Source organism: Mustela lutreola, chromosome 10 (genome assembly GCF_030435805.1).
Source record: "Mustela lutreola isolate mMusLut2 chromosome 10, mMusLut2.pri, whole genome shotgun sequence".
Lineage (NCBI taxonomy): Eukaryota > Metazoa > Chordata > Mammalia > Carnivora > Mustelidae > Mustela > Mustela lutreola.
In genome coordinates this window covers 72871923-72934674 of record NC_081299.1, presented here as the reverse complement: position 1 = coordinate 72934674, position 62752 = coordinate 72871923, and the positions used below count along the sequence as shown (strand labels likewise).

The following is a 62752-nucleotide window of genomic DNA, read 5'->3' as shown; positions in this document are numbered from 1 at the left end:
GACCCTGAGATCATGACCTGAGCCGAAGGCAGCGGCTTAACCCACTGAGCCACCCAGGCGCCCCATAATACTAATTTTAATTTGGAAACTCATACTTGTTCTTCTGCTTTTATCAATGTAAATATGAAGAAGTCTAAAGAACTTGCCAAATATTATTGTTTTTTTTAAATTTTTCTAAAGATTTTATTTATTTATTTGAAAGACAGAGAACACAAGTAAGCAGAGAGGCAGACAGGGAGAGAGGAGGAAGCAGGCTCTCTGCTGAGCAGAAAGCCTGATTCGGGGCTTGATCCCAAGACCCTGGGATCATGACCCGAGCTGAAGGCAGAGGCTTTAACCCACTGAGCCACCCAGGCGCCCCCAAATATTATTGTTTTTATATCGGTCATTAGAATAAGGGCCTGCCACATTAGTAAAGCTGATCTAACCACTAAATGGTGTTATAAAAATGAAATTTAAGTCAATTTTGAACCAGTTGCTTATTTTTAGTTCTGTTTAAGGTATACCAAAACAATTTAGAGAATTTAGAGAATAGTTTAGAATTAAGTAAAAATTAACTGAGAAAATAAATAACAAAGGAGTTAACAAAGAAATTACACAGGAGTAAGGAATGGAAAAGGGATGGGGACACCTGGGCAGCTCAGTCAGTTAGACATCTAACTTTTGATTTTGACTCAGGTCATGATCTCAGGGTTGTAAGATCCAGCTCCTCCATGGGCTCTGCCACTGGGCATGGAGCCTGCTTAGGATTCTCTCTCTCCCTCTCTCTCTGTCCCCCTACCTCATGGTCACATGCACACACATGCTGTCTCTTAAAAAAAAATAGCAATGGAAAAGGATGGATTGCTGGGGACAGGAACTGGTAATCAGGACTTTAACTACAGCCTTAGGCAAATCATTTGTACTCTGTAGGTTTCCATTTTTTCTTCTATGAATTAGGGCTATCTGAATCTCAACTGTAGGATTGAACAGGACAAATATGAGCAAGAACTTTGGAATTGCAGTTGAGGAAATCATTGGTAGCCATGGAGAAAGAAGTTTCAATTTGGTGGTATTGGTAGAAAGTGTTGAGAAATGAATCAAGACATAATATTGACTAATATTAGAAGAAGCTGGTATAGATAGAAGTGCAGAGAGTTGGAGGTGGGGAAGAGGAAAGATTAATTTGAAGGGCAAGGACAAGGAAGGGTCAACAATTAAATTTTAGGATAGGAAATTTATGAGCAGTGTTGTAGTTTAATGTGAGAGGTAGTTAATGGGAGATGTAGTTAATGGGAGAGACTGAAAATATATTTTCTATTCAAACTATATCCCAAAGGTTTACCTGTCATATTTGACAGGGTCTCTAGTTCTTTGGCAGCAGAGGGTCCCAGAGCAATGGTGTGGATGACTGCACCACTTTCCTTTACCTCCTCAAAGCATGAGCTTATTTCATCATCTTCTCCATCTGTTAGTAATATGATTTCAGAACCAGAAGTACTCTGGTTGCTGTGGATAATTGCCTGGTCGTGAAAAATCAGATGATTAGTACAGAATATCATATCTCAATAAATTTAAAATAAGAATAAGTATACTCTTTAGACTTGGAGAAGTCTTTAGGCCTATGCATCAGAGTAAGCAAAAGGAAACTTTGCACTGTCATTCCAGGCTGTGTTGGCCTAGAAATGAGTGTAATGTACAATAGTCTTGCAGTTTTTCAAAGAGTGCTTCAAAACTGTTTTTCAAACAGTGCTTCTAAACTTTTCAAATATATTCAAGCTACCCAAGAGAGGAAAATAAAACTCTTAGAACAATGCCTAGCAAATAGTAAGTGCTAAGTGAATGTTATTTATTATTATTATTTTAAAAAATATTTTATTTATTTATTTGACAGACAGAGAGAGAGAGAGAGAACACAAGCAGAAGGAGCAGTAGAGGGAGAGGGAGAAACAGACTCCCTGCTGTGCAGGGAGCCGGATGCAGGTCTTGATCCCAGGATTCCAGAATCATGAAGGCAGATGCTTAACTGACTGAGCCACCCAGGTGCCTCAGTGTAAGTTATTATTATTATTCCAGGAGATGCTTGAGGTAGAAGCAAATGACCCAGGCTGTTTTTTTTTTTTTTTAAGATTTTATTTATTTATTTGACAGACAGAGATTATAAGTAGGTAGAGGCAGACAGAGAGGGGGGGGGAAGAAGGCTCCCTGCTGCTGAGCAGAGAGCCCCATGTGGGACTCCATCCCAGGACCCTGGGACTATGACCTGAGCTGAAGGCAGAGGCTGTAACCCACTGAGCCACTCAGGCGCCCCTGACCCACGCTATTTTGGCAGCATACTAGACAACATTTGCAAAGTCATGACTAAAGGTAGGTATGCAAAGTTAAATGATGTGCCTTTTTATGTATTCTATTTGATCACTGAAGAATCTGATGATTTCTTGGAAAAAAACATTGACCTGCCATAAAGTAGGAATTTCATAAATTTATCAAGTATTATAATTTTTTTGTCTTTTTCTGACTTCTATCAGGAGTATTGGCTAAAAATCTTTAGTCATACAAATTGAGAATAAATTCTCCCTGAACAATTTGCTAAACAGAATATCTAGCATTTAGTTCCCCACCTTCATCATATATAATAGAGTTATATAAATACTACAGTGTAGTGATTAGCTTTTTGGATTTTGGAATAAGAAAGACCAGGTTTTGAATCCTACCTATATTTGCTGGTTACTGACTATATGTGATCTTAAGAATGGTATTTAATTACTCTGAATAAAAAGTAATGGTAAGGATAAATAAGATCATACATGTATTTAACATAGGCAATAATGTAGAATATGATCAATAAATTTTAGCTGTTATAATGATTATGTAAGTAAAATGCTATATATTGCTATGGTTTCATTTTACATTTCATTTTACACTACATTTTAAAAGTAGTGAAGAGGTATTTATAACTTTGAATGTGACTTAACATAATCTGTTCAATAATAGACTCTGTGGTCAAAATATCCATCGATATATATCAAAATATATTAAGAAAAATATACAAACCAATATTTTCAAACAATAAGACACATTCCCAAGGTATAATACCATCATATTTTAGAAGTGAATAGACCTGTATAAGAATTATATTTATTATAATAATAGCAGTCCTTTTTGAACACTTTAGATAGGTACTGTTGTTTTCCACATTCCCTTAGTTGAGTAAACTAAGACTTCCTGAGTTGATAACTTACCCAAAGTCATTTAACTAATAAATAATAGAGCCAGAATCCCAGATTTGCCGGAATCCAGAGCGTGTGTACCTCCTTAAACCAATATGCATTATGAAAAATGACTCAACTAGAAAGCTAAGAGATGATATTAATTAGTGGCCTGGAAAAAGTTAATAATCTCTACTTTTTTAGCTGGAGCAATGGGAGGGTCAGTGAAGGAAAGCAGTTTTTTGTTTTTGTAACTTAATGACAATAAATAGGCTTAAACAAAGTCTATCTTAGGTTGGAAGAAATTCAATTGCATACTTTAAGGCAGACTAATATAGTGCTGTAAAGTTGCTCCCAGTATTTTATTTCACAATTTTTATTTCATTAAACTTCTACCTGTGTGTCTTGGGTTTGATACTAAACTGCTTAGGGAACTATCTTTGTGGTTTTTAATTGTCAATTTAACTTGATGAACTAGAGTTGTCTTTATAACATAGAACTAGTGATAATTTCCCTCTTCCACAGTCCCTTCAGCAGCATTGTTGTTTGCTAATAGTAGTTCAGATGTTGGGAGTGATAAAGAAATGGTAAACTCCTCAATAAAATTGCAGCAATTATGTGCTCATTGGATTTTTCTTCCCTTCCTTAACCATTCTCCAGTGTGACTCAGTACCTCAAGAGTACATTGGTGGAATAACCACACCCAGAGAGACTACCCAGCTGTAAACAACAGACAGTAGGGGAGTCTTTAAAAAATATACTATTTAGATAACGGACCTATGAATTCATGACTCTTGTTCAAAGACAGTGGGGTAAAAATAAAAGCAATGGTAAGTGGCAAATGCTATTTAGAAAAAATTTTTATTTTACCTGGAATTCTGCTCTGAGACCACTGCAAATTGAAGTTCCACCACCAGCTTCTTGAGGCAGGTTTGCAGTGATCTTTTCATAAGCATTATCACCAGTTATTTCTGTTAGGTAGTTTTGGGTTGTAGCAAAACTTTCAAATGTGACCATCCCAACCAAAGATCCCTTTTCAATAATTTGAATCAAGTATAGTTCTGCTGCTTGATTCATTCGAAAGAGACGGTCTTCCTGTAAGAAAAAGATGTCTGAATATTTCCTGAGTCTCCTCAAATCTTGACAGATTGGTGAAAAACAAAGTTGTTCATGGGCCAGAGATCTTGATAGTAATTGATTACTATATTTTAAAGTTTGGCCCCCTTGAACCCTCCTACACTGTTGGTGGGAATGTAAGCTGGTGCAACCACTCTGGAAAACAGCATGGAGTGTCCTCAAAAAGTTGAAAATAGAACTACCCTACAACCCAGCAATCACACTACTGGGTATTTACCCTAAAGATACAAATGTAGTGATCCGAAGGGGCACGTGCACCTGAATGTTTATAGCAGCAATGTCCACAATAGCCAAACTATGGAAAGAACCTAGATGTGCATCAACAGATGAATGGATAAAGAAGATGTGTGATACACACACACACACACACACACACACACACACACACACACAATGGAATACTATCCAGCTGTCAAAAGAAATGAAATCTTGCCATTTGCAACGACTTGGATGGAACTAGAGGGTATTATGCTTAGCGAAATAAGTCAATCAGAGAAAGACAATTATCATATGGTCTCCGTGATACGAGGAAGTTGAGAGGCAACATGGGGGTTTAGGGGGTAGGAATAGAATAAATGAAACCAAGATGGGATCAGGAGGGAGACAAACCATAAGAGACTCTTAATCATACAAAACAAACTGAGGGTTCCTGGGGGGAAGGGAGTAGGGAGAGGGTGGTTGGGTTATGAACATTGGGGAAGGTATGTGCTATGGTGAGTGGTGTGAAGTGTATAAACCTGTTGATTCACAGATCTGTACCCCTGGGGCTAATAATACATTATATGTTAATAAAATAAAATTTTTTAAAGAAAAAAAATAGATATCATTAGGCTAAATGGACAATTTGAAGGAAAAAGTTTGGCCCCCTTATTTCATTAAAAAAAAAATTAAAGAAAAAATTGAAAAATCATTATACTTTGTTATACTTAATATACTTAATATACATTATATTATATGTTATACTTAATAAAGTCTTAAAAATCTATGCCTTTTTATTGAATAGTTTTATATTCAGGAATTTCTGCTAAGAAAATAATTTTAAAATGTATACAAAAATGTTTATTGCAGCACAATTTTTATAAAAAGTTGAAAACTCTAAAATGTTCTATAACAGGAAGCTGACTAAATTAGGGTATGTGCATATGATCATTAAAAATTATATCATGGGGCGCCTGGGTGGTTCAGTGGGTTAAGCCGCTGTCTTCGGCTCAGGTCATGATCTCGGGGTCCTGGGATTGAGTCCCGCATCGGGCTCTCTGCTCAGCAGGGAGCCTGCTTCCTCCTCTCTCTCTGCCTGCCTGTCTCTCTGCCTACTTGTGATCTCTCTCTCTGTCAAATAAATAAATAAAATCTTTAAAAAAAAAATAAAAATTATATCATGAAATCATTTTTTTCCATAGGGAGTATTTATGGTATGGTAAGTAAAATAAATAATACTATAAAGTATCATACAAAATTTAATCACATTTTTGAGAAGGAAAAACAAATACACAAAAAAGATTGGAATAATATGCTCAATGGTGGAATTATGGATACTTTTTTTGTTCAGTTATAGTATTTTTAATTTGTTAGAATTAAAAGTTAAAGAATAAACATAATCCATAGTCCAATCATCTTCATATATAACAATTATTTTTTAGTGTATTTTCTTCCAGTATTTGTCCATATAGAATCATTGTACTAAAAGTTATTAGAGTAATAAATTTATGTTTTAGTTAGCTTAATAGAATTAAACCCAAGATTAAATTATATTTCTAGTAATTAACTGCTTATTTTAAGGAAGCTAACAAATGTCTTACCGAACTCATGCTTCCAGACTTATCAAGTACCAAACAGACAACTCGCTGTTTGGCCTTTAACAATGAAAATGTAGGATCGGGTGGTTGATCTGTTCCTTCCATGGGAGATGCATTCTGAAAATCATTGGAGTCCATAATGGAGTCCATGTACTTCTGCTACTACACATTTTGTTTTGTAGGTTTGGAGCTTCTGTATTGTGAGTTTTTGCTGTACAAAATTCCTTTACCTGGAAAAAATCAATTAGAAGACACTATTTCAATAATTGGTAAGCATTAATTTCTTTTCCAAATATGTAGCTGGCTGCCACATACATCCTCCACAGATTTTATCTCCTGATAATTAAGAATTATTTCATAATGTAACAATCTCACATCCATTTTACATACCTCAGTAGAGAGGAAGCAAGGCGAAACCATCACTGGAAAGTTTTTTGATGATTCTCTTAGGTATAGTGAGATCATGGCAGTTGGGGGGAGCATGTAGCTGGTACACCTGCTTAATTTAATTTCTTATTTTCCCTTCTGGACTCTTGGGTGACTCAAACTTGAATTAAGTTTAGTGGAAGAGGGACTGGCTTTCTAGCTGTCCTTTAAAAGTGGGATAAAGAAAATGACCTTCTTTAATTGCCTAAGTGTTTTTTTATATCTTTATAGTTGACCAAAAAATTGAGGAAAGATATTTTATCTATCTATCTATCTATCTATTTATCTATTATTTGAGAGAGAGAGCACGCACACAAATAGGGTAGAGAGGCAGAGGGCAGTGGGCTCAGACCCACAGCGAGCTTGATTCCAGGACGGTGACACCATGACCTGAGCTGAAGACAGATGCTTAACCTACTGAGCCACCCAGGCTCCCCAGAACACAGATATTTTAGCAAGCTGGATTATTTTTGGCTCTAGTGAACTCTGACATAAAATAATACTCCTGAGACAGTAATGAAAATGTAGGGAGAAAATGAGAACATGTGATTGGTGCTCTTTCAGTTGCAAATGGTGAGCTGTACCTAGCAATTCTGCCAAATGTTTCTTTATTACAGAACCTATGAAAATTCTCCAAGTTTTGAAAACTTAGTAACTTGGGAAAATGCTCCCATAAACTCATACAGCATTCAAGAAGAAATCCATCTTGCAGTAAGCTTCTGTTTATTAGAAAAATCTTTTTTAAAGATTTATTTATTTATTAGAGAGAAAGCATGTGCATGCTCCCATCTGCATGGGGGTGGGGGTGACAGAGGGAGAGAGAGAATCCTCAAGCAGACTCCCTGCTGAGCACAGAGCCCAGCTGGGGCTCCCTCCTGGGACTCTGAGATCATGACCTAAACTGAAATCAAGAGTTGGATGCTTAATTGACTGAGCCACCCAGGCACCCTGAGAAATATTTTTATAAATGGCATTGCATGTTTAAGAATGCCCTCCCAGTACAATCTCTAGATGTAAGCTCAGATTTAGAACTCAATTATTAAATTTGAATACCTTTCATTTAAGTTTTAAGATTTTGTTTTCCTTCTAACATGGATGATTTACATTAACTTCAGAACGATTGACATATCCCAGAAGGGGTTCATTGCATGGGAGAAAAAGACAGTTTCGATCAAAGTGGTGATTGATAAGTCTTGCTGATATGAAATATGCATCAAATCTGGTCCCTTGTCCCCTGCCACTGCCTTTATTCAGAGACTTCAGGTCTCTGATCTGCCTATTGCTGTAGCCTTCTAACTAGATTCTCTGCTTTCTGTCATCTCATTCCTTCATCCTTCTCACTGTTAGTACAGTTATCTTCCTGAAAGAATTAAACTGATCATGTCACCAGTCTGAAGCTGTTAAGATAAAATCCAAACACCTTAGCTTTGTAGGTAAGTTTGTTCTTTCAGTCTTGTTTCCTGCTCCTTGCTCTGACCATCCTCTGCTTATACCACACTGATTTTTTTCTTGTTCTTAGAGTATGCTAGAAATCTTCACAAGGGTCTTTGCTAACTCAAATGGAAAAAGAGATAGGAAATCTTGCACAAATTAAAAAAAGGTGAGCTGTTCTCAAGTTGGTTGTTTTTTTTTTTACTGCTATTTACCTGAAAGTTGTTCTAATAAATGTTAAAATTTTTAGTGACCATGATGCAGATAATTTGGGCAGTGCTCAACTTGTACAATCGTGTGGCATCCCTGCACCTTTCCCCACTCTTTGTTTTTATAAACTTTTTTTTTTTTAACTTAAAGTTGCCCTTCCTATTCCTGCTTTGGTAAGTTCATACTCATTCCTTTTCAGATGTAATTTTTTTATCTCTTTAGAAACAATTTTCTGACCTCCAGGTGGAGATACTTGCTGTACTCCCATAGCACTTGGTTTATACCTCTTTGTACTTTGAATTCATATATATATTTTCTTATTTCTGCACTTTCTCACTGAGAAAGAACAGTTATCTTTAATTATTTCTGTATTTCCAGCTGAGCATGAAGTGGAAATAATGAAATTGAAGGGAATGAAATTATGGAATTGAACATTCAGTATTTCAGGTCATATCTCCCTTTGGTGAGCTGATGCCCTGGTAGTACAAATACTATGCAATTTATTTAATCTGTGTTTTGATAATTAGAAGTTAGTGTTATTCTGGACAAGATGTTCAGTATTTATCTCTGAGACATGGCTTATGTAATTAGTTCTAACCATATCTCAGTTATGTGATCTTCTTCATTATTATTTATCTCTCAGGTAGGCAGCATGAGGTATTTCCTGACAGTGAGATGCTTTTGGGACTTATAGCTTGGTATAGGCAATACATATTCCAATTATCCTCTCGTGTGATATGATCTGGTACCTACTTGGATGCTGAATTCTGATCCAGATTTAGCAGGTTAAAGTGAACTTTCTTGACTCATGTTTCAACTATTTCTAGAAGGGACCTTTTTCAGACTGGTAAACAACTTCTACTTAAATATCTAATTAGGTTCTTTTAAGAGTTTCAGCAAATATTAAGTCTATATTTTGATTCAAGTTCTTCATCATTAATGCCTTAAGTTCTAAAGCAGGTTTAAATTTTATTGGAAATAATAGGCATTTATAAACTTCTACCCAAAGAAATATTTGTTGCTAAGTGATTTGGTATATGGAATATTGCTTCTTTTAAATAAGTTAGACTTACTATCTAGAGGTAGTATACTTTATTTTGATTTGTTTCTGATGACTTTCATATTTAAAATTTTTTTGCATGCTTAGAAACCCTCATTAGTTAATTACAATATGTTTACATTAGTTAAGATTGGACTTATCCAGGGAAAGAGATAATTAAATATTATCCAGATATTTTATAAATTTTAAAAACTAAAACTTGGAAGTTTACTTTGTGCTCACCTTATGCTAAGCACCGTGATCATGCTTTACTCATACTACCTCTTGTGAGCCTAACAATAATAACCTGTGATGTATTATAAGTCCCATTTATGGGATGAGATAACTAAATTTTCAAGAGAACTTTGCAAGTTTGCTTGTAAAGACATAGCTGAAAATGACAGACTGGGTTTGAGATCAAGTCTTCTGACTCCAAGACATCTGTTCTTATCCATTCAACTTTATACATTGAAACCAGATATTTCAGGCCAAACATTAGCTTTAAAACTTGAATTATTGTGTTATTATTTTGTAATTGATGAGACTAGTAATTGTGAACTTTTCCCTTAAGTTTGTTATGTAGAAACAGAGCCATGCACATTTTCACAGTATCACTTTGCAATAGCTTGATATACTTTAGTGTGAAGGTACTACAAAGTCTAGAATGTCAGTACTTTTCCAAAGCTATAGAATGAATTACTTTGGAAAAGTAGTTTGATTAACACTTAGAAGAGAGAATTATAAGTAAGGTTGTAGTTTTAGAACTATACAAATCCACAGAAGTCAAATGAGGGAAGAGATGTTGTTTTAAGAAATTATGTGACATCAGTGAAAAGGTACAGTTCTACTTCTGAAGAAAAGAAACTGGTTTATAAAAAAAAGGTGGAAACTTTACCAGGCACACCCTGACACAGGCTGGAAAATGGCTTTTAGTTAATCGTTTGAGTAATCTCCTTCATGTCCTTTGGTATACATAATTTCATAGTAGAAAATACAGCTTCCCTAATTAATTTTTCCTGAAGTGTTCCTTTGTGAAACTAGAAAAAGAAGGTACTTACGGAATTGAGACTTTGCATAAACATTATGGAGTCCTTTGCAGCCTGGGATTTTTCTGGGATAAATGTACATTTTGCTTCATACAGTCCTGTCTGTGAGTCACGCCTGCATGGCCTTGTTATACAGCTGCCTCCCTGACATTCCTTGAAAACCACATTAATGCCAGTAATATGAGTTGAACATCTATGATGAAAGAATTAAATTATATTTATTTATGAAGACCAGAAATCGTGAGAAAAGACTCACATTCTATAATCTTTCCCTTAATGATCTACAGATCATGGGCAAATACTTCATTTTGACAGAATTAGTCACAGTCCTGCCTCTATTTACAGTTGATGTCAATAAGAACAATCATGCCAGTTTATATTTATTAACATTCATTGCTCACTAATGTAATAAATTAATCTATTATCCTTGTGACCCTGAATTAAAGATAATTCCTAGGGTATAGGGATGTTGTAAAGATAAAATGAGTTAAGAGATATGGAGGATTGCTTCCTAGTGGGGATGAGAGAGTCAGCATAATGCTTAAAACCCTCTTAAATTTATGTGTATGTGATATAAACACATACATACTGGTATGTAGATATAAATGTATATACACATATGTGTGTATACCATCCATACAAAACCATGTGTGGTTTGTGTTGATAGCATTTTACAATTTACATTTTGAAAAACAATGAGCTAGATTGAAGGACAAAGTAAAAATAAACATTGCATGGAAATGCTTGTGCATTCAAACAAACTCTTTAGTCTGTATGATAAGTAAGATAGTTGTCAAGTCCCAGGCAAAGAATGGGGGCTGGAGTTATGGGTAAAAGACTTTAAAGAGTTCTGATTTATTGGATTTACTTTTATTCTGCATTAATATTAAGTGTCATGATATTAATCCACTTAAATTTTTTTAGTATTGAAAGGATTAGAGGAGATGGTGAGTCATATATTCCAAGAGGGTTAGCTCCAGGGAAAGCCTGAAAATTAAACTTACACTGCCTCAAACAAAGTGCCTGTCACACCGTAGGAGTTCATTAAATGTTATTTTAGATAATTGTTTTTACCAATATATCTCTTTTATGATTAATAAGAAAACACATTCATATTCATTTATCAAAAATTTGTTACTTGATCCATTCTTTGTTTAGCTGTTACTTCACTCTGTGCCAGGCTGAAGTCTAGGGGATTAAAAAACAAAAAAAAGTCTTCAAGGATCTTAAAGTCTAGTGTGGGTAATAAAATTACACAGACAAGTACTGCTCTGTGTGAGAGAAGGCCATGTGTATTGCTTTGGGGACAGTCTCAGATCTTACACCAAATAGAGGGAGAAGAAAAAGACACTTGGGGACCAAACATTTAAACTGAGTCTGGAAGAATGAACAAGCATTGTTTGGATAAGGGAGGTGGTGGGGGAGGAGTTGCATAGGGTGAGAGCCCTGTCTGCATGATACTCCAGCAGCTCAGTAGGGAAAAAGCAAACAACATGGAGAACATGGGGAGATGCATGTTTCTCTTACGCCTCTTTAACATGTTTTTTTATCCCAAAGACCTGTTTCCAATTACACTGATTTCTATTTTTCTTTAATACTCTTTAAATACTCTATACTTAAATATCTCATCCATTTATTAATAGGACATGTCTAAATCTACCCAGAATTATATTCATATTTAAGGAATATAATAATAAAATATTTATATATTATATGTAATATATAATATAAAATATTTATATTTCAAAAATCATTTACTCACTTATCCTTATGAAAAATACTTTTTTAAAGCTTAAGCTTAAATGAAGAATAAATATATTCAACATGGAGCTCTAGTACTTTCGTTGATTTCACTGGAACAGATTCACCTTAAAGAGTGGAATCAAATGGAATAAAACATTGGGGAAACTAAATAAATAAAATGAAATAAAGGATATGATAGGAATGAATTCAAGTTCTCAGATATCTTATGGTTTAGGCTACAGCTTTTTCGTTTCTTCTCTGACAATAACATATTTTAGTACAATCCCCATGAATACTGAAATGAATCCCAGTTCCAGGTTGATCTTGATTCTAAGGTAGCATCTCCAGAAATATTTGGACATATACATAGTGGGTCTGGTTAGATATTGCAATTAACTCTGAGCATTCAGCCACTAAGACACCTTTTGTTTGCCTAGTATAGAAATTTAAAATTAATAAGTGAAAATTTAAAAATAATAAGTGAAAACTTTTGAAAATAAATTTGTTCAATATAATGTTACCTTGTTGCTTCAATAGTGTTCCGTCTGGAAATATAGAATGGCCGGTCCACATTATACTCATCAAATATTCCCCATCGGAGGTGGGCCCACTCATGGACAAACACTCTGCCTATGAGAGAATATTGCCACTTACAAATTTATATTTACTATATTTTAATAGAGTGTCCATGTATTTTATGTCTCCCTGCCCCAGATCCTTAGCTTAATTAAGTCAAAGAACTTTAGAAATTGGTATCTTTTATTAGGTAAAAAATGTTGAAGTGGGTTAGTATTTATTACTTATATTAATGTATTATTTTTTATTAAATTTATTATTAAACACACAAAGAAATATTATATTGAACATAACTACTATATTTCTATATAAAGATATTAATCACTACTTCTCTTAAAAAATCATTAAAAATACTATTAATTACTGGGTCATATTTGTTTCCATGGAAATAAAAATAGAAGTATAAAATAGATATCCCTACCTCGGGACCCATAGATGGGCAAATTATTAGTCAATAAGAAGTTTGGAGTAAAATGTATATATTGTCCCTTTTCCCCACATTGTCCATATTGAAGTGTATAGGGATCATCTCCAAATTTTAGGTAAGGATTGGCAACTATGACATCTGCCTAAAAATCAGAAGAATAAACCAAAACATCACAAGTGATGAAAACAAGGATTTCTTTTATCTAAATTAAGATAACTAATATTACCAATTTAATTACTGAAGTAGTGGCTAGGAATTTTTTTTAAATTATGAGTATTAATTTTTAGGAAGCATAGGAAGAAAAAAACAGTGTAGGAGTTAGATAAAATACCCTACCTGGTCATATGATTCTTGTTTTGGCATTAAGTACTCAGATTTTGACTTCCAGGTCATTGGAATTAAAATGCTTACATTCCTGAAATAAACTCTTCGTTGGGTGGCATGAAACAGGTAAGTCGAAGCTTCAGTTACCATTTCCTGACAAAATATGGTAACAATTTCACAATGAAATGAGCATGAAATTGTACACATGAACAAGAAGAAGCAAATCTAAGCTCCCTTTCCCCCAATATTTTAGCAAAGCCTAACTGAAAAATAAGTTGAATTTTACTCTATCTCTTTAGTCTGTAAACTGTTCATTTACATATGCCCAAAAATCAATCGTATTTTTTTTAACCTATCTAGACCCGTATTCAGTATTTTGGGTTGGAGAGGGGAATGAGTTCTGGATGATATATATAAAGGTAATTAAGAATGGGAGCTTGTTGGCAAGTTGTTTAATTAAACAGAGGTGTTTATAAACAGGCTGAGAGTTTAAAGTTTTGTAGATTTTATATTTTTAATTGAAAAAAAACCACTTTGCTAGGTTTGAGTTACTTTTTCATATGGAGTATGTTCAGAAAAGGCAAAATTTTATCAAGCAGTAATGAAAATAAAAATACGTATGTCTCATTGCCTTCACATTCCAGTTTTACCACTTACTTTAAGACTGTATGAATTAGCTTCTCTCACTTATGCAACAAGGGTAATAATTTACCTCATAGAGATATTGAGAAGAAGATCAGAGAAGATAGAATATATTAAAATGCTATATATATAAAGTGTTTCTGTTATACTGACTAACCCAAATAAAATTAAGAAGTAAATCAACTTCAAAAATATGCAATATTTTCTTTAAAATCAAATACATCAGAGCTCGTTGTTAATTTTTCAGAGTTGAACAAATATGAACAACTAAAATAATGTACAGTGAAGATCTAAGGCTTAAGTATGGGTTAGCTATATAAACATTACAAAAATTAACTTTACAAAGGTAAGTTTGAAAAGAATTCTCCAGTAGGGGGTGCCTCGGTGGCTCCGTGTGTTAAGTTCTGTCTTTAGCTCAGGTTTAGCTCAGGTCAGGATCCCAGTGTCCTGGGATAAAGCCCTGCATTGGGCTCCCTGCTCAGTGGAGAGCTTGCTTCTCCCTCTCCCTCTGCCTGCTGCTCCTCATGCTTGTGCTCTTTCCATTCGTTCTCTGTCTCAAATAAATAAATAAAATCTTAAAAAAAAGAATTCTTCAGTAGGTCTAAGGTCTTTCTGTTAGCTTAGTAAGTTGAAGAAACATTGTAGTTTTGCCTCTTAATAATTTATTAGGGGAATGACTACTACTATAAATATATGAGAAATCATACTTAAACTAAGCAGATATTAATCTTGACAGTTTAGATACATACTACATAAATGATGAATACTGTCAAAACAGTTCTGGAAAGTTGTTACTTATGAGCATGTTTATGTGCCTTGGCAAGAGGGATGGAAAATACTTACTGGAATAAAAATAAGTTCGTAATAAAATTTTCTCCCTTACCTTTATGTTTTGAATGAGTTTTTCATCTTCTGGTACCCTAGGGTTAATTGCAATGACAATGCCGTCATATCCATTGTTATTGAAATGTACCATTGAGTTTTTCACTCCAGGCAAGAGATGTAAAGCTAGAAACAGAATAAAATACAGAGTGAGTACCATTATTGCACATTACAATAAACTTTTTAGAAATGCAAGGAGAGTATTTATCTCCTTAACTCAGGAATTTGAATCACGACTAAAATATTTGCATAAATATAACATTATGAATTACTAAAGTATTTTGATGAACTTCCTTATCTCACTTCCTTATCCTAAAGATTTAAGTTGTTAAATAGCAATGGGGATTATGCTGAACACATTTATCATACTTTCTAAGACAGTAGAGGTCTTAAGTTCTCATTGAGCTGAGTAATTCTTTAGATTGTGTAGTTGTTATCCTCATCATGGTGGTTAGTAATAGTCATCATCATCACCATCAAGAGATTGTCCAGTCATGGGAACTTTTCATAGAAAAGCACTTTATGGAAGGATGAAGCACTAAAATAAAAAAGCACTAGGAAAGAGCTGATGAAACAAGTGTGGTTAAAAAAACAAAACAAAACAAAAGGCAAATGAAGGAACTGGATTGGGAGCGGCAATGAATTAGGGTCAAAGACTTTCTTTAGGTGGGAGTAATACAAGTATAGTCATCAGGGACAACTATGGATCAAGAAGAAAATGTTTTTTTTTATTACCTTTTGTGGTAACTACTTGTGTATTTCAGCTTTCAAATACTATTCAATACTATAAGTCTTATATTATTTGAAAACTAAATATGCTTTAAAATTTTTAAAAAGATTTTTATTTAAGAGAGAGAGTGAACATGAATGGGTGGGGGACAGATAGGCTGAGGGAGAAACAGACTCTCCCTGAGCAGGGAGCCTTAAATAGGGCTCAATCCCAGGACCCTGACATCATGACCTATGCTGTGGGAAGACACTTAACCAACTGAGCCACCCAGGTGAAACTTAATATGCTTTGATTAAGATTTCTATTTTGAACTGAACACAAGTCTACCAATGTCCCTTAGCTTAAAATAGTTCTACACATAGCCTTGTGAGCTGGCTTTAGAGTCAGGTAAATCTAAAGCTAACCCTTGCCTTGGTCACTAACAGTCACATGATTCTTAATAACAGGTGTATGGCTCTTTGGAAAGGACTTCATACAAGACTTCTGGCACCTGACGAACACTCACTAAATATTACCCATTATTATTAAACATTATATATTATATTATGAATACAAAGCTTGCTATAAATCTTTTCCATTCTATATTTTCATTGGCTTCTTTTGTAAAATTTTAAATATAGTCTTCCAGTGTTTAACTGGGGAATAGTCTCTGAACCTACTGCAAAAAGACTAGATCAGAAGCGAAACTGTGAGCTCATTATAATGTTCTTTGGCCATCTCTAACTATTGATGATTTTCTTTGCTTTTAGTCCCACTTTGGTATGGTCTCACCCATAAAATCTTAAATTATCCACATTAGGCTCCTTCCTTTTGTCCTCATTTGAATCACTTATATAAACTGTATTGCATTTGTTTTTATTAGTATACATAGAATACCTCCCCTACCTCCCAATATACATTTCCTCATTGGAGGAAAGAGATAGATTTATTTAGTTAGTTAAACTCCTCTCATTCTAAATTCTCTAAATTATAAAATGCAGACAGTAATAGCTCTCTGGAAGGAATGTTTTGAGGGTAAATGAAATAACATGTGTGAAAGCTCTTATGTGTACAGGTGCTAGTATAAAATAGGCCCTCAATTAATATTCCTTTATTTTCATTGTGCCTATAAATTAATATTAAAAAATACTTACATGAGTGCTTCCTTGTGCCAGGCTTAGTGCTGTGCTCTTTAAAGGCTACAAAATGAGTAAAACACAAGCAGTATGTCCAGAAAACTTGCAGACTCATTGGCATGAATTGGATTCGAATAAAAAAGACTGAAATACAAGGTAGTAAAGTTCTATAAGAGGGATACAGATACAGTGCTAGGGAGCCAGAAGTTGGGGAATAGATTTTATACAATGAAGGGAAATCAGAAAAGTCTTTAGGGTGTATCATTCTTCAGGAAACTAAGGCATGGAGAAGTTTATTAGTTTTCTCTAGATCACACTTCCAGGAAGGAATAAATTTGGAATTTGAACTCAGGTCATCCAGTTTCAGAATCTATGTTTTTAAAGTATATATATGACTTTTACTCCTTCTTAAAAAGGTAAGTCAGTGAGTGTTAACCTTGAAAATTATTGTGAAAGTAGTTTTTTTGTTTCTATTATACTCTAGAGATTGACAGTAGAAGATTCAAGAGAATGTGAATTTCTATGATTAATTTGTATGAATCAATAGAATTTTTATCTTGTTTTAATTTTAGATTAAATAATAGAATTTTCTTTTGGCTGTTTGTCATGAAAACTTAGAGTTACTAATTCAGAGATTTTTGAACTATCCTAACCCATATAACCACTCATGCTCCAGTACAGTCATTCTTAGATGTCACAGTTAATCCCTATAGAGATTATGTTGGAATTAATGAACTGTTACACAAATTTGAAATAGAAGAATACGGTCAATTTGCAGCTTAATTTCTGTGTAGGTATTCCCTTAGAATTTTCTTTTTTAGTTCCTCTTTTTCTTTCCTCCTTCTTCCATGTCATCACGTTTGGATCATCATTCTATTTGCTACTGATATTAATGCTCAGCATTTATGAATATTCTCTTTATTCTTTTAACTGATTAATCTGTTTGTTCATTTACTCATTCATTCATTTATTCAACAAACTCAATTGACATTTGCTATGTGTCATGTGCTCTGCTAGGCAGAGGTATATAAGATTGAGTTATGATCTATATTATCTTCAAGATGTTTCTGATCTAGTGAACCTTCTGGGCACTGTAATTATTTTTATTAATTTTTTTCATTGCCCTTCCTACAACATTGAACATTATTTTAATTCAGAGAATACTCTATTATGCAATTTATTATTGTGATTTTTGTATTTAACATTATCATAAATAACTTTGTTAACTCCTATATTGCTATAGCATATTCTGAAGGGTGATTTGATATCCATTTACCCTTTCCTCTTTGCTAATAGAACTTTAGTTTTGTTCAGATATCTTCACCTCTCATGTGACTGACATAAAGGTAACTCCTATCTCAACCTGAAGGGTAAATTCAGGGTGATCTAAATCCATGGTTCTCAAGTATGGTTTACAGACCCCTAAATGTCTCCAAGACCCTATCAGAGGATCTTAATGGTCAAACTTTTGATAATGATAGTAAGAATTTATTGTTACTTTACAATGTGTTCGCATTTAATGGTGATGCAAAACATATAGAGGATAAAACTGTTGGGACCTTAGCACAAATGTAAATAGTGAGATTAAACTATACTTATACTCATTTGAGTTCTTCACTGCCAAACACTTGCAGCATAAAACAATGACCTGGTGGCTCAGTTGATTAGACATCTGACTCCTGATTTCAGCTTTGGTCATGATCTTGGGGTCATGGGGGTGCATGTTCAGTGGGAAGTCTGCTTGGGATTCTCTCTCTCCCTCTTCTTCCCCTCCCCTCCACAAAATTAAAATAAATGAAAATAAAACAATGTCTGTTTTCCTTAAGAACAGAATTGATGAAGCAGTAAAAAGTAACTTTATTAAAATCTCTAATCCTGAATACACATCTTTTTTATATTCTTTGTGATGAAATAACACTTTTGCTGCATAGCAAAGTATGATATTTGTACTTGAGAAAAAACACCTGTTTGAAAGGTACGTGCTGAACTAGTCATTTTTGCAAGAACCATTTTTACTTGAAAAAAAACAAAACTGATGAACTATGGTTTTTCAGACTTAGATATTTTGCAGTCTGTTTTAAAAAATGTCATCATGGAGGAAGATAACCAACCAATAGCATTTGTTGCCAATGATAAAGTTTAAGCTTTTAAAAATTAGAATTTTAGAAATCATGTGTTATAGCAAATTTGACCGCTTTTCTATACTTAAGGACTTATCTGATGAATTTGGTGGTGGTATTAATTAATGTGAGTTTTTGGTGTTGAATAACAAAATATATCAACGTTTGGAAGATTTGTATGTCTCACTGAACCAATATCTTTCAAATTACCAATGTGTGGTATTAAAAAATTATGCAGAGCTAATGCCATTCAAATTATAAGATATACCAATTGATATTTATTTAGCAGAGAATCAATTTCTTGCTTTGTGATATGATTTCTAAATCAGTGGATGTTTAAAAAATACTTATTTCTAAAATTTCAGTAAAACCAGTATCACCTAAAGTTTAATTACCAGTTAACAAATATTTCATTTTAGGGCTATCTTTTCATTACTCAAAAAGGTTAACAAATAGTAAATAGTTTCTAAGAAGCCACACTTAGCTTGCATTTTAATCATTCATTCCTTAAAAGCCATGAAAAAAATTGTTGTTGTTGTTGTTATATTTGTGGATATACTTATGGATGACATGAGGAGAAGTTTTAAAAAAAGTTTAAAAGAAGTTTAAAAATTTTGAAAGAAGATGATAACCAAGGGAAGGACCCAGTATTGAACCACTGAATCATTTCTTCATAGTCCTTTGTCAGGAATCAATATTTGCTACTTCATTGAAATGAAATTATTTGGGTAGTTTGAAGTGTATACATAAACACATATTAAACACATACAGTAAAATATAGGCATGATGGGTTAGGAAGACAATTTATGGTACAGAAAATAAACATCTAGAAAGTTAAATATTTTGTAAAGCATTGTGATTAAACTACTTTTGGAGAAATTTAGTTAAGTTTGCCACTTGACTTGGGAATATTTTAGAGTTTTATAGGCAGCCAGGAGACTAGTGTTTGAAATCTACATATACAACTAGTTTACTCTGTACAAATTGTTTCAACTTCTATAGCCAGTATCTCCTCATTTATAGCATAAATTAACATCTACCTCTAAGAGTTTCCATAGAAATTGAATGAGATCATATACTACATGCAATTCAAATAGGAAGCATTATTTTTTAGGATATTCAGTGGGGTTCCCAATAGCACCAGTCATTCCATACAGTGGGTTTAAGAAGTCAGGGATAGCTCTTGATTAATGAAGAGACCTCAGTGTTGAGAGGCCATGTGGTCTGAGTAGTTTTTGACATAGTAGTGATATATTTGTGCTGGAACATAGTTATTTTCTGATATCTACTGAATAATTTAATTATCCATGCATAGCAGATATTTTATTTGAGTTTAAGGCCCAAAGTGTCAGCCATAGAGCAAATTTTTTCTGTAAAGTCAATTGTTCTGTATGCAAATAAATCATACGGAAGCAGTCTTCCTTGTGGTGAACCTTACTGGGCTCAAGACTGTCAGACAGTTCCCTTGCCATTTTTTTTCTCTTCTAATAGTTCAGAAGTTATAAGATGGGATTGGGAGGGAGACAAACCATAAGTGACTCTTAATCTCACAAAACAAACTGAGGGTTGCTGGGGGGAGGGGGTTTGGGAGAAGGGGGTGGGATTATGGACATTGGGGAGGGTATGTGCTTTGGTGAGTGCTGTGAAGTGTGTAAACCTGGTGATTCACAGACCTGTACCCCTGGGGATAAAAATATATGTTTATAAAAAATAAAAAATTAAAAAAAAAGTTATATGCTCTATTATTTTTCTAGAAATTTTAACATGAATGAGTTTAACATGAAACTCTAAAGTTACTAAAATTATATTTTGTTCCAATTAAACAAGGACCTTAGAAAACTTGAATTTCAAACCCCACTCCCAATTTATATTATCATTTTCATATATCTTAATTCTATATATTTAAAACCAAAATATTTTTATTTATAAATAATCAGTAATTGTTTATATTTACTCACATTTTGGCTAACTTTGCTCTTCATTTCTTTTTGTCTCTCAGATCTTCTAACTAGCGTTATTTTCTTACCTCAAGACATGTTCTTAGTAATGATCTTTCTCTCAATTCTTATTTCCCTGAAATATCCTTACTTTTTACTCATTCTTAAAAGTATGCTTCCTGTGTATAGAATTCCAGCTTGACAATTCTGTCTGCTTAATGAAAACAAATGTTCAGCTTACATCTGGCTTCCATTGTTGCTGTTGAGAAGTCATCTGTCAGTCTAATTGTTATTTTTGAGAGCCTTCTATTATCTCTCTCTTCAGTGTTCTGCCACTGTCACTGTGATGTGATTAGGATTAGACTTTTAAAAATTATCTTGCCTGGGATTTTTGGAGTTGAGGTCTTCAGTATTTCAATTGGCTCTTTAATCAGTTCTGTACATTTAGCATTCATTATTTTTTTCCATCTTATTTTTGCTTCATCTCCCTCTACTCCCCTTCTGGAGGGACCTAAATGTGTTTTAGCATTACTCACTCTATCTTCTATGTCTTTTAACTTCTCAAAATCCCCATTCTGTCTTCCTGAACTGCTCACCTGGATATTTTTTTCTAATTTAACTTCCAGGCCAAAAATTTTGGTGGTTGTTTGAAACTGTTTAGATCTGTTCATTGAAGTTTTAAAATTTTGTTACAATTAAAAAATTATTTATAGGCTTACTCTTTGGTACTTAAAAAATGTGCTTGTGGGGCATCTGGGTGGCTCAGTTGGTTAAGCATTTGCCTTTGGCTCAGGTCATGATCCTGGTGTCCTGGAATTGAGCTCTGCATTGGGCTCCCTGCTCAGAGGGGAGTCTGCTTCTCTCTCTCTCTCCCCCTCTTCATGCTCTATCTCAAATAAATAAATAAAATCTTTAAAAAAAAATCCAATTGCTTTTGATCATGTGTTTTAAATCTCCCTTTTTTTCTTTAAACTTAAAAAAATATTTTAAGCATTCTTAATCTATATTCTGTGTCTACTAATTCTAATAGTTATGTATATATATGTACTTATATTTATATATCTACAAATGTGTGTGCTAAAGTTTTTCTTGAAATATAAGTTGACATGCAATATTATATTAGTTTCAGGAGTAAAACATGATAATTTAACATTTATATGCATTATAAGCATTACTGGATTCTTACTAGTTACCATAAATGTAGTTACTATCACCATAGAAAGTTATTACAATATTATTAACTATATTCTCTATGTTGTAATTTTCATCTCTGTGAATTATTTATTTTAAAACTGGAAGTTTGTACTTCTTGATCACCTTTACCTATTTTGCTCATTCTTCTACCTGTCTTCCCTCTGGGATCCACCAGTCTGTTCCCTGTATTTCTGAATCTTTTTGAGTTTTTGTTTATTCATTTGTTTTGGTTTTGATTCCACAATTACTGAAACCATATGGTATATGTCTTATTCTGACTTATTTCATTTAGTATAATACCTTGTAGGTTCATCCCATGTTGTTGCAAATGGCAAAATTTCATTATTTTTAATGACTGAATAACATTTCATTGTATGTATGTGTATATGTGTGTGCACGTGTGTGTGTGTATCACATCTTCTTTATCCATTCATCTATCAGTGGACATTTAGGTTGCTTCCATATTTTGGCTACTGTAAATGATGCTACAGTAAATATAGGAGTGCATGTATCTTTTTAAATTAGAGTTTTTGTTTTCTTTGCATAGATACATAGAAATGGAATTACTGGATCATATGGTATTTCTATTTTTATTTTTCTAGGAATCTCTACAGAGTGACAGGCTGACAGCAGAGTAAGGAGGGACTTGCATTTCTCAAGTGTGAAATCAGTTTTTAGTTGCTTTTGAATGAGCCTGGCCTTGATATCTTTAAAATAGATTTAAAGGACTAAAGTAAAGCCCTGAACAAGTATAAACATGGTTACAGAAGGGATTAGTATTGGAGGATTAGGCAGAAGTAAATTCACATAAAATTTGAATCAAACTAAATAGAGGCTGAAGGCTAGATGGAAGATTACTTAGGAGGAAATGTTAAACTAAAATTTGTTATTTTAGTAACAATAAGGATATAGTTCAAGATAGTTTTTCCTTATTAGTTGGGTGACTCAATATTCCTGTCTAAGGGTATAATGTTGTCTTCCTATGGTTTAAGCCCATACGATAAAGTAGCAACTGGTTTATTTTAGTGGTATTTTTGTTAGCTCAGGGATGGATTTATTACAACTGGTAGTCTGGAGAAGACAAATTCTATGCTTTTTTTTTTTTTTGAAAGAGAGAAAGAGAGAGTGAGCATGCATGGGGTTTGTGGGGAGGGGCAAAGGGAGAGGGAGAGGGAGAATACTAAGCAGGCTGTGTGCTCAGTACAGAGCCCAATGCAGGGCTCAATCTCAGGACCCTGAGATCGTGACCTGAGCTGATATCAAGAGTTCAATGCTTAGCAAATTGGGCTTCACAGATGCCCCTATGCTTTTTTTATATTGAGCATGGTGATAGTCATTGGGGATACAATGGTGATAAGAGACTGTCTTCTGCCCTCAAGAAGCTCACCTTCTGGAGAGGAAATAAGGACAAGTAAATTGTCAATTAACACACAGAGGGTTAAATGTTATGCCAAGGGTGAGGATAAGGTGATGTGAGGGAACTGAACCTGATCAGAAGGGGGATTAGAGAAGTTGGGGACTGCTTCTAAGGGGAGTGACACCAGGTCTAAGACCCGAAGTATGGTCATGAGTTATCCTTGTAACTGTAGGATGTGGAATTGGAGAGGCGGTAGAGAGGTGACTTTCCAGGAGAATGAAAAGGACTTCACAGCCTGGGGTTGATAGATACTGCAATATATAGAGAAAGGATGGATGGAGGCCAGTATATACAATGTGAGGTGTGAGATCTGAGATGGGAGTGGTGAGCTAAAGGTGGAACATGGAAGGCTTTCAGTCATATCATTGGGCTTGAACTTCACACCAAGAACAAAGGAGAGTGACAGGATCATATTTATACTTTAGAAAGACTCTGATAGTAGGGCGAAAAATGGTTGGAAACAGGGCCACATTGCTAGCACATATGTCTTGTGTTAATTAGAAAAAAAAAAACTTGTATGAATTATAAAAATGTGCTCTCTCTTGGCAGGCAAATGACCAAATAGTGTTCCCTCAACTTGATCTTGGGAGCTGAGTTTGGACTGTATTTTGTCCTTTTCTTCCTTACTACCAACATGACTCAATGCTTTTGGGACATACAAAACAGAAAAGGGTTATATAGGAATCCAGGTGATAGCTGCTGGGGGAATGAACTAAGGGATGAAGACAGGTGGACAGCTTTTTGAGATATTCAGAATTGACAGGAATTGGTGACAGATTGTATATGAAAGGTAATAAAGGGAAAGTTTCTGTATTTGTATGTGCATTTGCATATTCAGCACTTTACCCTTCCCTCTCTCCTCTTTTATTCCTTCTCCTGAGGACATAGTTCTGTTCTCCAGAGAGCTCACAATATAGTTAAGGGGGCTAAAGGAGGGCTTCTGTCAGTTAAGTAACCAAGTAAATATATTTGGGAGTTAGAATACTATATGAAGAGTGGAGAGTAGGACACAAAAGAAGTGGTCCATTCTCTTTGAGTGATTATAAATAGACATAGTCTCTGCCTTCATGGTTTTTAGGCTTTATTGTGAAAGCAGTTCAGGAGCTAGTATAGTCTTTCTCTGATTACTTTGGGGGCAGTGTGGTAGATGTGTTGTGGGTAGACTGAAGACAGAGAGATCAGGTAGGGACCATCTTTATCCAGGAGATGATGATGGGTGCTGAACTGAGGCCACCTCACTGAAGGTGATGCAGGGAGAGATTAAAGTTAAGGAGAGGTCACTGATCAGACTCATTGACTAATTGGATATAAAGTGTGAGGAAACTGGAGGATCAGGGGATGGTTTCCTGGTCTCTGATATGAATGACTGGGCAGTAAGATATTTTTCTCTCTTGAGAAAAGAAATTTAGAAGGAGGTTTGAGTGAAGAAAATAAACTCTGTTTTATAGAATTTATTTTGTTTCCTGACCAAAAGTGATAAATTTATATCAAAATAATTCCCTAAACTACCCACATTCTTCAGGTTGGCTCAAAATTGTGTGTGTGTGTGTGTGTGTGTGTGTGTTTATGTGTTTATGTGTGTTTATGTGTGTTTGTTTGTGATGTTCATGGTGATGGGACAGAGAGTGGAGGAGGAACAGGAAACAAAGGGATTTTTTTCAATAGTACTCTGTCCTGACATTAGGCTCTCTGGAATCTGGAAAACAATGATTTCCTCTGTGAAGTAAGCTGGCTGATCAAGTTTCTAAATCCATTTGAAACAGCATGCCTATTTAGAGAAAAGCAAAAGATTTTCATAGTTGTTAGTTTCAAGCTTAGCCAGAGCTTCAAATTATGAAGTAAGTGATGGCTCTAGGTTCATGTCATCATTTGAAAAGGTATTTTGTTAGAATGTTATTATAGGTGCTTAGGCTTTAAAATAACTTCCTGGTTCATGGAACCATATAAAGTTATTTACAAAGAATACTTATTTTTTCATATGACAGCTTTAAAGGTAGGATTACCACGTAAGGAAATAGAGACTATGCTTTGTGAAACTCCAGAAGTGCCATTCAGGTAAGGTATGATTTGAATGGATCCCTTTAGTGTTGTGTATGTGGTGGTCCCAGATAAGGTTTAGGATTCTATGGAAACAGAAACAGAAACTGAGGGAAATGAGACCAATCTAAAAGAAGGACCCATGCTGGGCACCAGAAGTAAAGGGCTGACTAGAGATGAAGACAAAGACTTGCCAAGAAGTCCAGCATGGAAAATGACTGGACCTTTACCTACAGAAGGAAGAATAGATGGGGAGGTAAACACAAGTGTTGTTTTTGTTTTTGTTTTTTACAAGAGGGAATAAACTGGAAAGAGAGTAGGAGTTTAGTGTCCAGGGAATTGTTCTATGTATCAGTTGGTTTGTCACCATAAATTTGTTTAGTGATATTGTTGAATGTGGTCAATTATTGTGAAATCCATTTATTGAGCAGTATTAACTCATTGGAATATAAACATGAAAAAAATGACGTATTCCAGTAGCTATACTGAGCTGTGCTCTACTGAGGTCCCCTATCTTTTTGGGTAGCAAATTCTCTTACTGACATCATAACCCAATTCTATTAGTATTGTCAGTTTTGGTTTTCAGACAGTCCTAGTTTTATGGTTAAGACCCAAATCTTGTTGATATTAAAACTTGTGTCTTTTATTTGAGCTGTAGCTCTTTTCTTTATCTTCTCTAATTCAGACTTATCTTTAGTGACTTGAAATAGTGGGAGAAAGGGGGATATGGCCTCAGTCTCAATTAACTGTGTCACCCTTGTCCTCGGTACATTCTACTTGAGTCTTAGGGAGGAGGAATAGGAGAGACTAGTGTCTTTAACAGCACTTAGTCCTGCTGTTGTGTGGTTTCAGGTATCACTCAGGGTAGTGGGTGCTCAAAAGCCAGTCTCTAGCAGGTTCTTAGGTGGGTTGTGTAAGGCTCTTCTCACTATGCAATTTTTTGGCATGGGAGATCCCAAGTAAATTAAACCCAGTCATCTTCTACAATTCCCCTCAGTCAGTAAGAAACTACATTCTTGGGCGCCTGGGTGGCTCAGTTGGTTGGCAACTGCCTTCGGCTCAAGTCATGAACCTGGAGTCCCGGAATCAAGTCCCACATCAGACTCCCTGCTTGGCAGGAGTCTGCTTCTCCCTCTGACTCTCCCCCATCTTGTGCTTTCTCTCTCTCTCTCTCTCAAGTAAAGAAATAAAATCTAAACAAAACAAAACAAACAAACCCATTTTATGCTGGTGTCACAGTACATGTTCATCATGCACTGTGTTTGGGTCCTACCATTTATACATGCTTTATTAGATCATTCTGGCCTGAAACACCGGCCACTACAAATAGTATGAATAAGTGCATCAGAAGGTATTTCTCACAGTCCCGGTTGAGCAGCTATGCTTGTGAATGTATACCACCCCTCAGTATTTAGCTTGTGACACTGCCCACTACCTGTCTCTAGGGGCAGCAGCCAGTTGGGTGGCTCCCCGTGTGAATCTTTTTTTCCATTCAGGAATCCTACAGTTTCTTGATTCTTTGAGGTTGGTATAGAGGTTTTCCTTCTCCATTGTAGGGCTGTCTCTTTTCATTTACTAGGAAAGTTTAGATTTATTTTCTGTAGTTAGATTCCCCATGAAAGGCAATAGCACTGAGGTTCCTTTTCTAAACCTGATACTTTCTTTGGTGATTAACTAGATCTAATTAACTATTAGAGTATGAATGATGCCATGGAGCCATTAAAAAAAAAGCCCATGCAGAGATCCCATGTTATATATACTATCACCAGTTGATTCTAAACTACAGCCAGGATTGGCTTCATGGGCAAGAGACCTGTGCATTTGCATAGAGAATAGGTCTCATACAATGCTTTGCCATTGCCATCTTGAAATTCTTTTTGATTTTGAACAGGGATCCCTTATTTTCTCTTTTGCATTAGGTCCTTTGAATTATATAGCCTATACTAACTCTAACAATGTAACCATTCAGTGATTTGTCTGATTTTTACTAACTCAACAATTAGTGACTGCTATAGATCTGAAAATAAAACTAAACTAGGATTTAACCTGGAAGTCTGACCTGAGAGTGCCCTACTGAGACCTTCCTAAGCATAGCTTTTATGCTGGAACATCAGGGCGATAATAACCTGGTTGGTGGGCTTTGGTTCTAGAGCAGGGGGGTGGGTAGAGAGGACACAGAGAATGTCTGGTTGTCACATATTATTTCTACTGCCAACATAGAATTTTAGGCTTTTATTCCCTGTTTGGTAAAAGGCCAGATGTCTTATACTTATCCCTTTCCTACCTTTTCTCCATAAAGCTTATAACTATGGCTTTCCACTGTGCTGAAAGAATTCCTATGTAAGAGAGTAGGTGCTTTATGTCCCATGTTGTTTGTATCATTATGGTCTCTGGCAGATTTGGCCATGGATTATAATGTGAACTTTAATGCTCTTCCCAATCTACATTCTCTCTTTAATTGATTTAATTTAATTAATCTCATTTATTACTTTGGTGTAACTTTTAGGCTATAATTGGAGTAATAATTAAAATGTTATATTTTAAATTTTTTAGTTTTCTTTCTTTATCTGAAAGCAAGGGCAGAAGACAGTACCTTCAATAATTCTTTCCTATAATAAAAGAAAAAGTACACAGGGAGGAATGGCTTTTTAACTGGAAAAAAAAAATATATATATATATGAATGATTGTATTGAGCTGAAATCAGGAAAAACTGTGGTTTGACAGATGGTTATTGATTTTTATTTACTAGTATTTTCCATGTCAATGAATTATAGTAAACATGAACTTATTCATGTTTTATATATATTAGTATATAAGTAGAGACTTTAGGTGAAAGCAATAATATCAATTTAAACATAAAAGTACCAAGACCAAATTTATTTTTTCTCACGTATTATTTACTTGCTCTCCTACACTTGAATTTTGACTACTGAAATAGATAATTTTAACTTCTTGACAGAATTTATTGTTCTTTAATTTATTTATTCTTCTTGAATTTTTGTTCTAGATAACTTTTGTATCAGAAAATCAACATGAATATCAGGTATCAATATAAAAAATCTTTATTCATCATTCTTTATGACAAATAAATAAACAAAATATTTGAACTTTAATATTAACTTATCAATTTTCCAAGTACCCCTGGACATTTATATTTAATCAAAGTATCCCTATTAGAACTCTTAAAATTATTTTTATGAATTCATGATCACAAGAATGAACTTAGAAATTCAGTTTTTTGTTGTGTTTTTTAAAATCCTGTTCTAGGTCTTCTTGAAATTTTTTTCTTGTGTATGATACAAATGGTGGCACTTAAAATAAAACTGACAACTGCCACAGATCCAACCACTAACAACACCAAAGAAGAAATGCTAATTCCGGAATTAGGATGACTTTCATCAGGACCAGGTTCTGCTTGAGGAATAAGTAAAGCTACTTGTGCAATGTTGGATAGTTTTGATCTCAAATTGCTTTTATCCACACTTTGAATGGGAATAAATATGTGAGTTGTATTTTCTTCTGAGATATTTCCTGGTTTAAATGCAAAGGTTTCTTTGGAGTTGGCCTCGTTTGGTAACAGATCAGTAATGCTTACTTGGAGAGCATTATCAAAATTGTCTCTTAGGTCCAGGATACTTCCACTTATTTTTATGATACACTGTTCAGCTAAGAAAAAAAAATTAGGTATATCTTAGAAACTGGAGAATATCATGTTAAATTCTTTTTTATCCATTCTCCTCAAAAATGTTTAGTTGTGCAAAGCTTATACTCATAGCCAAAGTCTTACTAATTTTTCAGTGAAAGCTTAATTGATTTTTAAACTCCTAAATGCTATCTTCTTTGTCCGAAATGTGTACCACTTTATAATGTGTCATGTTTGATTGATTTGAAAATATCAGATTATAAAATTAATACTTCACTGAGCAGTTAATTAAAAATTCTTCTCCTCCCATCTACGCTTATACCCTTGCTTTTGCCATGAGCACCTTTCACTTAATCAACACTACATGTCATTTCATCCTTACCTTTTCCAACATCAAAATTATCTCCTAGTGCTGTCCATGTTAGACTGATCCCATCCCCCTCAAAGGTGGCCTCAATGTCCATGATTTGACTTGGTGGGTACAGGTCAGGCAAGGGAAGTTTTGAAACATTTGCAATCACAAATGCACCTCCAGATGCTGTTCTAGTGAAACTCTCCAAGGCTGTTTGAGTATCCTCGTCAATTTCAACTCTTGGTGGATTCCCTTCAATTTTTCCTGCATTAAAAATTTGCAGTATTTAATGAGAAAGTCTATACTAGTATTTTTAGAACTAAATGAATTAAATTCTTCATTCTACATTTCCCTGCTCCTCCCCTTTTTTCATATGTAGTGAAATATGAAATGTACACAGTCACATTTTACTAAGTTTGGTGACAGAGTCATAAACATCCAATTGGTGGCAGAATTTTTTTCTTTAGCATCCTGACCAGGATATTGTGGGATAGAATTGGATAACAAATCACTTTAGAATTAAAGCTGCACTGAATGGGAATAATGTTATATAATTCAATATATGTCCTTTAAAAAACAATTGCTTTATTTCTCAAATTATCTTCAGGCTAGGAGTAAACTTGGGGAAATTTTTACTGTTTCCCTTTAAACCATTTGTGCCAGGCTTCTCTCTTCCTCCCTGCTACAAGTCTAAGGAATAATACTTCAAGTTATATTCCGATTGCCAAAGAGAACCCCTAAAGGTCATAAGATAAGGGACAAGCTGAAGGAAAGCTAACAAAGAATGCATTCTTAATCCAAATAGTCGTCATCTTACTCTACACATTTTTGCTTTTGACTTACTAAAAACATTCAAAATAAATATTTACTTATTTAGTATCTTTATAAACTGAATCAGGTATCTATGTAACCCGAAAAATAAATTCTGCCACAAGCGTGTATTTAGGTACATAAATTTTTACACACATTAACCTGTTTTTCTTCATCTTGAGTTAGAAATTTGATATATTGTTGTTGATGTTGGTGAAATACCAACTGAGTATTACTCCCACCTTAAAAGACCACCAGAGACGTGAGTCAAAGCCAAGCAGCAAGCAAGGGTCGTTTATTGCAGGTTCGAACCTGGACCTCTGCACCGCTGGTTGCCGATAACACGGAGAGGTCCAGAGCTGGGTTGGTGCAGGGTTTTTATAGACAGATACAAACAAGTTTCGGGTGGGGCTGAGCTGATTGGTTGACAGTTTGAACAGGCATACTTGGCGCCAGCGGATTGGTTCAGGGGGCCCGCAGGCGCGAAAAAAGTAAGCGTTTGTACAGAAGCGAAACTAGCAGGTTAACAGGATAAAAATGCACTTCTAGGGCGCCTGGGTGGCTCAGTGGGTTAAGCCGCTGCCTTCGGCTCAGGTCATGATCTCAGGGTCCTGGGATCGAGGCCCGCATCGGGCTCTCTGCTCAGCAGGGAGCCTGCTTCCCTCTCTCTCTCTCTGCCTGCCTCTCCATCTACTTGTGATCTCTCTCTCTGTCAAATAAATAAATAAAATATTTAAAAAAAAAAATGCACTTCTAGCCAGAGGGGTTCTTTTGGTCTCTCATTGGTTTGGTGCTCCAAACTAATATATATTGGCTGACATTTATTGAGTGCTTGCTAGATGCCAGACCCTATACCAAAGCTTAGGTTATTTCGGAAGCAAACACAGTATGACTGAGAACTTCATTTCAGAAATGAGAAAAGCTGTACTTTGAGTTGTAAAATTTTCGAAGCTTTAATCATGTTAACTCACAATTATTCAAGCCAGATATCAGATATCATTATTTACCATCCACTACCCATCCTGGTATATGTGCAGCTCTAGTCAGTGGATGCCGTAAGTATTGTGCAGCCACATTTGTCCCTCTGTGAGCCCGTACTTTAAAGTTATATCTGCCGTTTTCTGAATAAGCTATAAAATATCTGGAGTACACCCCATAATTCTTGAAAGAATCGGCACATTGTCATAGAAATGAAGGAATAAAGTACTATTGTAAAGAAAAAGAAAAATTGTGCATTTTCTAAGCCAAGCATATGGACTTTATAAGCACATCCCCTCAATCAGGCTATTTTGTGGTTGACTCATTAGGGAATATTTCTATTATGCTTTACCAACCAGTATCTTGTTAAATTGATATACATTTTTGTTGTATATATGCATATATATATAAATCAGGTACTTATATATGTGTAGTAAATACCTTCACTTTATCAGCTTCTATGCAGACTATTATAGTACTTTTTTTACATACTTTAGCCAAATGGTTTTCTTACAGCTCTTACCTAAACACATAATTATCTCATCTCCTGTTCAAATCAAAAGGATCTCCACTAAGAAAAAGCATCTGGGTAGGATTTAATTCTTACCATAGTCACCTCAAAATGACTTACTTTGACTTCAGCTACTTTTTGTTTTGTTTTGTTTTGTTTTTATATCCTTACCTCTTGCTCTATGATCTATTAACTCCCTGGTCTGGTGATGGAAAACCCCCATTTATTATTAGAATAAACATTTAGGTGAGCTAAGGAATATTATATCATAAGTATATTTCTTGGTATCACCAATACTAGAGTTATTCATCAAATTGCAAACACATTTCTCAGGGGTTCAACCTCTAAGACAGCAGTTCTTGAAATGGGATCCTTAGACAAGCACTACCTGCATGCCTCTTGATCATATTAGAAATGCAAATTACTTAGATCTTCGAGGGAAGGGCGTAGCATTCTGTGTTATAACAAGCCCTTCAGGTGATTCCTTTGCAGGCTAAACTTTGAGAACTTCTGCTCCAAGTCATTGTTTATCACCAACACATTCTTAGGTAAAGGCATACCAGTAGCCATCTGGTGAAACCTTGAGAAATGAAGCAAGATGCAGCTTAAGTTTTAATGTAGCATGTCAGGGTTTGGGAAAAGAGGAAAACTCAGGAAATAGTTGAGGAAAATATTATTATACCCGATGATGGCACATAGATGCACCAAAGAACATTTTTACCTTCTAAATTTTTCACAGGGCATATGCTATTTGATGATAGGATTATAAATTGACTGAATTAATTACATTGCAAAAGATACTGATAGAAAATTCTGACAACTCAGAAGGTTATCAGTATGGTAATTTCCTTGCTCACTGCCCTCTCAAAAGAAGGATCAGTTCCCAGAACAATCCAGAGTCTGGGAAAAAGGTACTGTTCACCCATACAGACCAGGGAAACAGAGCATGGCCAACTCTGTGTCTTGTTTTCTGCTTTTCAGACCTGGTATCTGATGCTCTAGAGATGTCTGCATCTGTTTTGGTGGTTCTACCTGTCCTTGGGCCTCAGTTCCCGAGACTACATGTTGTACTTTTTTCTAGCTGCTGGGAATTACTCTTGCCTGTTTCCCGCTTCTCTGCCAGGGGCTCAAGTTCTATCACTTAACGCCATCTGCTTGCTTGTGTTTCACTCACTCCGCCTGGGCTTTCTTAGTGATTTGTGCCTAAGAAATTATTGTTCGGAATTCTTGCTGTTCTCAACTTCCTGAATCAGACCTTCCTGACTGATAACAGACATTGGTTGTGGAAAGGGGACAAACTGTGAGGATTGGAATCCTGTAAAGAGATGTGAAAGATAGGATGTTCTCTGAGAGGAGCTTTGAAGAAAGTTTTTCAAGTCTTTGTGGGTGGCTCTTCATCAAGGAAAGCCAAGTCTGTCCAGTGACCAAGAAGGTGCTTTCCCTAAGTGTGTCATTTTAGGAATGATGGGAAGTGTCTTTTCTATTCTAAACCAGTCTTAAACAAAAATATTTTCATACCAGTGCTGATAGAAGAGAGTGAATTCTACCACTGAGACATCATTGTAATGACAAAAATCTCAGTCCTATGTGAAGTGAGCATGTGTTTGAGTGGACCAAGTATTATCAAGTTACATCTGAATTGAGTAACTTTTTCAGGTACCCCATGAGGAAAGTCTAAGACAGTTGGAAGGCTTTGGCTACATGGTAGTACTAGGGGGAAATGACTGAGTAAAGAGTGAGATGCAGCCTTTTCTCTGTATTCTAGCTGCCACCATCCAAATTCAGGTTCCCATCTACTCAGATTATTGCAACATACCTCTAACTATTCTCACTATTCTCTCCCAAGACCTATATATCATTTACACAAACCCAGGTTAACATTTCAAAAATTTCTTTTATTTTTGTTATTTCTCTACTTAAGGACCTATAGACATTACAGGTGAGGGGAACAGAAATTTCCGCACTTTCCACATCATTTAGAAAGCCATTCTTGAAACTTTGAGTGTATTCTGCATGCATGTGCCTCCTTTCTGGATGATATCCCATATTTCGCTCTTACTTTTAAAACCCCTTTGGAGTATTCCATTTTAATGTCCCACAAAACCCAAGGTTAAAATAGAGCCGAAAATAATAGCCTCAAAATCACTTCTCCCTGTTTACATGTCAATTTTATCAGTGTTTTCTCAGTCATCCAGATTGAAACCTTCAGAAATGAACTTTATTCTCTTTCAGTTTATTCTCCATACACTGCCAAGCTAGATCTCAGATCAATTTTTAAACTACTTCCAGGGTGAGGCTGCAAACCCAACTTCCAAACCGATCTGCACATATTGTCTTAACTCTGAATCTTATACCTTCTTACTCTTCATTGTTGGAGAATAGAGGAAAATAGATTTGTTTTGGTGATCCTGGCAAGTTGTAATGTGGAAAGTGACTTAGTGAACTGGAAGGTGAAATTACATGATACACACTTGGTAGGAATGGATATTGATAGAAATAATTTTGTAAAAATATTTTGAAGGAAACAGGCTGTGTTGACATTTTACATGAGATGTGAATGAAGAATGAAGAAGGAAGTTGTCAAAATTTTTTAATCTAAATAGAAAATGGTGGTATTGTTGAAACACAAATGAGAAAAGAAGTAGAGTTCAGAAGAGAGATGAATAAAATAAAAAGTCAGTGAAAAAAGTGGTTGAAGAAGTAAGATAAGCCCTAAATTTGTAGATATGCAATGATAATTCACTGTCTTTTTTCTGATAAATTATTTCCAAGATACTTTGTTTCCATTTCCAAACTGGGTTCTTAAACGCATTCATCTAATTTAAATCTATTTCACAGCAGTGACAAGTAGAGGAAATCTTGGAAGTGTGAGATACTTCTATGCATTCATAGACAAATGAAAGCTATCTTACAAGACAAAGTCTATTTTTGGCAGAAAATTTAACATGGTTGAGTTTTGATGTTATCCCTTAACCAAACTCTGTGGGAAAAGAAAAAATATATATACATATATATTTCACTACTTAATTTAGTCATATTTAAAAAATAATTTCTATTTCATACTGAAATTTTAATTTTAATTAAAAGTGTACTTTTAGAAAAATATAGGACTCAAAACTTGTAACAACTGAATTATTTTTTTGGTTATGGCTAAATGTAAACACAAAGACCTGAGGAGTGGTGACTCTGACCTGAAGAGGCTGTTGGGAAAGATCAGTATTTCCTGATGCAAGAGCCCCAAAACCATCAATGAGGCTGTTGTTCTGGGCTTCATCAGAAGCACAAAAATGGTTTCCTCCTAAAATTAAATACATTAAGTAGGCTGATTTCTAGAAAATACATCCCTATCACATTTTTTTTAAAGATTTTATTTATTTATTTGACAGAGAGAAATCACAAGTAGATGGAGAGACAGGCAGAGAGAGAGAGAGGGAAGCAGGCTCTCCGCCGAGCAGAGAGCCTGATGCGGGACCCGATCCCAGGACCCTGAGATCATGACCTGAGCCGAAGGCAGCGGCTTAAACCACTGAGCCACCCAGGCGCCCTCCCTATCACATTTTAATGGTTAATAAGGTAGCAGGGTAAACAAAATCATAGTTTCAGTATATATTATTAATATAGAACAAAGTCAAGTATGTGTAAAGATTAACAATAAAATGTTAATTTAAAACTGTCATAACTAGGAAAAGTAAGCGGTCTTTATATCCCACTTACAGAAATATTCCTGGCTGAAATGTGTGAAATAATCACAGAATATGAAAGAAGATTTTATAATTCCATGTATTAGAGCTCACAAACTATGCTGCCCTTTAGGGTAATTATTGACTTTTAAGATACAGTTATGGTAGTTCTGGCCTTCAGATTTTTCAGCCAAAGTGGGTCAGAATCAGTTCAGAAAAGTTGAAGAGCTGTCATATTGAGGTATCCTGACAATAACTGGCAGTGGGGAGATAGAAAAGTGGTATGTAATAGAGACAAATTGAGATGGACCCTTGGAACAAAAATAAATTTTATAACGGCCATGAAAGTACTTTGAAATGATGGAAGTTTGTGCAACTAAGCATTAAAAAACAAGTATATATTTGGTAGCATTAGAAGTCAACCCAATACAATAATTCATATTCACAATGTTATAAATTTTGTTTATTCTACTACGTTTAAGAAGGCACTGAAAACATGTGGTCCATTTTCATTCAGTCTCTGTACCCAAGATAACATCTACCCTGTAGTTCATCAGGAAATTTTGTTGTTATTTAGATTTTTTCAGCCTGAGCCTCTATTAATCCCATCTGGCCCCTACCCCCAATCCCAAAGCCTATGCCCTGGTTTCATGGATTTCCCACTATCTCTCCACTATCACCCAACATGATTTTTTTGCTCATGACCTGATCATCTTCTCGCACTCCTCCTGTCTCCAGAAAAAGTAAACCTTGTTCAAGGCCCAGCTCAGAAGTCACCTCATCTTTCATTCCTTCTTTCTCTGACTCTGTACAAACCTGGGAGAATTTATGGTTCCTCTGCTCACATAGTGCCTTATTTCTGTATATTTCTCCTGTCATGAAGGGATGTTATCTGATTATGCTATTTGATTAGTAGTTTTTTATGTCTCTCCAGCCAGCTGGATTGTGAGCACCTTGTGAACAGAGATCAGGTCTGGTTTGACCCTGGTTTCAAGGTCTTGCAGAGCACCTACAGGGCAAGAGCTTGAGAGAAATCATTGTGAGCCTTTACACTTATGCATTGCTATCAAAGGACTTATATATATGGGTCATATTTCACCCGTTATAGCACTCATCTCTATGATGGCTTGATCAGCAGATGGTCCCAAAGCAATCAAATGAATGATAGCCTCACTTTGTTTCACTTCATCAATACAGTTCTTTGCAGAATTATCCTCCCCATCAGTCAGCAAGACAATTTCAGATCCATTTATTTGAGGGTATACTTCTCTAATTACCTGCAGATACAATCAGAGCATAACTATTGGTGTTCCTAGACCAAAAGACTTACAGGATACTAGAAAAAATGTGCGGAGAAAATAAAAGTGTGCAGAAAAGAAGAGATAGCGTCTGTTTTAAATAATAGAATCTACAATCAACAACTTTTAGGAGAACTTAAACATGATTTTATTTTCTGTCTGTCTGCTGCAGGGAATGTTTGCTCAAATGAAGTTATGTGGGTGCAGGTTAAATGACAATGACATTTCAGTCTGAGGACTCAGGTCAATCAGATACCAAAAATATAGCTGCAGAATGTAGCATTAAATAGTTCTCTGCTTTCTCTGACTAGACTACACTCTAACAAGACTTTAGTGTATAAAATTTATTGCATATACAACTAGGTGCCTTAAAACTCCACCTCTACTTTTTTTTTTAAATTTCTTTTCAGTGTAACTATTCATTGTTTTTGCACTACACCCAGTGCTCCATGCAATACGTGCCCTCCTTAATACCCACCATCTTAATACCCTCCACCTCTACTTTTAAAAAAGGTTAATGATTTCAAATTAGGGAACCGTTAGTATGTTTATAAAGAAAAGATATGGAAAGTTCTAAACAGGTCAAGATTAGGAATCTTGTTATATAACTTTTATTTTATCTCTAGTAGTAATGAGCACAAAACTAAGAGTATTAGTGGTGCTCAGAGAATACATGAATTTTATTTATTGAAATTGAGTTCTATTTGTGGCTTGAACCCATTTCTTATAAAGCCAAATAGTTTGAAACTCAGAGTGCTGAATCTGGGTGCCTATAAGAGAGGATAAAAAGAATTTATTTTTGGTTATAAACAAATGACATTATCAGTGGCTTTCATGAACTTGAAGTGGAGGTGTGTGTAGATTTGCAGAAGAGGGTTTGGATAATGAGCACTGAGTATTATATAAAACTGATGAATCATAGACCTGTACTTCTGAAACAAATAATATATTATATGCTAATTAATTGAATTTAAATAAATAAAAAAACAAAAGAATTTAGAATTTAGATATTCCTAATAAAGCTGGTGTCAGGGAACAGAGTGACCAGACTCATCATAATTTTTGCATGTTTTTAGGTGAACAATGGCTTTTATATATTGTAATATATGTGAAATATGCTCTGACATACATTAAAATCAGACTAAAAGATAGAAAATGCTTTATACATTTATTGCATTTATACAGCATTCCCATCACACTCCCCTACAAGTCTGAGTGAAATATATATTTATGAATATATAATGAATATATATGAATATAATTATGAATCTTATTTTTATCCAAATATGCATGACCATTGTAATTATTATGACATTTGTGAAATATATATTTACTATATAATATTTTTCTATATACATAAATATAGCATTTTATTTAATCTTCATAATAGTACTATGAGATAGGCATTCGTGTTTTCTTATATTTTATAGATAAGTCACTGGGAGTCCGAAGAGATTGCAAACTTTGCCTAAGATCACATAGTAGTAGGTGGTAGAGCCAGTACTCTGATGTTAAAATTCATGTTCTGACCAGTATTCTTGACCCTAATCATGACTAACAGCCCCTGCTACATCTGCCTTGATAAACTTCAGTTTTCCCCAGCTGAGTGTCATAGAAACTGAAATGAAGATTGGCCAAAAGTGGAATCATACCATATAACTTACTTCATTGTCTTAGGAGTTGTCAAGTTTTGCTGCCCAAACACACATATTTATTTAATATTTATTGAATACCGACTACTTCGTGGTAACAAAACAAAGCCCTGACTTGATTTGGTTTATACTCTAGTGGCATTTTAATAGTCATTTATTTACCCATCAGTTTATTCATTGATTTACTGATCCATTAAAAAATAATTCAATAATTTTTTTCTATAAGCTTAGTCCTGTGCTTCTTTGTATTAGTCATGTTAAAATTAGGCAGTATGTATGTGTGGCAGCGTTTAACATAAAAATGTCCTAATCATACAAAAAGAAGAAACTACAGTTTGACTATTATGGACTTTGCTGCTATGAGCATTGGGATGCAGAAGGGAACAGAGAGGGAAACAAACCGTGAGACCCTTGAGTCCAGGAAACAAACTGAAGGTTGTGGAAGGGGAGGTGGGTGGGGGGATGGAGTAACTGGCTGATGGACATTGAGGAGGGTTCTTGATATGATGAGCACTGGGTGTTACATACAACTGATGAATCATTGAACATTATATCAAAAATTAATGACATATTATACACTGGCTAATAGAATTTAAATAAAAAAGAATCTAGGTGAATGGATTATGAGGTACAAACTTTAAGTCATAAAATAAATAAGTGATGGAGATATAATGTACAGCATAGGGAATATGGCTACTAATACTGGAATAATTTTGTATAGTAACAAGTAGTTAACTAGACTTTTCATTTTATAATGTATAAAAATATCAAATCACTATGAAACTAGTAAGGTATTGTATGCAAACTAAACCTTATTTTTTAAAAAAAGAACAAACTACATTTGCAATATGGTTTGCACCTGAAATGTTGATCTAATTCCAGCACAGATGGAAGTTCCTCCATTAGCTTCTGTAGTTAAGCTCTCCAAGAAGTTGTTTCTTTCCTTGCTGCTTATTATTTGGATTAGATTTCTTTTAATGTTGGTGGTACTATCAAAGTGCACCATTCCCACCCAGGATCCATTTTCAATGGTCTGCAGCAGGAAATGTTTTGTTGCTTGATTCATTTGATTCAGGCGATTAAAACCCTGAATAAAAAAGATCAAGAAAAACAACCAAAGCGTTTTCATTTGGGAAATAATAGCAGATTATGTAAAACGAGTGAATAGTATTTGTTGTTAATTTTTTACCAGTAGTAATTAGTGTTATTAAAGAACACAATTTTCTTTCAATTGATAAAACTGAAAAATATAGTTATACATATTAGGGAACACTTATGGCATAGTAAGGAACATAGGCTTTAACTAAGGTATTCTTGGCTGCTAAGCACCCAAATTAGAGGTGGAGGATAGGGTGGGGGTTGGGTTGGAATTGGGGGGTGGTGACTCACACCTTAGAGACTGCCTAATAACTCCTGGGATCCTCTGTTCCAGTTGTGTCAAGATGAAAACGCTCCCCAGATCCCACAGTATCAAACCAGACTATCAAGGACTCCATCTAGAGACTGAAATTCCCCTTCCACTTGGGGACTTCCCAAAAGATGAAACTTACTCCAGCTGCAATCTGAGAGTGTCAGTACCTCTCTCCCCCCATTTCCTCTTCTGCTCCTAACCTCTCCTCACCACTTCCCTACCAATGGATTAAATGGAATTAATTGGAATTAATTACCAAAGAACTCTTTAAAATTCACATCCCTCTTTCCTAGGTGAATGCCCAGGATGTAAGCCCTTTCATGCGTTTGTCTTTTCCAGTCCCTCATCACCAACTGATCTGTGGTACCCCCCACCCCCAACACAATCCAAATTTCCCTCTGAACTACCTAGAACAAAGTCATCATGAAAAACTGCTATTATATCTCCATCTTTGAGGGCTTTCTCTCTACCCCTTTGTTTTACCCTTAAACTTATCTCTACCCGTATCTTGTCCAAAAGAGGTTGCTCATCTTTTCCCAATAAGGAGCTTCCTCTCTCCACAGCAACACTTCCTAGAACAAATCTATGGATAGGTTCCCAGCATTCTGATGCTCTTTCTGAAACTCTGCTATTGTGGATTATTTCATTCAACTGTGTCATCTTCTGTGCTTTTCAGTAACCACCCAGGCCCCTTTTGTTAGAAGACATTTCTGTTCTGCCTCAAATGTGCCATCCTTCTGGGTCCCTTATCACATATGTCCACTCATTTGTAGTCCATTTCAGCAATTATTTACTGAGTACTTATACATGATAAACTCCGTTTCAGGCAAAAGGAATGCAAAGATGAAGAGAACACTGCTTCAAGTCCTAGAGGAGTTCCTAATCTAGTGGGAGAGAAATGTGTAATTTCAATATAATATATGGTAATAAAGGTTTGCACAGGTCATTATGGGCGATTGGCAGAAGGACCATTAGTCCAGCCAAGAGTCCAATATGTATGAGTTAACCAGATAATGGGGAAGAGAGAGAAAATTTTCAACTCTGAACTCTTTAAGGATATGAGTTCTATTCCTAGAGCCCTGCACAGTGCCCTCCATTCACTGAATGATAGAAGAAGGAATGAATGGCTGAATCTGACTGTATCTTCATTATAGTGATGATTTTTGTCTGTGTCTTTGAGTATAAAGAGGTAATTTATATAGATTATGCAAATAAGGTAAAGCCATATTAACAATTCTCCTGGTTGATCTTGTTCCTTGACTTGGAATGGAGTTCAGGGGCCCTAATACACTCTCTCCTCATGTATATTAAGTGTTTCCAGTAGAAAGCATGTCCATATTAAAAATCTTTAGTTCTGATCCTAAGGCTTTACTAAAGGGTCTAAAAGTGCCTCTCAATAAACTCTCCATTTTCTGGAGCTGGATCTTGGGTTAGGACTTTTTAACTCTATTGCCACACTTCTTCATTTACAATATTTACTGCTCCTCTTGAGATCATCATTGTAGGATGCAACTTGGGCCACCATGCAACTTAGAACAAGCAGGTAGTGTTCAGAGTATTCTTAGCTATTCAATCACTTCTGTGTCCCCACATCCAGGGAAAATGGGCTCATACACTTACACTCATGCTTCCAGACTTATCAAGAACTAAGCACACAATTCTTTCTCTGATCTTCAGCAGTGAGAAGACAGGTAGAGGGGGTGGTGCCACCAAAGATGTTGTGTTTTTAAAATACTCACAATTGCTGATCACCTCCCATGTACTTCTGGAATTGCACATTTTGTTTTGTAGGCTTGGAGCTCCTCTGCTATGGTTTTCTTTATTACAGAATTCAACAACCTAAAAGGTTAATAAAGTGAAAGAAACTTTTTATATACAACGCATTTAAGATTCAATAACAAATCTGAGAAACAAAAAATATGTTTGGCAAATATATCATTTATTTAATGAAATAAGATTTGTTTAAGGAATCATATAATAGTAACAGATTTTGAATAATTGTAATAATAACTAACAGTAGCTAGCTAACACTAGTTAGCTAACAGTAGTTGTGCTTTCCATAGGCCAGTTAATATTTAAAGAACTCTATTATTAATACATCTAATTTATCAGGTAACCTGCACAAATATTTTATAAAGATGATAACATCTCCTTTGAATATAAACATGTGCTGTTAAATTACAGTTGGCATATTTACAGAATTAATATCTCGCATAAACATTATGGTTGCCTTTTCAGTTTGTTCTTTATCAGGGAAGAATTGGCAATCTTTTTCATACAGTTTTGTCTCAGAATCAATCCTGCATGCTCTAATTGTACATCTGTTTCCTTGACACTTATAAACTCTGTTTATACCAGTAATGCCTGTGGAACATCTGAAAATATGTAACAATCAGTCTTTGAGGCAACTTAACAATTAAAATTTTTGAAAATCTTAAGTAGTCTTTCTATCAAGGTTTTTTTTTTATTTATTTTTAAAGATTTTATTTATTTATTTGTCAGAGAGAGAGCAAGCGAGAGCGAGCACAGGCAGACAGAGTAGAAGGCAGAGTCAGAGGGAGAAGCAGGCTCCCCACAGAGCAAGGAGCCCAATGTGGGACTCGATCCCAGGACGCTGGGATCATGACCTGAGCGGAAGGCAGCTGCTTAACCAACTGAGCCACCCAGGCGTCCCTCTATCAAGGTTTTTAATAATGACCTGTATATCAAGACCTTTATTCTTATTTATGTACTATACACATTCTATTTTTGACAGCAACACTTAAGGGTTCCTACCAGAGCAATTTTGTTTTTCAGGAAATTGCAGAAAGAAATTTTAAGTGGGATGTCTAGTATATGCAAAGGCTGAGTTTCCTGTTGTGATTAAAGCTGCTGCTGTCTGCTGTCCTGTTAATAATAATGGCTGGAGACTCCCCTTTTCCAAACTTCTCTTCTGGAGGTCTTGTGATGATAAATGCACTATTGGCACCTGGAAGGGGCAACTTGTGAAAACATTTACTCTTGGTACTACCTCAGCTTGAAGTTCTTTGTAGAATTCTTTTCAAAGAAGTTATCTCCAAACGAATATGATATGACATAGCTACAAGTGTTTTGGTTTTTCAGGGATATTTTGATCCAAAGTGAAATGTGGCTTAAAGGAAAGATTGAGGTACTGCCTAAGACAGTAGTCTTTACTGGTAGGGACATTTTTGACATAAGTGCTATTGCATGGAATTGGCCGCAGGTTGTAGTGCTTGTGACATATATGCTGGAATGTGAATGTATCCCATCTTTTCAATGTGTTTCCAGTTCAAATTTAAGAAGCAATTACTAGATTTCATTCAGTCATTTAGGGAGTCTCCTAAATATGTGTATGCTTCTAGGAGAATATGTGTATTCTCCTAAATATGTGTATGTGTATGCAATGGTGCCATGTTGTCCCAGAACTCATTGAACATAATGATATCTGTGTTAACAACCATGATGACTATTCTATAGCAGAGACTAGACATTTAGGGGGAATATGATATAAACAAATGTAATCAATGTAATACTTCTTAAATACATGTGCTAAAACTGGTGGGACAATAGAGCAGAGGAATGGCCTTCAATGAACTCAAGTATCTTTCAGTTTATACTTTTTCTGATAAGTCCATAGACCCAACAGGGCATCTAAGATTGATTAAGCTGGTGGTATTTAATTTAAACCAACTACCAAAAATCATTTTTCTCTCTTGATCTCAGAGCTAAGAGGCTCATCTATGATTAACCATGATATTTTTAGATCAGTATTTTTAAATGAACTTTACAAATCCCAAGAAATCCTTATCTGCCCCTCTGAAGATTGATTTTTAATTTAGTGTGCATTTACTACTATTTATTAACCATTTTTTTGTTCTTATGTAGTATAAATAATTTTGACTTGGCATATACTATACAACCCCTTACACAGAATACAATTTCAGCACACATGAGTTCTGGCAGCTATGGTAGAGAGGTATAAAAATATGCCAAATTGGCTACCAAAGGCTCTTGAAGTTATGTGTATTTTAAATAGATAAGTAGTTACTGTAAGGTGTATTTTCAAAAAAAGAAGGAGAGAAAAATAAAGAAAAAAAAAACAGAAGAAGGAAACCCAGAAAAGCACTCTTTGGTGACATCACATCTATTATCTGCAATGGGATTAAAAAAAAGAATGATTGGCATTGAAAAGAAATCAACCTAAGGAAATTAAGAAGTTATAACTTAAAGTAATTAAGAAAATTTAAATGGTTATGCCTTGTTGCTTCGATTTTTTTTTGACTTAGCACTGTAGAAAGGTGCTTCTTCATTGTATTCATCAAACAGTCCCCAGTGGAGATGGGCCCACTCATGGACAGTCTACCTGTAGAATAACATTTCAAATAAATGATCATAATTCAAGTGACAAAATTGTTCCTCAAATATTTTAAGAAAGTTTTCAGTAAAAAATTATATTTAGGTTTTAGGTTTTCTAGGCAAATGGAACCAGATTAATAAGTGTGAAATTGTACCTCTCAGTATGGGAGGAGAAAGCCCTCATATCAGTGACTGCAACAGGGATTTGGTGCATGGCAGGTTGTCCTGCCTCCTATGCCCACTTTAGTTTATTAAGAGAGTAGATTCAGGTTCTTTCATCACAAACATAAAATAAAATAGAAGATAAGATAAAATAAAATGGAAAGGATACGTAACTATGTGAGGAGATATGTTAATTAGCTTGACTATAGGGCTCTGATTTCTCAATCAGGGCATCTGCCGATGGGATTGGAAAGAGTAGTTGTAGAGCTTTTTTTTTTTTTTTTTTTTTGCTTTTTTTTTTAAGATTTTATTTATTTATTTGACACAGAGAGAGATCACAAGTAGGCAGAGAGGCAGGCAGAGGAAGAGGGAGAAGTAGGCTCCCTTCTTGATCCCAGGACCCTGACACCAGGACCTGAGCCAAAGGCAGGGGCTTAACCGACTGAGCCACCAGGCACCCCAAGAGTAGTTATAGACCTTGAGAAAAACAGAAGTTTGAAAATAGCTGCTAAGGGGAATAAGAAAGGGACCCAAGAATAAGTAAGTTCAAATATTGTTGGGTAGATTTGAGAGCTTCCCTGAGCTTGGAAAACCTGTTTATATAATAATGGCATTAGTTTTATAATTTTCTTTCACAGTCTTGGAAATTCATTAACAGGAGCCAAAGGAAACTGGCCAGAAGCTCAGTACAGAGGATTTGGCAAGTTGAATGAAACATAAGGAAATGAATGGTGAGGGAATTGAGGTATTTACACTTATAGTTGAAATGACTGATTTTGCTGGATATACCAGCTAGGAAAGGTGCAAAGGATTAGAGGTGCCAAGGAGAACAGACATGATCACACTCAAGTTTGAGGGACAGATAAGATTGAGGTGGGATAGGATGATAGAGCTTGTAAGTTAGGGTGGGGAACAGGTCCAGGTGACAGTAAGGACCAGGGCTAGCTGAACATTTGACAGAGACAAGAGACTTACTATGTGCTCATTGAAAGGTAATGGGAGAAGGAGATTTTAGGATTTAGGAAGATTTCCTCTGAATGTTACATGTGAGTTGAACCTTCCTTTAACAATGATTTGTATCAATATGCTTTAGTGCATTTGAACCAATAATTTTAACTTTTAGATTGAACTAGATGAAATTGTTGTTTTTCTAGGTTAGAGTGATCACTTACAGACAGTTCATCTGGCTAAACCAAACAGGTTGAATGATAATATCAGCAACTAACAGCTTGTGAGTCTTTTCTTTTGGCCAAGAACTGGCATCCTGACTCTTTCTAGCTCGCCTTACCTTTGTCTTCCACGGAAGCAGCTGGTGATTGATTAATATCCAGCTGTGGAGAACTAAAAAATTTAAATCTAAAAAGTAAGTCTTAAAAAATGTATTGCTGGGGGGGTGTGTGCTTTGGTGAGTGCTGTGGGGTGTGTGGACCTGGCGATTCACGGACCTGTACCCCTGGGGATAAAAATATATGTTTATAAAAAATAAAAAATTTAAAATAAAAAAAATGTATTGTTGTCCTGTGTTCAAATTACTATAGACATTGTTCTGTCTACAGTTATATAGATCATCTAACTCAGTGTTTACAACAATTCCACAAGGCAGGAAACATTCTATTTACTGTCTTATAGGAGGTAAGAACAGAGAAAATAGGTCATTTGCCCAAGGTCACACAAAATTGATAAGTCAGGATTTGAACCTAGAGACTCTGACTCCAAGGCCTGTAAGCTTAACGTGGATTCAAAGTTGCATGTTAGAATCATTTGCAAAGCATGTATTTTGCAAATTCCTACCTGATGGTCCATATTCATCTTGTTTTTTTTCCAAGGATGAAGTCAGGGGTGAAATGAATGTATTCTCCTTTTTCTTCACAAGCTGTGAAGTATATGTATATGGTTCATCTCTTCCTGGGAAGGTAGGTGGTGCAACTAATACATCAGCCTGAAAATGTTTAAAAATATTTTTAAAACATCGGAAATAGAAACATTTGGTTAAATGTTCTAAAACATTTAACTCTAAACCAATCAGTGTACTGCAAAACTGGGGATCATTAGAAAATATAATTTTTTAAGAGAAGCATTTTGCCTCTTACGTGTTTGTAGCTTTCATGTTTTGGCCTCTGACAAGTGAGCAGGATCTCACTCTGCTAACTGTCAGTCCAAAAATACATCTTAATCTTATACATTAAAGGCTTTGAGTTTTCTATAACCCTTCACTGAAAGGCAAATGCTTTTGTTTGATGTTAAGAAAAATGATGTAAAATGACATAGACTTTTTTTTCCTTTTTAGAGAGAGTGAGAGTGCATGTGTGTGAGCATTGGGGATTGGAGGGACAGAGAGACAGAGGGAGAGAGAGAATTTTAAGCAGGCTCCATGACCAGCATGGACCCCCTCACAGAGTTCAACCTCACCACCCTGGGATCATGACCTGAGTTAAAATCAGGAGTCAGATACTTACTTGACTAAGCCACCCAACTACCCTTACAAAGGCCTAGACTATAGAGTCATCTATTTGGTTCCAATATTGGCATTAGCAACTCCTGGGTAATAGAGTTTGAGCAATTTAACACTCTGAGGCTAGTTTCTTTATCTTTTAAATGGACTATTACAACCTTTCTTTAAGGTGAACATAACATGAAATGAGTTATATAGTACCCTACACATAGGCAGTCAAAAAACTGGTTGGTATCATTACCATTAATAAGTCTTAATAGAGAGCAGCCTTAGCTGATGCAAGCTGAAACAGCCTGTAGAGAAGGGACATAAGAGCTTTTTCATTATACTCTTACTCTCCAGGACCAGGCAGCTGGATTTGGGGCTGGGGGGTAGAGTGATAGAAAAATTCATAGGAGATACAGAGCTTTTTAGAGCAGCTGAAAATATCACTTTATACTCTTCAGTATCCTGAACCCAAAAGTGTAATGATTGATAAGGGAGATAGTAGGAGAAATACATGGATGAATGTTCTTAATGGTGATCTATTCTACATAATCAAAACCACCAAATAACTGAGGGATCCAGGGTGCTGGATGACAATATCAAACTCTTCGTCTTGATGGCAATATCCTGTAACAGTGTTGTTTCCTTCAGGATGGGCTCTTCTCCTCCATGATGCTTCCTGACCTGACACAAGCCCACAGTAGAATTATTCTTCCTCAGGAACTCCAGGGCTCTCTGTCTTGCTCTCTTGAAGAGAGTCCAGTATGCTGACTCATATTTATCAGCAAACTGATTGGGTTCAGAGCCATGGGATCAGTCAGAAGCCAGAGTGCCGAGAACTAAAGGTCCAAAGAATTGGAGTTAGGAGAGCTAAGAGTTAGGAAAGGGGCTTCAGAGATCTGCTGAAGTAGATTGGGAATTACTTCATCACTGACCTAAAGTGGATGAATCAATTCTTTACCTGTTCCTTAAGAATGCCTTTCCTCATTTTTTGTTTTGGAATATTTAGATATCAGCCAGTTGTCACATTTTCCTTGGAGCAATTGTTATCTATTCTTCTATGAGATAAAAAATATATATGGTGATTTGAATTGTGGTACAGACTGGAAAAGTAGGTTGCTGTATACAGTTGTGTGGGTTGTGCATTGCATAACTCCAAGGGATTACATTTACTTTGTAGTATCTTTAGATCTGTGCAACTGCCTTGGGTAGTGGTATATTCTCAAGTCATTGAGGGATTTTACAGACCCCTGTGTCAGAAGACTATGATCCCTTAGGCATGGTAGGGTGCCTAATAATTGTTCTCACAGGCTTTCTGAGCAAAATTTCTATAATATTCTTTCAATATTCCTTCTCAGAATTCCTATAATATCCTAATCAGATCAAAGATCATTAATATTATTATATTCCTATATTTCAAAAAAATAAGTACTTTTAAACCAAAAAGACACATGAATAAAAGGAATAAGGAAAATTGACAACTGACATCTCAGATCATGAGTTATGAGTAAGTTCAGCATGAATCTTACTATGGTCAGATAATATCCCCAAAGTAAGTTATTGTCCTCAAGTTGGTTCACCAGTTAGAAAAAGGAGTAGTTTTTGTTACTTTATATAAGCCAGAACTCAAGCCCAGATTTGTCAGCCTTCAAAGCCTATGGATTGGATCTCAGATGTAATTGTGTGCTACTTAATGTAACCTTAGAAAAATTATTTACTTCTCCAACTACCAGTTTTCTCTTCTGTATAATGTGGATGAGAGATTTTCACAAGGTTGCCTCATAATATAAATGCAAAGACTTTGTAGAGGGTTGGGAAAAATGTTAGGAAACATTGTGTAATTCAGAGGCATGTCTAACTACTAATAATTGAACTTTTACTTGTGGTGTTCAGTAGAAGACATTTTAATAAGCTTTTTCCCCCTATAAATAATTCTTTCAAATACTGATTTCCAATGTTCAGAAAAGTTTGAAACTGACTGATTATTCCTGAATACTAAGAAGCCATCATTCAGAATCAGTTAAATTAACTGCTATTCAAGCCTGTGCTCTTCAGTAAAGAAATTTTTATATTTCCCTGGAATTCAAAAGTTATCAATAAATGAATACCGCTATGCTTCAAGAGTTTATTCAGAGTGGGTAATAAGTGGCAGCCATAGAGTCACCTGCTCACGACCCAGGTCAAGCACATCAGCTTCTGATGGGTAGCAACACACACACAAAAGGCTAAATCAGTGAGCCTAAGGATACACTAGTGGAGGAATTGAATGTAAGGGATTAGTAACTGTTGATATCAGGGACAGGCAGAGCTAATTTGCGTGACTGGAACGCCAATCTCTTTATTACGTGAAATGCTATAATTAGAAGAAACTTTAGAAATCAAATTCTTTGGTGTAGTCTTGGAGAATTTCCCTTCTCCATCTGCACTTCCTAATGTACTCATTTAGTCCCATGGCTTTAAATCTCATTCTACACACTGATGACCCCCAGATTTTTATCTCCACTCACATTTCCCCCTTGAATTCAGATTCCTATCTCCATCTATATGTATGTCTAATAAGCATCTCAAATTCAAAATGCTTCATAAAAAGTCCTGATCTCCCACCTGCTATTTTTTCCCCCATTTACAGTCTTCACCTTTTCAACTGATGATAATTCCATCCTTCTTAATGTTCAGGCCAAAACCCTTGAAGTCTTCCTTGAGTTCTATTTTTCCCTCCCCCTCTCCCCCATGCTAAACCATCAGCATTTGCTAAACCATCAGCAAATCTGTCTATGATACCCTCAGAATATGTTCAGAATTATACCACTTTAATGATCTCTAGCACAATATCCCTATTCCTGGTCAGCACCACTTCTCACCTACAGTAGCTTCCTACCTGGTGTCCCTTCACACCTCTGTGCTGTAATAGAGCCATACAGGATGAATGATAAGTAGAAGCCCTTTACAGAATTTCTTCAACACTGCAGTCAGAGTGATACCAGAAAATGCATGAAAGAGCATACCCCTCCTCTGCCCAGAATCCTTCCATGGATTCTCACGACACCCAGAAGAAGAAAAGCCCAAGTCTTTCCAGTGGTCTGGGCCTCCTGTGTCTCCCATGTTCAGTTCTCCCCATCCTTCTTCCTTGCCATCATCTCCTGCTGGTCACATCAAGCATGCTTACTGTTCCCTCTTCCAGGTTTTCAGTGGGTTCTTCCCTTACTCATCTCAGATTGCCACTCAGATATCACCATCAACAGTGAGTCCTTTCCTGACTGCCATACATGAAACAGTAACACACATTAGCCTCCCACCCAGCCCCACCAGCACTGCTATCCCCCTTTGCTGATTTACTTTACTCCATGGCAACATACTACCATCCGACGTGCTATATTTTGCATGTTTTTATTATCTATATTATATAAAAAGAATGTGTACTGCATGAGAGCAAATAATTAATTAGGGCAAGGAATTAAGTCATTCTTTCATCTCCCTGCCATGTCCTAAGTATTCATTAAATCAGTGTTCGAGGAACAGATGAATTCAATTGCTCATTGAATACAGATGAAGAAACTGAGGATCAGGGAGGCTCTAGGCCTTGTCTCTGGTCTTATGGTCAAACAGGATAGAACCCGACCTTGAACTTCCAATTTCCTCTGCCATTCCAACATTATTTTTACTGTACCATGATGCTTTTAAGCTTCCTGCAGCATTCAGATGTTTCCATAATTATTAACAATGTTTTTCCTCCTCCACAATTCAAATAGAAACCCCATTTCTTTCTTACCTTTATCTGTTCAATTATTTTTCCATCTTCCAGCACTCGAGGGTCTGTAGCAAAGATAATGCCTTCATAGCCATTGTTACTCAGCTGAATGAGGGAAGTATTGGACTCCTGCAGCAGGTATAGGACTAAGAGGAAGACAAAACTTAAGAACCCCATTGTTCCTGTCAAGGCATTCCTGGCCCCAAAGTTGGTTTGTTCAAAGGCTTTTCTTTCACTTTGTTTCTCTCTCCATGTAAAGGTCAATGTTATAATATGTAGCAAAATATTTGACTTCAGTTTACACAATCATTTTATTGCATATTACTGTAAAAGTGACCTAAAGCAGAGATCTGATTTTTTAAAAAAAGATTTTATTTATTTATTTGTCAGAGAGAGAGAGTGTGAGTGTGCACAAGTACAGGGAGCAGCAGACAGAGGGAGAGGCAAGCTCCACGCTGAGAAGGGAGCCCAAGGCCTGCTGGAACCCAGGACCCTGGGATCATGACTTGAGCCAAAGGCAGATGCTTAACCAACTGAGCCACCCAGGCATCCTGAGATCAGATCTTTTTGTAAAAAACTGCCCATGTTTTTCATGAAACATATTTTCTGTACTTTCTATTTCTGGTTCATTTTCTGCATATAGGAAGACTGTATTTTCTATACAGTACAGTGTGAAAATCAATAAAATTTTCTAATTAAATGGATAGAAACAATAATGGGAATGTTGTTACTCCATTTTACAGAGAGAATTAATAAATATTTAGATTATTCACCAAGGGTATAATTAATGGAAGAGAATATAAGATTATTAAATGTAAATAACACCAAATGAGGTAAGGTGGCCTTGAAACCTAACCTAAAATTTATTTTATTTTATTTTAAAATTTAAGGATGTCTGGGGGAGAGAAAGGGAGAGAGAGAATACAAGCAGGCCAGAGGGAGAAGGGAAAGAATCCTCAAGCAGACTCCCCATTGAGCATGGAGCCCAAGGAAGGACTCAATCCCAGGACCCTCCAGATCATGACCTGAGCCAAAATCAAGAGTTGGTTGCCAACTAACTCAACCACCCAGGCACACCCTAACTTAAAAATTTAAAGACAGACAAATTAAGGAAGATTTGATAGTTATTAAAGTAAATTTTTAAAAATCCTGTTCATAAAGAATGAATAGAGTGTTTTTAGGCAAGTATATCAAAAGAGTGTGGGAGTGCGATTTCCCCCACTTCCCTCTCCGGAGTCGAGGAACTTCACCTGTGGGTGCCCACCTCCTCTTAGCGCAACTTTCTTGGCTCCCCTTCTCCTGAGCCCTGAAATTTCGAGGGAGAGTGCCTTTAATAAATCTTGCCTTGCACCCACTTAAAAAAAAAAAGTGTGGTATATGCTAGTTATTATTGAAGCAAAGTGAGTAATTTTGATAGTTAACATTTACTTAGTGCTTACTAGGGCAGAGATTTCTCAATCTTCACTTTAACTCTCTTAAGTATAAATATTATCTTTTTTTAAAAAATTTATTTATTTGACAGAGAGATCACAAGTAGGCAGAGAGGCAGGCAGAGAGAGAAGAGGAAGCAGGCTCCCTGCTGGGCAGAGAGCCTGATGTGGGGCTGGATCCCAGGACCATGGGATCATGACCTGAACCGAAGGCAGAGGCTTTAACCCACTGAGCCACCCAGTATGAATATTATCTTCATTTTATGTGTGGGGGAAACTGCAGCACACAGTTTCAGTAACTTACCAAGATCACATAGCTAGTAAATGGCAGAGTCAGGATCTGAATGCAGCATTCTTACCCTGAAGCCCATGGATTTAATTACTCCACAGTAAAGCAATATGGTTTCACAGCACAAATAATATAAGATTTTTTTAAAAAGGGGAGAAAGGGGGTCAGCTTAGGAACTGTACTGATGGATAAAATAATGTCTAATTCTAAAACAAAAGAACCAGTACTCATCAGAAACCCAGAGAACTGGAAATAGAAGACCAGAAAATATATTTAAATTAAGAGTTTCAGTAGGAGGGTAACTATGTTGCATTCTGAACAAGTAACATCCTTACAAGAGGCATTTTATCACATGTGCCTAGACTTTGCCCTTTTAGGCAGTATCCTACACCATCACTCTATTTTCTCAGGAATATTATGAGATAAGTTTACATTTATGAAACTAATATGTTGTACAAGATACAGTATGGAGCTGTTATACTGGCAACTCCATGGAAATGTGATTATTTGGAGTTGGTAGGGGCTGAGCATTAAGAAATATATCTGAGGCAGTCTTGTCCTGGTTCCCTTGCTGACCTCTCTTCTATTGCCCTCTACCTCTCCCTGAATTCTATCTTGGGGGCTTCAAATAAACAAAGTATACACCCATCCTGTAGAGTTTGTGCTCAGAAAATTGTTTTTGACTGATGGACTCACTGAATTAGTAAATGGTTATCATTTTAACCCCAAATAATGACATATCACAATGGCTAAACAGAAGTTTGTCCAAAACCTTTGAAAGTTGGAGAAACCTGAGGGACTCAGATCCCCATTGGCATTTGCATGATATTTGAGGAGGTGCTATTACTCCCTCAATAAAAATGGGAGTTAGATTAAAAGAAAGGTGCTTCATCCTTGCCAGAGGGATTGGGAAAATCTCCCCGTAAGACCTGGGCACATGCAGCTCCATGAAAATAGATGAGTATTTGTAACAGTCCCCCTCTACTTGTCCCTGCTGGCACAGAAAGGAATGATGCTTCACGGGTCCTGCAAAAGGACCCCCATGGAATTAGAGATAAATGTATGCCCTTGACTTATTTTTCATCTATATCCCTTACAGAATTTATAATACTCTTCATAAAAAGGAAGGTAGGGGGCTGCTCTGGTGTCTCATAGCAATTTCTGCTTATTGCTAGTCTGCCTTTACAGATTTTCATTTGGCTGGTCCAGTCTCAAGGGCCACTGTCTCCATCAACTCAGACTGAATAGACATTCTGCAGAAGCTGGCTGGTCACAAATCAGAAAGGACTTTGCTAAATTGGTCTAAATTAAATCCTGCTCAAGCAGACAGGCTCACGTAGGGCATTCAAAAGGGTTGGGTTTGCTTATCTGTTGCTGGGACAAGGAATTTTGAAAAAATGTAGTCGTTGACTGACATATGATTTCACAGATACTACTGTTAGAAAAGCAGGGTGGTTTTTCTTTATTCAAGAGAAACATATATTAAGATTTAAACATATATTTAGAAAATGTAAACATGTATTTAGAAATATTTAAACATGTTAAGAAAATTGTAGAGTGGGTATATGAACATGACAGCAATCCTAAAGATGATATGTGCATGGATGAAGTTAGGAAACCTAGTGTATAGTAGTTCATGTAGAATTAGCTCTTCTTTTAATTACCTATTATCATTTTTATTTTTTTGTTCTTTTAAATAATATAATTTTTTAATATGGATTAACTGTCATTTAAGAGTTCCCTCATTGGTAAACAGTTAGAGGTATTTATGTTTCTATTTGAGGGATTATATAACGTAAGACAAAGTTTTCTCCCTATACCTTTGCTAACCCCAGAAATTATACATTTCAAAACTATTTTTGCTGTTTTTGATTATTATTGGTGGTAATGCTCATTATTTCATTAACTCCTTTTATTATTAGTCATTGCTTCCATTATTTTTAGATTTATAACGCAATTATTTTTCTAGCCTCTTATGTTGATTGTAGGCTAATTTATTTTTATTTTATTGTTGTTTATGAATAAATACTACAACAAGTACATTGGATATTATTTTGGCTGTGTCTCACAAGTTTGTTTGTTTTTTTTCCCACAGTTTTAACATAACATACTCCATTGTAGATAGCCTATTTTATTTCATTGATATAGTTGACATTTATTATTACATAGCTTTTAATTTTAGTTTCCTCTTTGATTATATACAGATTGGGGATATATGGGCCAATAATGCTGGTGCCTTTTTGCTTGACTCTTCCCCATTTCCTTAATTATCATATAATCATTCCAGATTTGGTGGTATTAATTTTTATTTCACTTTTTTGTAAGATCTCCAGGTTGATATAGCAATACTGCAAAATTGGTAATTTTTTTGGTAAATATAATTACTATGCATTGTTTCTGTATAAAACATTTAATATATATTAAAAAGCCTATACTAAACTTCAAAATACAGTTTTTGTAAAGTTTAGTTTTTAGATCTTAGCCCCAGAAGGAAAATAGTTGGTGAAATTTGAATAATAATTGATTCCAGTGGATAACATTTTCTGTTATGCAGTATTAATTGTTTGGCTGTGCATTTAGGATCTCAGGAGAATTTACCTTTACTGTGTTAATAATTCCCTATCCTAGTCTCATTCCATCTCTGACACACATTTTATTGGCTGTGTTAAGCCAAGATGTATTCACATTTGAATGAGTAACACTGTTTCCGAAAAGCTATAAAATAAACAGATTTCTCTTTTCCCACATTAAATTTGTCAATGATAAAAATTCCTTGTATTCTTCACAGGTTGAATGTCAAGTTAAGAAAATGGGATACTAATTGGATGTTCTTTCTTTCTTTTTAACATCCCATCCCAGATTTTCCTCTTTTCTGGGAATTTCACTGAACAACTCTGAGTTATCCAGGGAAAGAGATTTCTGATCACAATGGTGACAGAGGTTTCTTCATATAGGATATTTAAATTATGAGTCAATCACATGCTAAGAGAATAATAGCATTTTTTTTTTCCGTATGGGAAGAGGATTTGGATTGTTACGCTGAGGCAGGCATGTGGTCTATGATTTCATTTTTTATTTCCTGGATGGAATGGTATTTCTTCCTCCTTCTCCTTTGGATCTGCCAGCCCACCGTATATATATTCTATTCTAAATTTTTTGTGCTAAGCACACATGGGTCTGGATTCATTCCTGCCTTCTGGAGCCAGATCTGGAAACCAGTCTCCTGCCTTATGACTAGTGTTCATCTTATGTGAGTTTGTGATTCTCTCCACACCTAGTCAAGTAACTTTGCAGGCTGTGTTTGCTACTGTTTTGGGGGATGGCAGAGGAAGTATCTGAGTTCTATACTTGGAGAGAAGCATTAGAAATCCCAATTGTGGCTTCAGGTCAAGTCATATTTATTAGTCCAACTTCACCACTGATACAGTCAATATTTTGGTGACCTGTCTGACTCCTATGTCTATTTCCAAAACAGTTCCAGTCTCTGAAAGGGAAATGACTGTTTTTTGGTTTTGCTTTTTACTTTAAAGCCCAAAACATTAAGTGGGGAACAATGTGAAATCACATGTTCTTTTATGTTTTGGAGACATGCCTCCATTAAGGGGATCTCATATATTTTTTTCTAACTAGTGCCTAGTTCTCCCTTTCTTTCTATCACTCTCTGCTTCTCACTCTTTCCTTCCAGGATTGTTAAATTCCTAGAACCCCAAATACATTTTTTTCTGTTCCACGAAGTGATACTTAAACTTCCTGCCCCTACTCCCAAATGTGCATATCCAAACCCATAAGGAGATGTATTTATGGTTGTAAACAGCTATATAGTCTTACATAATCAAGGGAAGTCTGCTTTCCTACGCATTCTTTCCATGGGGATGTACAGATGGAGATGATTCTATTTTCTCTCCCTTTTGGGGAACTATGCCCCATTCAACTGATTGCTTTACAATATCAATCTAATGGTATAAACATCCAATTTTTTTTTAAAGATTTATTTATTTATTTATTTGACAGAGAGAAATCACAAGTAGATGGAGAGGCAGGCAGAGAGAGAGAGAGGGAAGCAGGCTCCCTGCCGAGCAGAGAGCCCGATGCGGGACTCGATCCCAGGACCCTGAGATCATGACCTGAGCCGAAGGCAGCGGCTTAACCCACTGAGCCACCCAGGCGCCCCAACACCTCAATTTTTAAGGATTGTTCATCTCATAACCAGGGAATTTGGAAGCTTTCTTACAGATTTCTTAGCCAACAATAGTGTGAGTTCAAGCCAACATGGTGCTTGAACTCATGAGCCTGCGATCAAGAGCTGCATGTTTCACCAACTGAGCCAGCCAGGAACCCCTTTCTCTAATTCTTCAAGAACTTATCATTATCTTATATTGACACAGTTCTGTTCTTGCTGCTCAGAATATACCACATTCTGGTCAATTTATAACTTACAGTTTTATTTCCTAATACTATCTATAATAAACCTTTCCCTCTAATCAAAAAGGCTTCATATTTTATGAAAAATTATTTTTACTTTCCACTGTTATGCCCTAGACCATACTTATTTTTCTAGTTCTTGCTTATTCTTCAATATCTAGCTTGAATTCTACTACCTTAATCCAGCCTGTCATTTCCCTTCTCTGAACTTCTCTACATTTTATACATAGGAAGTCCTCCAGATTTCAGGATTTAGGACTTGAGATTTGAATATCCATGTATTAGAGTTTTGGTGCTGGAAGATACGTGACAGACCATGTAGTGGAACCACTGGTGTTTTAGAGGACATCACATGTCCTAGGAAGGTAAGTGGCAAAGCCCAAACCAGGGACATCTAGCTTTTAGCCCAGTATGACCTCTTCTAATGTCTCCCTACTCACCAAGACTGAGCCAGCCCCTCCTTACTCTTCCCGGCTGCTGCTTCTGCTGCTATTTGTTAACTAGCTGTAGTCTGAGCCCAAGGCACCCCTTTCTTTTTAGAAGTTGTAAGGTTAGTGGAATATTGTAGAAATATTATAAAATAGAATCCTAAATTGAAGAATTTCTCTTCATGTAATCAGAAGAATTGAAAGAGCCATAAGGAGAAAAATCCTTTGAACAAAATTGCTTTCAACAGAAAATTTGTCCAAAGAATTTTATGCCACAAGGAAGTACTTACAAATTCATGTGTTCAAAGTGATCTTTATAATCCATTCTTCTTATATAGAGTGAATCTGTAAGATTAGGGAGAATTAATGTTTGTTCTGTACCCATTCTAGCTTAGATACTCTGCTACTTTTTGAGAATTGGTTTATTTTAAATTATTTATTTGATTTTTATTAATTTACATTGAATTTTGTGAAGTTTTTTTTTTTATCAAAATTTCAGTTAACATACAGTGTAGTATTGGTTTCAGGTGTACAATACAGTGATTCAGTACTTCCATACAATCCTGGTGTTCATCACAACAAATACACTCTTTAATCCCCATCACCTCTTTAACCCATTTCCTCACCCACCTCCCTTTTGGCAGCCATCAATTTGTTCTCTATAGTCGAGAGTCTGTTTCTTGGTTTGCCTACCACTCTGCTTTCTTTTTTCCCCCTTTGCTAATTTGTTTTGTTTCTTAAATTCCACGTATGAGTGAAATCATGTGGTATTTATCTTTCTCTAACTTACTTCACTTGACATAATACATTCTAGCTCCATCCATGTTGTTGCAGATGACAAGATTTCATTCTTTTTTATTGCTCAGTAATATTCCATTGTATATACATACCACATTTTCTTTATCCTTCATCAGTTGATAGACATTGGGTTCTTTCCATAATTTGGCTATTATAGATAATGCTGCTATAAACATCATGGTGCATATATCCCTTTGAATTAGTATTTTTATATTCTTTGGGTAAATACATACTAGTACAATTGTATTTTTAATTTTTTGAGAAACTTTCATACTGTTTTCCAGAGTGGCTGGACCAGTTTGTACTTCCACAAACAGTGTAGGAGGATTCCCCTTTTTCCACATCCTCTCCAACAACTGTTGTTTCCTGTGTTAATTTTAGCTATTCTGACAGGTATGAGGTGGTATCTCTGTCTTTTGATTTGTATTTCCATGATGATGGGTGATGTTGAGGATTTTTTTCATTTGTCTATTTGCCACCTGTATATCTTCTTTGGACAAATATCTGTTCATACCTTCTGCCCATTTCTTAACTGGTTTATTTATTTTTTGGGTGTTGAGTTTGGTAAGTTCTTTATAGATTTTTCCTTCTAGCTCTTTATCTGATATGTCATTTGCAAATATATTCTCCCATTCCAAAGGCTGCCTTTTAATTTTGCTGATTGTTTCCTTCACTGTGCAGAGGTTTTTATTTTTATGAAATCCCAATAGTTTATTTTTGCTTTTGTTTTCCTTACCTCAGACATCTAGAAAGAAGTTGTTATGGCTAATGTCAAAGAAGTAGTGTTCTTTGCCTGTGTTCTCCTCTAGGATTTTTATGGTTTCAGATCTCACATTTAGGACTTTAATCCATTTTGAATTTGTTTTCCTGTTTGGTGTAAGAAAGTGGTCCGGCTTCATTCTTACATGTAGCCATCTAGTTTTCCCAACACCATTTGTTGAAGAGACTTTTTCTAATTGGATGTTCTTTCCTGCTTTGTCAAAGATTAATTGACCATATAGTTGTGGGTTCAGTTCTGGGTTTTCTGTTCTGTCCTATTGATCTATGTGTCTATTTTTGTGCCAGTAACTACAGCTTTGTAATATAACTTGAAGTCTGAAACTGTGATGCCTCCAGCTTTGCTTTTCTTTTTCAAGTTTGCTTTGGCTATTTGAGGTCTTATGTGGCTTCATATACATTTTAGTATTGTTCTAGCTCTGTGAAAAATACAGTTGGTATTTTGATAGGGATTACATTAAATGTGGATTGCTTTGGGCAGTATAGACATTTTAACAATGTTTGATCTTCCAAACCGTGAGCATGGAATGTTTTCACATTTCTTTGTGTCATCTCCAATTTCTTTCATTGGTGTTTTACAGTTTTCACAGTATAGGTCTTTCCACCCCTTTGGTTAGGTTTATTCCTAGGTTTCTTATGGTTTTTGTTGCAATAATTTTCATAATCACTTTTGAGATAGTATTGTCATTCTCCTTCTATAAATGGTGAAACAGAGATCGAAGATGTTGAATAAATTGTCCACGTTTACATAACTAGGAGAGTGAAAGACATAGAGGTGATGACATTTTGCCTGGTTGGTTACAGCTTGGGGTATGGTGGTAGATACTCAGGGCTCTCTCCCAATGCCCTCATATTCCTTTTACTGTTCCTGAATACTCCTTCCCCCCCTGCATCAGGGTGCTTTTGCTTTCAGTTGCCCACACTGAGACAACTCTTCTCTGGAGAAGGGTCATCAGGCTACTGGAGTTGCTTTGTCCATTTATGCAGACAACCAGAGATAGCTTATATTCTCCCAGGTGGTCCTTAGTGAATAACAGATGCAGAGATGAAAATCTCAGTGTCTCTGCTTCAGATTGAAACAAATTCCAGAGTGTAACATATACACTAAAGGTCCCTGTGGGATCAGCCTGAAACCACTTCCACTAGATTTTACCTTCAATCAGCACACCTGCTTGATTTATTCTTTCCCTGTCCTGCTTCTCCTACTCCCTTACTTTTTTTTCCTTCAAGAATTTCCTTAGTAAATCGCTTGTACCCAAATCCTTGTCTCAGGATCTTTCTGGTGAACAGAACCTATGATAGAGCATCATACCTCTAAACTTTTCAAAGTATTTACTAAGCATTTACTATGTACCAAGCACTATGTGACATTCTTTGAATCTGTCGACTATTTAATACTCATGATAACCCTATGAATACATGTTTTTTCATTTAAAAATGAGAAAATTGAAACTTAATACCTTGTTCAAAGTCCACAGCTAATAGGTGTCAGAATGAAGCAGAAACCCTGTTCTGCTTCCCAAACAATATTTACAAGCCCTATGCTGTACTTTTGAGGACACATAATTTTCCCTGGTAAGGAGGCCAACTCATCATCTGTCAAGCCCTCCATCTGTGGAAGACTGTTAGAAATAAATGGTGAAAATTCCGGTGCAAAAACCAGAGTCTCACATATTTCTCATTAAAATATTCTTTTCCAATCCAGAAGACTAGATTTTTATAACTGGGGAGAACAAGCAGTCTCATCTGGGGAAACATATTACAGCCATTCCTTGGAGATATTTCAGGTTCAATTCCAGATCACTGCAATAAAGTGAATATCCCAATAAATTCAAATGAATTTTTGGATTTCCCAGGGCATATGAAAGTTATGTGTATACTATATTACAGTCTGTTAAGTGTGCAATAGAATGATGTCTGAAAAACCATGTACATACTTTAATTCAAAATATTGCTAAAAAATGCTAACCATCATCTGAGCTTTCAGTGAGTCATAATCTTTTTTGAGGTGGAAGGCCTTGCCTTGATGTCAATGGCTATTGATTGATCAGGGTGGTGGTTGCTGAAGGTTTGGGGTGATTGTGATAATTTCTTAAAATAAAACAACAAGGAATTTTGACACCTTGATCCATTCTTCCTTTCACGAATGATTTCTCTCTGGTATGCAATGCTGTTGGATAGCATTTTACCCACAATAAAGCATCTTTCAAAATTGGAGTCAGTTCTCTCAAAACCCCTCCTCTATTTTACCAACTAAGTTTATGTAATATTCTAAATCCTTTTTTGTCATTTCAACATTTTTACAATATGTTGACCAGTAGTTTCCATCTCAAGAAATCACTTTCTGTGCTTATCCATAAGAAGCAATGCTTAATCCACAAGACTGCAACAGTTCAGTCACATCTTCAGGCCCCACTTCTACTTCTGGTTCTCTTGCTGTTTCTACCACATCTGTAGTTACTTCCTCCACTTTGAGTCCCTCAAAGTCATCCATGAGAGTTGGAATCCACTTCTTCCAAATTCCTGTGAATGTTGATATTTTGACCACTTTTCATGAGTCGCAAATTTTTTTGTTTCTTTGTGTTTTTCATTTGTTTGTTTGTTTATTTTTTACTAAACTCTACATCCAAAATGGGGCTCGAACTCACAATCCTGAGATTATGTTCTATGTACTGAGCCAGCCAGGCATTCCACCAATGTTCTTAATGGCATCTAAAATGGTGAATCCATTCCAGAGGTTTTTAATTTACTTTGCCCAGATTCATCAGATGCTGGTATAGCCTTAAGATATATATTTCTTAAATAGTAATACTTGAAAGTCAAAATGATTTCTCAGTCCATGGGCTGAAGATATTGTGTTGGAAGGTATGAAAACAACATTAATGTCATTGTACATCTCCATCAGAGCTCTTGGGTAATCAAGTGCATTGTCAGTGAGCAGGAATATTTTGAAAGGAATGTTTTCTTCTGAGTAGTAGGTCCCAACAGTGGGCTTAAAACATTCAGTAAACCATGCTGGAAACAGATGTGCCATCATTGGGCTATTGTTCCATTTATAGAGCACAGGAAAAGTAGATTTAGCATAATCCATAAGTGTCTTAGGATGTATGGAATGGTAAATGAGCGTAAACTCAAGTTAAAGTCACCAGCTGCATTAGTCCCCAACAAGAGAAGCAGCTGTCCTTTGAAGCTTTGAAGCCAGGCATTAACTTTACCTCTCTAGAGATGAAAAGCCCTAGGTGGCATATTCTAATAGAAGGCTGTTTTATCTACATTGAAAATCTGTTGTTTACTCTAGCTGCCTTCATTAATTATCTTACCTAGATCTTCCGGATAATTTGCTGCAGCTTTACATCCACACTTGCTGCTTCTTACATTATAGAAAGAGCTTCTTACCTTAAACCTCATGAACCAACATTTACTAGTTTCCAGCTTTTCTTCTGCAGCTTCCTCACCTCTCTCCGCCTTTGCAGAATTGAAGAGAGTTAGGGCCTTGCTTTGTCTGGCTTAGGCTCTGGCTTAAGGGAGTGTTGTGGCTGGTTTGACCTTCTATCCAGACCACTAAAACTTTCTCCATATCAGCAATAAGGCTATTTTACTTTTTAACATTTGTGTGTCCTCTGGAGTAGCACTTTTAATTTCTTTCAAAAACTTTGGTTTTGCGTTCACAACTTTGCTAACTCTTAAGCACAGAGCCCGAGCTTTTGGGGTGCCTGGGTGGCTCAGTGGGTTATCTGCCTTTGGCTCAGATCATGATCCCAGGGTCCTGAGATTAAGCCTTGCATGGGTGGGGGGAGTCTCTCTGCTCAGCAGGGAGCCTGCTTCTTCCTCTCTCTCTGTCTGCCTCTCTGCCTACTTGTGATCTCTGTCAAATAAATAAATAAATAAATCTTAAAAAAAAAAAAAAAGCCGTAGCTTTCAACCTATCTTGGGTTTTGACATGCCTTCTTCACTAAGCTTGATAATTTCTAGCTTTTGATTTAAAGTTAGAGACACGTGACTCTTCTTTTCACTTGAACACCCAGAGGCCCTTATAGGGTTCTTAACTAGACTAACCCAACTTTGGTTGTATCTCAGGGAACAGGGAGGCCTGAGGAGGTGGAGAGAGATGGAGGAATGGTTAGGACAGTCAGTCTTTGGGGAGCCAGAACA

At 35.8% G+C, this 62752-nt stretch overlaps 2 protein-coding genes across 2 annotated transcripts in view; both read right to left on the bottom strand.

Annotated features, from left to right (window-relative positions):
• Positions 1-15027, bottom strand: part of LOC131810527 (calcium-activated chloride channel regulator 1-like) — a 20571-nt gene extending 5544 nt beyond the window's left edge. Inside the window, 9 exon segments of the mRNA XM_059138527.1 lie at positions 1325-1502; positions 4059-4283; positions 6125-6264; positions 6267-6351; positions 10286-10466; positions 12538-12646; positions 13014-13161; positions 13356-13496; positions 14869-15027. Coding sequence (XP_058994510.1) covers positions 1325-1502; positions 4059-4283; positions 6125-6264; positions 6267-6351; positions 10286-10466; positions 12538-12646; positions 13014-13161; positions 13356-13496; positions 14869-15027 — 1366 coding nt within the window.
• A 13686-nt stretch (positions 15028-28713) lies between these two features.
• LOC131810526 (calcium-activated chloride channel regulator 4-like) lies at positions 28714-50633 on the bottom strand (the record flags this gene model as incomplete). The annotated part of the gene is given in 15 exon segments (XM_059138526.1): positions 28714-29084; positions 29444-29677; positions 31231-31402; positions 34904-35010; positions 36492-36669; positions 39202-39429; positions 41374-41592; positions 41951-42128; positions 44011-44030; positions 44032-44110; positions 46053-46090; positions 46092-46156; positions 46159-46210; positions 46362-46415; positions 50478-50633. Coding segments are annotated over 15 exon segments (2151 nt in total), but the record flags the coding sequence as incomplete, so codon positions are not given.
• Between the last annotated feature and the right edge of the window lie 12119 nt (positions 50634-62752).